Below are 72,089 nucleotides of genomic sequence, written 5' to 3' on the forward strand. Positions count from 1 at the left end.
AGAAAGTGATAGCATGAACACCGTCAATGATGGTCATATTCACGTCTCCTTCTAGAAACTCAAAATCTTTATCACTCTCCGCAGAAGGCACAAAACGATCCAAGTCGGAAACTATAGCATGTCCCCCCAAGAGTTTGCCTTTCCACGACATAGTTGGTTGTGGATCGGGATCCACAGCCATAGTAGTATCTCCTTCGACAGAGTTGTCTTTAAACCTCACTTTTTTAGTATTTCGATCACTGTCAGGATGAGGATCACCATCCCCATCGTTGCTAGAAATTTGCTGAGTAGGGAGCATTTTTTGAGGTTTTTAAAAAATTATATTTTGTTTTTTTATTTAAAAAATGAATAAATTAATTGAAGAAACATAACTTTAATACAATATTTGCCAAAAAAATTATTGTTCTCAAAATATTTTATGCTCTCTATTTATTTTTCTTTATTTCCTTTAAATACTACTTAAAAATGTTAAAAACTATTTTTTCTTTATTTCCTTTAAATATTAATTAAAAGTGTTAAAAACTAATCCATCTATTTATAGTGTTAAATTTACCTTTAATGGTATATAAATAAAACCCTAATTAAATGTAATTTATCACTAGTAAGAAAAATCCAGTTAAGCAGTCCTTGCTATAAGAGTTGTCAAACAGATTTATTTAATTAATTTTTGTTGGATGTTATGATAGAATTAAAAAATTCATATATCATTATGATTTTATTTAAAAGTTATTTTTAAATGTTAATTTAATAATATAATGAATAATAAAAATTTTATTTAAATTCATGCCTTTATATATATTAACTTCTAATGGTATATGCATTACACATGATTTTATATATTTTTTAATTTATTAAATAATATATTTTTATAATTAAATGAAAATTAGTTTAATTTATACTAAAAGTCATTTAGTTTTGAAAAAAATTAATTGAACAAATAAAATGACATTTTAAAAATAACGAAAATAAAAAATTGAATTAATACATAAAACTATTAAAAATATACAAAATTTGAACTATATAATAAAAATACAAAAGATGTTTTCACTAAATTAATGATCACATCTAATAATAACGATTAAAAAAATATCACATTTAATAATAACAATAAAAAAATAATTGTTGAAATTTGAATTTCTTTTAAAAACAAATCTACAAAAGTGTCTTTCATTTGCACCAAACAAATACTAGATAAATACAAAAATGGATTTAATATTGCTTACTTCGCATAGTTAAATGACTTACAAAGAGATTTAAAAAATAATATTATAATTTTATATTATCTCATCATCAATTAAAATCATATTCTATCTCTTTCTAGTGACATTGTTGTTTGAATATGATTCAGTATTTACCTCTTTGAAGAACCATTACTTTAATGCTCTATTTTTTTTATATGATTCTAACTACTGAATGTTATTTATAAATCTAAAGTTAAATTTTAATTGATATGTAACTCTAATACTAATTAAGTGATAATTAAGATGTTTAGAGTTCTATTTAATTAATATATCTATTTTTACATAAATAAAATTAACACAATTTTTTAAAAAATAAAGAATCATTTTTTATAATAATGTTATAATTAAATTATATTTATTTTTAACTAATAGTTGTAAATTTAATTATAATTATAATTAACACAAGTTTTTCTTATATTTTATGCTTAGAGTTCTATTCAAGTAATAGTTCTATTTTGTGTTGGAATACTCCTCACTAAAGCAAATGCTAGATTATATAGGTCACATTGTTTAGCATAAAATTCACCAATGGTTTCAGTGCTTCATTCTCAAGGCCTCAAATTTGGTGGTCAACATTTGCATCTTGGGTTGCTTAATTCTGTTAGTTCCTTCATGAACAGTTTGAAGAATATCCCAAGCTTCTTTCGTCATAGTGCACTTTGAAATCTTCTTGAACTCCTGTAGATCAATACCACAAAATATGACATACATGGCTTTACTATTTGCATTGGCCACACATTCTTCTTTAGTTGTCTATTCCAGTTCAGATTTTGGAACTCTCTAGCTTCAGAATCCACGTTGGGGCTTGCTAACCAGTAAGTACAGAGCGTCAGACACTTTCATCAATTGACTTAATGTAAGCCTTCATCCTTGCCTTTCACTAGGGATATTTTCCACTTTCCAACATAGGGGGATGAGAAGTCGGAGATCTTTCCTTTGCTAGCAACTAAAAACATCAGGAATCGCCAATTACATTAAGTGTCTCGCTCGAATGGAAATGCTTGGTTGTAATGGCCATTACTGCTGCCATTGCAAAAATTGAGTAAACAATTAACACAAATGATTGTTTACGCAGTTCAATTTCCCTATATCTATGAATCCTAGCTCAGAGTAATTTCATATCTTCAATCCACAATACAATAAGTGAAGCACATTCTATCACTCTCATAGTATATAAATCTCACTTTTTTTTTACCTAAAACCTAGAACGCTTACCTTTAAATTCTTACCTTGAACAATAAAGTTCCTCAATGAACAATAAAGTGTTCTTTATGCTCTCTTATAAAACCTATACAAGTCACTCAATATATAAGAGTTTTCAAGACTTTAACATACTAGTGATCGATTGCAATCTAAACCCTTAAAAAATAAGAGCTATGAAATAACAAAGGTAATATACTAATAAAGTCCAATATAAAGTGAACTAATGGAGATTCACTCTTCAATGACATCTTCAATATAATCTCGATCGATTTTCCATAATCGAAGGGATATAATTGATTGATCCAATCCAAACCAATCTTCAAGGATAATAGCTTTAACTTAATTGGTTTTTAAAGTCCAGCTTTCATACTTTCAACATAGTTCATAGCCCAAAGATTTTGTTTCAATAAATTGTCAACTCCAAATATGGCAAGTATGATAGACTATCGTAAGACCAGTGAAAGTGGCCACTTCCGAATAGCACATAGCAGGCCACTTCAAATTTGCCTCGACACTTAACCAACCATTTTGTAATAATAAGGGATAAATATCCAATTTATCCATGAACTTTGGTTCAATGTATAAATTTATATATGAACTTTAATTTGGTGCAAGTGTTACGGGGCTAGACCTTTCATCTCGCAATCCATGTTGTCTTAGGCTATAATGCGCTTAAGTCAGCCTAACTCTCAAAAAGTGAGAATTCTCAATAGAAATTCTCTTAAGGCATAAAAAATATAGCGGAAACAACTCAAATTTAAAAGAAAGCTTTAAAGAACAAAATAGCCACAGAAAAACAAAACGCCCCAAGTGTTTGAGTAAATGTTCTCAATATATTCTTTAACTCAAATAATAGGATACAATGGACTTTCACAAATGAGGAGGAGACCATCTATTTATAGTTAAGCTTGTTGGATCTGGTGCTATAAGTGTAGTATTTTCGTCTAAGTACACTTGTAATTTTTTGAACAAAATGGTTAATAAAACTATTCATGAATTACATCCATATGTTGTATATTGTCCCTACATGGTTTTTGCACGCAAAGCAAAATGGAAGCAAATGTTTTTCATTGGTTGTCTAATGTTTAACTAATACTAAGCGGTATTACGTGGTCAGATCGTAATAACCTAAACATGTCCTTAGTTTAATCGAAAATGAGCAAACCGATTGAAAGACTAATATGTCGCCTGTCAAGTCCAATTGGGGAGATGCCTTGTCTTGGCCATCGGAGTGGATGACTCCCAAAAGATAGAGATATAGATGTGATTGACTAGAGTGACAGTACATCAGACTGGACCCAAGTGTTTTTCATGTGTAGTAGAAAACTATTTTCAAACCGGGATTTTTTTCCAACGGAGCTCGTCCAAATCCAACAGTATAACTAGTTTTACATTAGCAGGCGAGATTGAAACATATCTACAATTAAGGGATTTAAATAATCCCCATTATTACAAAATCAAATCTTATCAAATTAAAAATCTTGTAAGATTATTTTCCCTATTTACCAAGGTACCCTAATTTTCTATAAGTGCTTCGCTGGGCTACCAAGGCTTCAAGTAGATGAACTTCGTCACTTTTTCTTCGAATCGAGCCAGTTCAGGTGGATCGAATGTGCCCTATTTAAAGATTGACCTCCATGGAACATTCTTTGGGCAATGGTTATGAGCTTTGAACCGCTACCCATGACATTTTCCCGCCCATTCTCGCAACGGGTAACACCTTATACTCAACCCGGTTTACCGAATCCGAATAAAAGATGTCATAATACTTACATACTTAACAAAATTTTACAATTTGCGAAAACCATATTGAATGTATCTTTTATTTATTTAAAATCCTTTCTAAGACAAAAGGGTTGAATGAAACATTTATCGTTCGTCCCGAACTTTCAAAGGTAGTATAAAGCCTTACAACATAAATATTTGATTAAATAGATATATTCGTAGCATGTATTACTGTTTTTTATTTGAAAATATGTTTCCAAAAGTGTCCCTCTGTATGCATAACATTGCTCTCGATCTGCAACTATGGTGCATCCCTAGCTTGGTCCCCTCAGGTGAATTGGTGCAAACCTACTAACCTGCATGACAAATATACACCTCTAAGTTCAATGGAACCTAATAAGTCTAACCAGTATTACCTTTATTAACGTTACTATTGAAATCCTTGACTTTAAGGTTCTGGATTTCCTTTCAAACCTTGGCAGATACTTTTCTGCTTCTTAGTCACTCAACCGGTGAATCACAGACCTGACATCATATTTTGAATCCCATTACACAACATTAAACGCTTTAAACATGTTTAGGAAGCTAAAGAATTCCCCACTTTCTGTATTCTTCCTTTCCTCTAAATAATTTGGGAAGGGGACGAGTATTTGACTCTGTTGGTTGGTTGGCTTCTTAGGAAGCTCAATCATTTGTGAATCTTTTTCCCTCTCGATTATCTCCTCTACCCATCTCCTGTTGGATCTGGTGCCCTAAATGTAGTATTTTCGTCTAAGTACACTTGTAATTTTTTCAATCAGATTGGTTAATAAAATTATTCATGAATTACATTAATACTTTGTATATTTTCCTCATATGGTTTTTGCACATAAAACAAAATAGAAGAAAATGTTGATCATTGGTTGTCAAAATGTTTAAATAATACTAAGCAGCATTACGTGGTCAGATCGCAGTATAGAAAGATAGCTTATATTCATAGACAAAACTAAATATGTCCTTAGTCTAATAAAAAATGAGCAAATTGATTGAAAGACTAACATGTCACCTATCAAGTCCAATTAGGGAGATGCCTTGTCTTGGGCATCGGAGAAAATGACTCCTAGAAGATAGAGATATAGATGTGACTGACTAGATTGTCAATATATTAAACACGACCCAATCAAATAGATCCTAAATCTGTTTATGGATTTATTCAATTGTGACGTTCATAGTGTGATATACCTAAATCTTGAGTGGATGGAGGACTATGTATATGTAACTCGTACACTTTGATGTAAGTAAAAGCCTAAGTTCAAATAGATAAGAAACTAAAAGCTGGTGCGTTGGGTGTACAACTTCTGTAGTACGTAGCATCATTCACAACCTCATAGCCCAAAACATGGGTAAATGATATCCTCTCATTGACATCACATGGTTGACGAAAAGTAAAGGTGGCCACGGGTCGTCTGTCTGTATGATGGATGACTTGATCACTATTTGATAGTGATCAAGTTTTCATGAAGGAAGAAGTAACGATTACCATGAGATAAAATATGACCGTATTGGGAGAATGAATATCATCCCAAAGAGATCAAAGATATCCTATCAGGGTAACACACTTATGACAAGGTCGTTGGACAAGCACTGAGTAATTGCTTTCATAATGGTATGTCGTTGAGGAGAGCTCAGTCACGACACTATACTGGAATGAATTTGTGACTAAATGAGTTTATAATTAATAGGGGAGAAGTCAGAACTTAATTATAAATCATTTGAGCATCAAATATATATGTCAAATCGGTCTCTCCACTAGCTCGATGAAACCAGTAATGAATTGCATGTTTGAATAGAAATGAACAGAAAAAGAGAAATGAGAAACACTCAAGAAAGATTATGGTTTTCTCCGAAATAGAGAAATGGAATCATTTGTAAATTAATGTAGGTTTCTAAAAATGGAAATAGAAATGAAAATGAAAACTTGAAATCTTATATAAGATTACTTAAAAAAGGATAGAATAAATAATTTATGTTTTTGGACTATATTGAAGCCCAAAAATGAAAATAAACCATTCGTCATAGGGAACATGTTGAGTTGTGATATATTGAACGAATTTTCTCAAAATTTTATTGGGGGTAAAATCGTCAAAATTTTACTGGAGTAAAATTTGGATGAGAAATTTATTTAATATGCAAATATTAATGTTTATTTTGGGAAATAGATAAACGGAATCGGGTTGAATCACATTACAGAGTACTGGGTCAAAAAGGCCAGAAAGTACTCGAAATTGGACCCGATGTTAGAGAGGCCCAAAACCCCTCATATAACATGAAAGGGGCGGCAACCCTAGTAGAAATACAAGGGTGAGTCATTCACCCCTCTCCTACTCTAAATAGGATGTTGTTTTTCTATTTAAAATAAACCTCTACAACTCTACAAGGGTTCTATATTCGCTTCCTATAAATAGATGGCACCGGCAGAGCTATTAATACAACTTTTGAGAGATTGTTATTCTCCTAAAAAATAGTGAGAATTTATTCTCAACTTTGAAACTTTTTTTTTCAGAACAAAAATTTTACCGGTTTCTATTAAAGAAGAGAGAGTTTTCGTTTTCACACAAAAAAAAAACTTTTTCTAGTTCTATGTTTTGGTTCAATTGGTTCAAGCCCACACTCGAAGCAGTTTATGGTATGAGAATAGCGGAGAAGATTGTTTGGTTGAAAGCCAAAAAACATCAAGGATCCACTTATCAAAAAACATACGTGCGTATTTGGTTAAAGTTTATTGCTATAAATATAACAAAGCTGGTCGATTTTCAAAATTTTAATTTTCTGCTGTGCAAGATATAACACCCTATACCCAGTTCGAATGTCTGACCTGAGCTATAAGGTATTACAACCATAAGCTTTAACATCATTCAAAAATTAATAGAAATAATCAAATAATTCATTTTCTATCATTTACGATGATATTCAATCAAACAAGAGTTAAATCGAGCTTATGGAACATTTAAAACAAACCAAAAATAATTCTGGATTAAAATGAAACTTTTACAAAATAATCCTATTTAACTATCAAGCTTAATAATCTACCATCAAAATTCAAAAATATCACAAATTCATCCATGATATATTTCTAAACATTTAACAATTTTACGAATTGGTCTTTGGGTTAGCTAAATTAAGCTGCAACGGTGTCAAAAACATAAAAATCATGAAAAGGGGGTTGAAAACAGATACCATGCACTTGATTAAATGTTGACCGAAACTAAGGGAGCTCAACAATGGTGTTTCTCTTTTAGTTTTCGGTGATGATGAAGCAATGAAGATGATAACATATTTTGTTATCTTTTGTTTTTACCATGATTAATAAATTACCATAACCTTAGTTATTTAATCAAATTTCACACAAAACCAATCACCTAACTGTCCACTATACATAAATTTGGTAGATTTACCATTATAAGCCCTTAATTCATGGTTTTATAACAATATAATATAATTTAACTTATAGTAATTAACTTTTGTGACTTATACGATTTAATCCTTTTAACTTAAATTAACTATCTAAAAAATAAAAAAATTGTAATCAAAATTTAATACAACATTGTAATAACTATATAAATATTAAATCAATAATAAAATAATGACCGATTACTCGAAATTGTGGTCCCAAAACCACTATTTTTGACACTACTGAAAATATATTGTTACACAAGAAAACTATTTTCAAACCGGATTTTTTCTTACAATCTATATAGCTGTCAACTTGTGCTATGTTTATGGTGTAAACTGAGACGGAGTCTCTCTTCATTTTGTTTGATTAATATTTGATAAGATGTGGCATTCTTGTAATTATTTACATGTTTAAGGGAATATATGTGTATGAATGTAATATTATATATATTTGTTATATAATTATTATTTTTTGCCAAGGTTGTGGTTCTTAGGAAATAGACCATGGACTATCATCTCCACATAAGATTATTTTTTATTTATAGAATTCTTGTGAGCTAGAAATGAACATAGGACATAAATGTAATTTTTCCAAAAAAGAGTCCATGATGAGGATAAGGTGGAGCAATGGCAGTCGAAGACATGCCTTATGATGAAAAACTATGTAATTTTTATGTTTCATTTATTTTCTAAGAAATAGAACTGTAATACCCAATTTTTAGCCCGGGGCCATGCAGATTAAACAAACAAAAAAAACCAAAAAAAAAACCAATAGCAGTCCATTTTTTAATGTTCAGATTACAAAACCTAAATCTAATTCAGCCCACTAGCCCAAATACCAAAACCCAACACTAGCCCAATGTCCAGCCAAGGCTGAAACCCTAGCAGTTTCTGCAACAACCTCAGCAGCGTCGCAGTAACCAGCCATTCCCCACGCGTGCTGCATCTCCGTGCACGTGCGCCTCTTCCACGACCTCTGTACCTGCGAAAAAGTGGATTTAAACAACACCAGCACAACAATAACAAAAAAGGTAGCAGATGAGAAGATTTTCATTTTCTGTAAATGGGGAATTCAGTGTAAAGGGTTACGAAAAACAGAGATGAAATAAAGAAAAAGAGAAAAGATTAAAGGTGAAATTGCACCTCCGTTTTTTTTTTTGTGGTTCTATTTATCTTTTGTTTTTATAAACAATAAATAAAAGGAGAAGATTTTCAAAGAAAAGGGGATTTTGAAAGGTTTTAAAACTTTTCTTTTCGATTTCTTATTCGATTCCTAGATTTTTTTTTGTTTTTTTAAAAAAATCATACCTGGTGTCGGCACAGTGTACCCTTCTCCGTCACGAGCGGAGAATAGGACATCAATTGAGGCCATGGGAAGGCCTTGGTCAGCAGCGGCGGCGTGGGATAATGAAACCCTAGCAAAGGGTTTCTCTGCTATTTAAAGATAAAGAGGAAGAAATGGGTTTTGAAGGAAAATTTTGGATTTTAAATCAGTCGCAAAACGACGCCATTTGTGGCCTCCTTCAGTGGCCTCAAAACGACGTCGTATAGGCTAGAACCCGGTGACCCGACCTGAGAAGCATTAGATCCTCGCGTTTTTCCTGTTAATGGGAAATTTGCGCATATGATCCCTCCGAATTTTCAATTAATTTAATTAATTTAATTTTTTTATTGATTCCTAAAATTTTATCTGGCTTCTGATTTGATCCTGGTGAAATGGCCCGCTTTCAAGGGCTGGGATAATTCCCCAGTCAGTCCCTTCGAATTTTTTGCGCCATTCAAATTGGGTCTTTATTTCATTTTATTTACTTTTTTCCCTCTAATTTTGTTTTAAGTTCATTTTAATCTTTTCTAGTTCAATGTTTACTATTTCTAATTTACTTAAATGTATATTATTTCATCACTTTTTTATATATATTTTTATTTTAAATCCAATTTAGCAAATAAGTTTAATTACTATTTTAAATTTATTTATTAACCCTTTTTTGATTTACCGTATATTATTATCTTAATGTCCATCTATTGTTTTATATATTTTTTATGTGATTTCAATATAATTTGTCTTTGTAAATTATATTAAACTATTTTTATCATACGTATATCTATATATTATTGATTTAACATTTTTCCCATATACATATATTTTCAATATATTTTACAATGTATATACGCACCTATATATTTATATTATTTTATATGTACATGTATATATATTTATTTTTTTCTTCCTAACGAATATTCTTTTATATTTATATAAACACGTATATATCTATTTTTTTTATTTTTTTTTCGAAAATGCTTAAATACCTACTTATATTTTACCACATATTTTATAATATATATATATATTTCTATTCTTTTCTTTATTTTCACAAATACATTATATATTTTGTTTATATAAATTTTTTATAATCCAAATTTTATATGAAATTCATGTGTATTATCTTAATGTATATGTTATGTATCTTTTATTCTTTATATTTTTTGCTTATTGTCTTCATTTGTTTATTGATTTATGTTTTCATTTATATTTTAAAAGAGCTTTTTTTTTATTATTTTGCTCATTTATTTGATATTCTTGCATTGTCATTGTTTATTTTTTATTTATATTAATTTCGTTTATTTACTATTTATATTATTTCTATACAATTGTTGTATTTGTTATGGCGACATTTATACATACATTCAATATAACATTACATATCTTTTTATTCGACTTTAAAAATAGAAATTTTCAAAATAGAGATAATACTCGTATTTAGGATTTTCAAGAAAATTGAGCCCTAACGTATTGGGTTCCAATTTTCTTCGTTAAATCTAACAATCGAGAATTACTCTTTAATCAAAAAATAAAATGAAAAGCTTGTTGTCGGGAATTCAATATGTTGTGTCCTAATGCATTGGATGTGACGTGATGATTTCTCGAGACAAATATTTAAAAAATTAATTAATAAAGAAATTGTTCAATAATTAGGATTTTGAGAAATTGTGCCCTAATGCATTGGGCTGCGATTTCTTCATAAATCTTAAACAATTGAATATTCTTTTAAATTTTATTACACGAGTCTTTTGGACAAGCTCATCTTGAAGAAATAAAATGCCGTGCCCTAACGCATTGGGTGTGACGTTTTCTTTTTCAAAATGAGAGAGTCTCAATAAATAACTTAATTTAGTTAAGGATCGTATTTTTCAACTCTCGATATTAAGACATTAATTAATCAATTTGGTACCAATTTTTGGGCGTTACGAGGGTGCTAATCCTTCCTCGAACGTAACTGACTCCCGAACATGTTTTTCTAAAAACTCGTAGACCAAAGTCGTTTTAGGTGATCCAATCACACCTTAATAAAAGATTGGTGGCGATTCCAAATTTTCATCGACAACTAATTTTTGTTTCCTAAAATAAAAATGGTGTCGATAGCTTGGCGACTCCGCTGGGGACCAAAATAAGAGAGTCAAACCACAAAGTTGATTAATTTTTGTCTTATGGTAGAAAAATAAATTTTAAAAATTCATAAGATCCTTTTGCATTCATCATTTTCTTGCTTAATCAATCTAAGTATTTTAGTTATTTTTGCATTATACATGAGTTGAATGATTTTACCCTCTAAGTGGGAGTGAGAAACTATTCCTTCGTGAGGTTTTCACCTCCGTATAGGATAGTGGATCGCTTTCGGGATACATCCGTACCTATGCCTCCGTGAGATCTACATCTCCGCATAGTCATAGGGAAATGTATTCCCCTGAACTGAACTTGGTCCGTATGAGCCTATAATGGGTGAGGATCGAGGAATCTGTTGGTTCGAGTACCCTTACCTTAGAGCCAAACTACATATAGTGAACCCTAGTTGCCCACCTTAGGAATAATTACACCAAACCCTGGTGGTTTTCTGAGTAGATGCTCAATTTGTTTCTTTCTTGCTTGCTTTTGTTTTGTACTAACATATTTCGTTTTGTTATGATTGCATTGCATTTTCATCATAGAAAAGAGGTGTTGATTCATGTTCAGTATCTAAATAGAGAGCTTGTCATAAGAAAACATATTTCTTGATAAAGTGGGAGATAATAGGGTTGCCCAAATATGGTCCAAGAAAACGTGATAAGAGAAGGATGATAGTTTAATGGAAGACTACACGACTATGGCTCTGTTGCCCAAGGATTCAAGATGACAAAGATTATTCGAGAGCCGCTGAAATTTCTTAAAGAGAAGCCAACGAGCATCACTAGGATGAGTGAGCAACGAGTTGCGGCCCAGATCGAGTAAAAAGGAGATAGAAGAGACGTCCTTTTTGAAGAGTTCGTGAGATTTATCTTAACGCTCGAATGAAGAAGAGGATCGAATGTCTCCGCCTATGAGGGCAAGGCCGTATAAATATCCATTTTATGTAAAGAGATTTATTTTCTAGAAAAGTTGATCTAATGAAATTGAATCAAAATCAACGCCTCTCTTCTTTTGCATTTATGCATTAGCTTTACATTGCATCATATACATTAAATCTCACAAAATGACCCTAAAATTTTGGCAATTATCCTAGAATATCAGTACGTGAGGAAAAACAAAGTAATGGACCAAAGATTGGAGAGAATAGAGCAGATGCAAATACAGATGCTAGAGCAATTGACCAAATTTCATCAAGATATGAAAGATCAGATGCTAGAATTCCAAAGCAATGTGATAAACCAGTTAACCCAGTTATTGGCTAGAGGGTTAGAAAGAGAGGAAAGCCCAGTGGTCCACTTTGGGAGGATAATAAAGACCATGTTTATCCCTCAGGTTTTACCCCGATAAGTGTCCAACCAGATATGCGTCCACAAGGGGCACCCCTTACTATCAAATCTCAACAACATCAAACCGATACCTTAACACCAATGAATCACCCAATAGGCTTAAGATCTAATCTGAGGAACAATTTGGCCAATCCTATTGCTCTTGACAATCTAGTAGAAACAAAACAGGCAAGGGTAGAGTACTCAGATACTATAAAGGCCCCAAAGAGGAAGGGGAATAAGGGGGATAATGCAGGCAGATATAACAAGGGCCACTTAAAACCAATTGATGTGGGCTGGCCAAAGACAGAAACCACCAGCCATTAGAGTCCTTTAAAGTGAGAATCTTACATGAAGGCAAATACAGAAAGGCCTCAGTTTACACATATACCGATGTCATATAGCAAGCTATATCAAAGCCTATTTAATGCGCATGTGGTGTCCCATTTCTACCAGAAACCAATGTTGCCTCCATTTCCTAAATGGTATAACGCAAATGTTCAGTGTGAATACCATGCAGGAATTGCGGGGCACTCGATAGAAAATTACACCGCATTCAAAAAGATAGTTGAAAGACTCCGTAATATAGGCATTGTCAAGTTCGATGAGGCCTCTAGTGCAGAAAATTCGCTACCCAGCCACACTGATAATGGGGAGAATGCAATGAATGAAGAAGTGTTGGGAAGCGTTTACATCAACACCGTATATGAAGACGCAATTGAAAAAGGACCTTATTAGATATTCACCCTTATAAACTTGAGAGTGCTCTAAATAATCGGATTGTAAAAGAAATTTCTGTAGCATCTAGAGCTTATTTAGGGTAATGTTCAAAACACACTTGTTGCTTTTAGCCTAGAGGCAATAAGAATTCTTTTATGAAATAGGCTCATGTCTGAACATCGTTATTCTAATAAAATACATATTTGCATTTATTTTTGAGCCAATATTTTTTATTCTTTTTGAATAATTATTCTTTCATTCTTTTGGATTTTCATCCACAATCATTCTTTTTATTCATTTTGTATAAATAATTATTCATAAATTCATATATTCATTTGTAAATTCTTTGGTATTTACTATAGGTCCCCAGATATCAATGACATGAGTAACACTACTACAGATTTCGAACCTCCTTTTGAGCGAGACAGGTGTTTAGAGGGATCTCATGAATTTGAAAATGACATAGATTGTAGCCTATTTCCAGACTTGTTGAGGATGGTAGAACAAGAGGATAGACAAAGCCTACCTCACAAAGAATCATTAGAAATTGCAAGCTGGTGAAGATTAGAATTGACCTGACTGTCAAGCCGAAGCAAGACCTTGTTGAGTTACTTCTAGAGTTCAAAGATGTCTTTGTATGATCATACTAGGATATGCCCAGGTCAAACGTTGATAATGAAATCTGCACAACAACACGATGTCAGAAATTCACAGTGTGAACGATGCAATGAAAATTCTTTGCCGGGCCAAGGCCTTTCTAGTTGACTCAGCATAGCTTTTCCCATTTGAAGTCGAGTTCCCATCTCTTCAAGTTTTGTTAGATTTTATCTTGATTGAAGAGGAAGATCCAAAGTTTTCTGTCGTAGTTTCACCCTAAGAGGCTCTATGAAAGAAATCCAATATCAAAGAAGATTCTTCGAAAGGGATAACAAGACTTGCCTAACCCTACGAGCTCAGATTCATAAAAAAAAGAGTTCAAAGCGAAAACCCGCAAAGGGCGCTTTGACCAAAGGTGGATTTGAGTTGAAAACCCGAAAAGGGCGACTCAAATTTTGAGCAAAAGGGGGCATGAACGTCATCATCAGCGAAGGTTTCTTATGTGCATTGCTTCATTAATTACTTCAGCAAATGGGTAAAAACTGCTTCATACGTCAATATCATCATATGCTGATATAGAATTTTAGAGAGGATTATATTGGATAATACGTTGAGCTTGAAAAATAGCACGAAGCTCGGGTCTGTAATCAATTCAAAATCAGACACCACAATTCGTCACTAAATTGCCTAGAGGTGAATATCAAGAAAATTGAAGGAAAATGGCTCAGACTTGCAATGACTGGCATGAAAAATTACCATTTTGCCCTCCTTACTTGTCGAACATCTATCAAGACATTCGCTAGGGTAACACCTTTCTCTTTAGTTTACGGAATTGAGGTAGTTTTACCTATTGAAATCCCTTCTCCCTGGGTATTAGTTGAGCTAGAGTGGATGAAGCAGAATGGATCCAACAGCGATGTGATCAGTTGAACCTAGGAAAATGGGTAAAAGTTATTTATCAGGGTTAGATGTACCAGAAATAAATGATACGAGCCCATAATAAACGGGGTCATCTCAGAGAATTCCACGAGAAGGCTGGATGTTGGAAAAGATCTTTCCTTTACAAAGGGATTTTAAACGAAAATGAATGTTAAATTGGGAAGGTCCTTATGTTATAAGGAAGACCTTTTCTGGAGGAGCACTGATTACCTAATCCTGTAAATTCAGATTCAGTCAAGAAACACTTCGCTTAAAGAAGGAGAAATGACCAAGGTGAAAACCCGCAAAGGGCACTTTGAGTCGTTAAAAAAATGATGGAGAAATGAAAATGAAAAATGGAGAGGCTAGTGTGAAAACCCGCAAAAGGGCACCATAGACAAAAGGGGATTTGAGTTGAAAACCTAAAAAGGGCGGCTCAAATATTGATCTGAATGGGGCATGACGTGATCAGAGCAGTTCAAATTTTGATCAGATTGGGGCATATGATACTTGAATCAACAGGAAAGGGTAGATGACATCTTGGGGCATCGACAAAGAACTGAAGATCTCTTAAACACATGTCAAACTCAGAATGGTCTTCAGAAAGTTTGTACAGAGAAGCTCAAAGCTGTGATATCTGGGGCACCCAATTTTCATATTATTTATATTGAATTTGTTGTTCTTGGAATACTTCATTCTTTTCCAAGATACACATTCTCAATCAATTTCTTTGTTATCATTCTTTACTATTTTTGATAATTTATTCCTTTTGAGTTATGCTCAGAACTAACTTTATTCTTATCCATTGTTATGACCTTTTTCCAAGCATGTTGCATTGGAATAATGATTAATGGACTAATAAAACTTTCACAAGGGAAGTTTTGCATATTACTCTAGAAGTTTTTAAATAATACAGGAACCTGAAACAGGACTATTGTTTAGAACGCACCATGTTTAAAGGTTGAAAATCTGAAAAGGAAGAGTCTAAATTAGGACTTTCTCTTTGGATTTTGTTGTCAAAAACATTGATTGAACAAAGTGACAAGATGTCGTATTGATGACAAAGCTTAAATAAGCAAGAGTTTCCTCGGAGAAGAAAGCCTTCATTTGTGCATGAGCCTTTGGTATGATACCCTGGGAATGGTGTAAGGGACCAGAGAGATTTAGATCATGTATCCTTGAATTGTGATAAGAGAGGATTGAGGAAAAGCCATATATTTCTACCATTAGGTTACAGTGGGAGAACGATGGTATAAATTTTTGTGCCCCAATGGATTGAACTTTGAGGTTTATAGTGGGGGCAACCTGACTAAATGTTTCTTCAGAAGAGCCAGCCAAGCAAGAAGATGTTGTAGCACGTCAGTGTTAAACCCTTAATAAGCTTCGAGCGATGACAGCTTAGGTGGGATCATTGTCGAAAAAAATAAATAAAAAATTATGCATTCATGCAAACACCATTCACACATGTCTAGTTAGGAGCATTTGATTCATTTTATGCCATCCTAATCATTAGGAATAATTAGGATCATTATACAGGTCATGTTCCCCAGAGAACAGATCAGTGCAAATTACAGATCTTATCTCCCTAAGCAGTAGTGGAGCGGCGAATCTTATCTTCCCAAGGTAGTAGGGAAGCAGATTGAAGCCAGTGAATCCTATATCCCTGGCCAGTAGTGGAATGGGTTGAAATTTGTAAGTTCTGTCTCCCTGGTCAGTAGTGGAATAGGTTGAAGATTGTGAATCCTATCTCCCTGGTTAGTAGTGGAATAGGTTGAAGATTGCAAATTTTACTTTCCTGACGTTATAGCGGAGTAGATTAAAGCTGAGGGCAGCGAATCTTATCTCTCGATCGTTAAGACTTGAAATAGCTGAAGTGGAGTGGATTAATGCTGTGGGCAGCGAATCTTATCTCTTTGGCATTATAGTGGAACAAATTAATGCTAAATGTAGCGAATCTTGTTTCCCTAGCATTGCAGCGGAGCAGATTAAAGCTGAGGGCAGCGAATCCTATCTCCCCGGTTAGCAGTGGAATAGGTTGAAGATTGCGAATTTTACTTTCCTGACGTTATAGCGGAGCAGATTAAAGCTGAGGGCAGCAAATCTTATCTCCCGGGCGTTAAGACTTGAAATAGCTGAAGTGGAGCGGATTAAAGCTGTGGGCAGCGAATCCTATCTCTTTGGCATTATAGTGGAACACATTAAAGCTCAAGGTAACGAATCTTGTTTCCCTAGCATTGCAGCAGAGTAGATTAAAGCTGAGGGCAGCAAATCTTATCTCCCTGGTGTTAAGACTTGAAATAGCTGAAGTGGAGTAGATTAAAGCTATGGGCAGCGAATCCTATTTCTTTGGCATTATAGTGGAACAGATTGAAGCTACGACGGCAAATCTTGTTTCCCCAACATTGCAATTTAAAAGACTGAAGATGGCGAATCTTATCTTCCTGAAGTTGCAATGGAGCAGATTGAAGCCAATAATCTAATCTCCCTGAAATTGCAGTGGAGTGAATTAAAACCTCAGATCTTATCTCTCTAAAGGTGCAGTAGAGTAGATCACATCGGGTCTTATCTCCCTGAAGTTGCAGTGGAGAAGACTCAAGAAAGCAAGTCTTATCCCCTTGAAATTACAGTGGGACAGACTAAATAAACAAATCTTATCTCCCAAAAGTTGTAGTGGAGTGAGTGATGGATCTTATCTCTCTGAAATTACAATAAGAGCAGATCGCATCAAATTCATCTTTAAGTTGCAGCAGATCAAGTTGAAGCTATAAGTCTTATCTCCCTGAAGTTGCAGTGGAGCAGATTAAAAATAGCAAATTTTGTTCTCTTGAGAAACTACAACGTACGAATCCTATCTCCATGGCATTGTAGTGGAGTAGATTGAAGCATTAGTTCTTATATCTCTGAAGATGCAGTAGGAAGGAATGAGGCTACTTGAAGAAGAAGAGTACCAATGTCCAGCACGACCGGGCAAAATTGGGCATTTTTAAAGTCTTTGCTCTATTCCCGTTACGCGACAACAAGCAAAGAGGGGCAGCTGTAATACCCAATTTTTAGCCCGGGCCCATGCAGATTAATCAGACAAAAATAAACCAAATAAAAAACCAATAGCAGTCCATTTTTTAATGTTCAGATTACAAAGCCTAAATCTAATTCAGCCCACTAGCCCAAATACCAAAACCCAACACTAGCCCAATGTCCAACCATGGGAGGGCCTTGGTCGGCGGCGGCGGCGTGGGATAATGAAACCCTAGCAGAGGGTTTTGAAGGAAAATTTTGGATTTTAAATCAGTCGCAAAATGACGCCGTTTGTGGCCTCCTTTAGTGTCCTCAAAACGACGTCGTATAGGCCAGAACCTGGTGACCCGACCCGAGAAGCATTAGATCCGCGCGTTTTTCCTGTTAATGGGAAATTTGCGCATATGGTCCCTCCGAATTTTCAATTAATTTAATTTTTTTTAATTTTTTTATTGATTCCTAAAATTTTATCTGGCTTCTGATTTGGTCCTGGTGAAACGGCCCGCTTTCAAGGGCTGGGATAATTCCCCAGTCAGTCCCTTCGAATTTTTTGCGCCATTCAAATTGGGTCCTTATTTCATTTTATTTACTTTTTTTCCCTCTAATTTTGTTTTAAGTTCATTTTAATCTTTTCTAGTTCAATGTTTACTATTTCTAATTTACTTCAATGTATATTATTTCATCACTTTTTTATATTTTTTTTTATTTTAAATCCAATTTAGCAAATAAGTTTAATTACTATTTTAAATTTATTTATTAACCCTTTTTTGATTTACCGTATATTATTATCTTAATGTCCGTCTATTGTTTTATATACTTTTTATGTGATTTCAATATAATTTGTTTTTGTAATTTATATTAAACTATTTTTATCATACGTATATCTATATATTATTGATTTAACATTTTTCCCATATACATATATTTTCAATATATTTTACAATGTATATACGCACCTATATATATATATTCTTTTATATGTCCATGTATATATATTTATTTTTTTTTCTTCCTAACGAATATTCTTTTATATTTATATAAACACGTATATATCTATGTTTTTTTTTTTTCGAAAATGCTTAAATATCTACTTATATTTTAACACATTTTATAATTTATATATATATTTCTATTCTTTTCTTTATTTTCACAAATGCATTATATATTTTGTTTATATAAATTTTTATAATCCAAATTTTATATGTAAATTCATGTGTATGTCTTTCATTCTTCATAGTTTTAATGTATATGTTGTATATCTTTTATTCTTTATATTTTTTGCTTATTTCCTTCATTTGTTTATTGATTTATGTTTTCATTTATATTTTAAAAGATTTTTTTTATTATTTTTCTCATTTATTTGATATTCTTGCATTGTCATTGTTTATTTTTTATTTATATTAATTTCGTTTATTTACTATTTATATTATTTCTATACAATTGTTGTATTTGTTATGGCGACATTTATACATACATTTAATATAACATTACATCATCTTTTTACTCGAATTTAAAAATAAAAAATTTCAAAATAGAGATAATACTCGTATTTAGGATTTTCAAGAAAATTGAGCCCTAATGTATTGGGTTCCAATTTTTTTCGTTAAATCTAATAATCGAGAATTGCTCTTTAATCAAAAAATAAAATGAAAAGCTTGTTGTCGGGAATTCAATATGTTGTGTCCTAATGCATTGGATGTGACGTGTTGATTTCTCGAGACAAAGATTTTAAAAAAAATTAATTAATAAAGAAATTGTTCAATAATTAGGATTTTGAGAAATTGTGCCCTAATGCATTGGGCTGCGATTTCTTCATAAATCTTAAACAATTGAATATTCTTTTAAATTTTATCACACGAGTCTTTTGGACAAGCTCATCTTGAAGAAATAAATGTCGTGCCCTAAGGCATTGGGTGTGACTTTTTCTTTTTCAAAATTAGAGAGTCTCAATAAGTAACTTAATTTAATTAAGGATCGTATTTTTCAACTCTCGACATTAAAACATTAATGAATCAATTTGGTACCAATTTTTGGGAGTTATGAGGGTGCTAATCCTTCCTCGAACGTAACTGACTCCCGAACCTATTTTTCTAAAAACTTGTAGACCAAAGTCATTTTAGGTGATCCAATCACACCTTAATAAAAGATTGGTGGTGACTCCAAATTTTCATCGACAACTAATTTTTGTTTCCTAAAATAAAAATGGTGTCGACAAGAACCATTGAAACCTTGGTTAGGAATTTTATTTTAATTAACCATACCCTTATATATCTATTTAGTAATTGTTAAATATATAATTGTGATATATATGTATGAGATGATCCACAGTTTATCTATTAAAGATAACAAGTGTGGTAATGAGAAAATACATGTGTTATATTGTTCCATTCACTTTTTTAGGCTATTCGATTACTATGAGAAGTGTGGTAATGAGAAGGTGCATGCCTAAGATTGGATCTGGCAAGGAAAGGCTTGGTTTTTAAGTGGTAAAATACGACTCACCTCCCTTTCTTGGGAACTTACCTGATGCACGATTCACATTCATTTCATTTGTTTTTCCATTAAAAGAAAAACTATGGAGAACCAAAATTGTTTGATTGACTCTTGTGAATAATTGAATGTGAATTTTATAAAATTGCCATAACATGTCATGCATATATGAGATAAGCATGTCATATAGTTAGGAAAGAATGTCACATGTAATTGTCATGCTTATATTGATCATACATGATTGAAACTAAAAAATATAAAAACCTGGCATGTTTTTTTTTAAATATTGAGTGGGAGAAGGTCTCTAAACAAGACTTACGACCTCCATCGATGGTCCCTTGTGATGGTAGGGCAAGTGCACTACCTATGGTAGGATTGCTATGTGGACTTCACTAAAGAGATTTCCTAAAAAGAAGAAGAATTCCCTTGTGATCAAATGATAATTGGACCAACCATTATGGTAGGCATTATCATGCGATAGGTCAAGAAATTCTATCTTCAAAGGAGGACCACTAGTCAAAGCATGCTACTCAATGAGATTGTCCCATGATGGCTCATTTGTGGTGCATGATGTGATAGGTGTTGAATTGATGCTTATACACTCAAGATCTTTTAGTTAAGTAACTTCCCATGAAACTCTTCTTAAGTTTGAATTATGGCCAAACGTTACACAATTATTAGTACGTGTAAATGCCTAAGGAATTATGTTCATGTACTCATTGGATAGAAATCCATGTTCTTACTAGTTGATCATATGATTACCACACAGTGGCTTGATTCAATGGGTGTGGGAAATATCGTTGCAACGACTTACAAATGTTTTTAAAGGTTTAATGTAAGACACATGCATCATCTTAATGCATAAACATTACACAATTATTAGTACGTGTAAATGCCTAAGGAATTATGTTCATGTACTCATTGGATAGAAATCCATGTTCTTACTAGTTGATCATATGATTACCACACAGTGGCTTGATTCAATGGGTGTGGGAAATATCGTTGCAACGACTTACAAATGTTTTTAAAGGTTTAATGTAAGACACATGCATCATCTTAATGCATATCATAATGTTGCAAAAAAATTCAAACGTTTTCTTATACAAAGATATTAATACATGAATATTTCTTTTTAGTTCGAAATTGACACCTATTCCCTTATTGAACATACTCACTGAAAACAAACTAAACGGAAATAACTATAAGGAATGGAAAAGTAACCTGATAATTATCCTTAGTTGTGAGAAACTTAAAATAGTTCTTGATACTAGGTGCCCTCTGACCACCCAAGCTGATGTTAGGAAATGCAGGCAAGAGTCTGATGAGATAGCTCGTTGCTATATGTTGGCATGCGTGACCAATACTTTGTATAAGCAAGTGGAGAGCTATAGGACTGCTAAATCAAATCTGGATAAGCTAGAAGACATGTTCGGAGGCCAAGCTACCTTGGCTCGATAGTCTACCATAACTAGATTGATGAATGTCCAGTAAAAGCCTGATACTCCAGTCAAAGAGCATATGATCACTCTTATGGGATGTTTTGCCGAGGTCATGGAAAATGAGACAAATTTGGACTAGAACACTCAAATTGAGATGATGTTCAAAAGCTTGTTAAAGGATTTTGCTAGTTTTCAGGCCGCATATAACCTTGGTAACAAAAATCTAACGCTTACACAACTCATCTCATGAAGGAGTTAAAACCGTATGAGTTGATGTTAAATGATGGTCAGTTGGTTCGAAGAGCAAAAGAAAATATAGTTGTCACTTCTTCCTTAAAAGGGAAGGGAAATCGTGCTAAGAAAGGCAAGACAAAGCTCTCTGGGCCACCACAAGTGGAAAGAAAAAGAACCAGAAAGCCTAAAGACTTATCTAAGCCTAAATGCATCTTCTGTAGTAAGAAAGAGCACTTCAAGGAAAATTATAAAGAGTGGAAGGAATACCTAGCTACCAAAGGAAAATGTATGAAACCCTTAATGATAGAGGCTTGTTTACTGGAAAATTTAATAGACCATTGGGTCATTGATTCAATAGTGACTAATCATGTTTGTGTTTCTCTACATGGGTTCGAGGAGATGAAAAATATTAAAGATAAGAGCTTATCGTTATGGATTGGGAATGGGAGAAGTGTTGTAGCTGAAGCAGTGGGAGTTGTACATTTTTATTTTAAGTATTTTAGAAAGATTATTTTAAAAGATGTTTTCTATATACCAGGTTTTAAAAAAACTTAATTTCTATTGCATGTTTATATAAAGATGGCTTGACCATGATTTTTAATAATGAAATTATAATATTTAGAAATCTCAATCTTATTTGTAATGGATGGATGCCAAATAATCTCTATTTCTGCAAACCAAAGATGTACACACTACTTGAGACTAAAATATCGAATAAAAGACTTAAAACTTCTCACTCTAATGAGGCATACCTTTGACATTTAAGAGTTGGTCATTTTAACCGAGAAAGAATCACTAGACTTGTGATAGATGCCATCTTAAGTTTGCTTAAAACAGTTGATCTTCCGTAATCTGAATTTTGCTTGGAAGGTAAGATAACTAAGCGATTTTTTAATGTAAAAGGAACAAGGGCCGAAAAACCCCCAGAACTTGTGTACACTGTTGTATGCGGCCCCATGAGTGTTAGTGCAATAGGTGATTACAAAAATTATGAAAATTTTATTAGTAACTATTCCAGATATTGGTATGTATACATGATGCACCAGAAGAGTGAAAATTTTGATAAATTTAAATAGTTTCGTGTAGAAGTGGAGAAACAACTAGGTTTACCCATAAAGACACTTTGGTCTGATCAAGGTAAAGAATGTTTTGATCAAAGTGGAAGACAGAAGGAACCAGACGTTTTTAGACATAGTACGTTCATTATTAAGTTATTTGAAGCTACAAATCTCTTTTTGGGGATACAATGTACAAACGACTTTTTATATTTTGAATGATACACCAACTAAGGTAGCATCAAAAAACCCATATGAATTGTGGCATGGTAGGAAGCCGAATCTTAATCTTTTTAGGATTTAGGGATGCCTAACCTATGTATTGGATAAAGATGAGAGGAAGTTGGACTCCCGAACAGAATTGTGCATGTTTGTAGGATATCCAAAGGGAACAAATGGTGGTTTTTTTATAACCCGAACGAGTAAATTGTTATAGTGTTAACTCATGCTACTTTCATTGAAGAAAGTTACATGAATGACTTCAAACCTCGGACTAAAGAGGTACTTGAGTAGTTTTTGGGAAATATAGAAATCCCTATGAAAACGATTCCAGAATCAACTCCTAAAAGTAGACCAAAAAATGATTAGCTACATAGGGAGCTTCGTCGAAGTGGGAGGGTCTCTCATAGGCTTGAGTTCTTCCAATCTTGTGAAAGTTTTCTTAACGCTTAGTCTGCCAAACAGGAAAATGATGATCAACTCACATATGATGAAGTGATGCAAAGTGTTGATTCCAAGCTCTGGGAAATAACTATGAAAGGTAAGATGAACTCAATGAATTCTAAATCAATGTGAGTACTTGTAGACTTATCGAAAGGGATAAAATACATAGGGTGTAAGTGAATCAACAAGAGGAAAAGAAATGCGGATGGAAAAGTGGAAACTTATAAAACCAAACTTGTAGAAAAAGGTTATACTCAGAAGGAAGGTATAGGTTATGAAAAAACCTTCTCTTTTATTGTCATTTTCAAGTTAATTCACATATTGCTATCCATTGCGGCGGCTCTCGATTATGAGATCTAGCAAATTGATGTCAAGACATCATTTTTGAATGGCTATCTTGAAGAGAAAATCTACATGATGCAACCCATAAGATATATAGCTAAAGGAAACAAGCATAAAGTTTGCAAACTACTTAGATCTATATATGAACTTAAGAAAGTGTCTCACTCATGGAATCAAAGATTCGATCCAGTAATCAAGACTTTTGGATTTGAGCAAAATGTAGATGAACCTTGCGGTTACAAACACTTTGGGGATGGAAAGGTGGTCTTTCTCTTTCTATATGTCGATGAAATTCTACTTATTGGACATGATGTAGGGACATTGTCATCTATTCAAATTGTGTTTAACCCAACAGTGTAGTATGAGGACTTGGGAGAAGCTAATTTTGTTTTAGATATTCGAATCCAAAAGAATTGAAAAACCAAAATGATAGAACTATCTTAGGCTACATAGATAGAAAAGATACTAGAGCATTATGCACTGACTGATTCGAAAAAGGGAAAACAACCCTCCGTATTAGGATTTTGTAACATCTTGATTTTGGGCCTAGTTGGAACAGTGGTTTCGGGAAAACAAATCTGATGAAGAAAAACAATTATTTTATTATATTTTTATGGTCTACAATTTCATAAAATGATTTCGTGAAAATTTCGTTTGAAAATTTCGACGTTTGGGCACTCAATTTAGTCAAAAGGACTAAATTGTAAAAAGTGCAAAAGTTGAGTTCTACATGTTAGAGGTGTCCAATTGTTATGAAATTTTAAATTGGAGGTCCTTATATGGAATTAGGCCATTGGTTAAGTTGGTAGACAAAAATGGACATGGTTAGGCATGTTTCCAAAGTTTTTCATTAAGGGCATTTTGGTCATTTAGTTATTAAAATGAATTAAAACAAAATTAAAAGCCAATTTTTGTCCATCTTCAACCCCATGGCCGAATTTTACAAGGGGAAACCATGGATAGGGTTTTTCAAGCTTCCAAGCTCGATTGTAAGTCTGTTCTAGCCCCGTTTTTAATGTTCTTTACGTTTTTGGAGTCTCGGTAACTTGATTTAGCTTATTCTAGTAATAATTTAACCTAGGGTTCATATTTGGTAAAATACCCATAGGTGAAATGTGTTTATTTTGATATTTTATGGTAGAATATGAAGCTTGAAATTATGTTAAACAACTTTTGCTAAGTGATTTTAAGTGAAAACGAGTAAAACGACATAATTAGTAAAAATACCTAATGTTCATAAGTAAGTGTTAGAGTGGGAATTTGATGTTGCCATAGAAGGAAAAAATGTTCAGCATGTCATAAAACATAAGAATAAGAGATGAATTTAATTTCTGAGCTTTGGGACAAAAGTGTAAATATGCAAAAGTTTAGGGGCAAAAATATAATTTTTTCAAAGTTCGAGTTAAGGACTGTTTTGATGAATGTGAGTATTAAATAATCTTAATTTTCTATTATAGATCAAGAAGAGCAAAATTCAGAGTTAGACCGGTTAAAGAAAAAGGTTGAGGACTAAAGTGCTAGATTTGATCATATTTTGTACCGAGGTAAGTTTACGGTAAATAAATGCAATATTTTGATAATTATATTTAATACAGTTATTTTTCAGCAATTATGTATTTATTTCATGAAAATATCTAATGTTAACTCAAGTATGAGATGACAGAGAATCAGTGTTAAAAGTCCCCGTTGAAACATGAGGAATGTATTGGATACAATTGTCATGACATTTGGGTAAAGAGATCCCATGTAAGACCATGTCTGGGACATGGCATTGGCATCATTGAGATTCTGAGAGGTCCCATGTAAGACCATGTCTGGGACATGGCATTGGCACCAAGATGAGAGGTCCCCCGTAAGACCATGTCTGGGACATGACATGGGCACCTATATGAGAACTCTCATGTAATATCATATCTGGGATATGGCATTGGCAGTACAAGAAACATCCCATGTAAGACTATGTCCGGGACATAGCTTTGGCATGTTATATTCAAACAAGAGACCGAGTATCCTTAGTATTCCAAGTGATTCAACGGGCTAATAAATAGACGATGTTACATGAAAGTTCAGGTAAAAGCCTAATAGACAAGTTCAGGTGAGTTAATAAGATTAAGAGTATCTCAGTTATCAGTTGAGAAAAGAAATTTCAGCAATGAAGGAGTAAGTTAAGCAAGCAAGAAAGTAAACAAGTAAGAGAGTAAGTAAAGAAGAAAGTAAAGATCTTAATGCTTAATAAAAATTTACGAATATAATTGTTTATGATAAATGTTGTTATTTATTTACTTGTAAACTTACTAAGTTTTATGCTTATTTATTTTATTTCTTTTTCTTGCATATAGTATTATCAAGCATAGTCGGGATCTTGAAGACGTTGGAGAGTGTTCACACTATCAACCACCACAACTCGGTATTTTAAGATGATAAATGTTTTGAGCTATGGCATGTATAGGGACTTGGTCATTTCGATTGTATATTCTTAAGATATGACAAAAAGATGATATGTAAATATTTGATGATGAATAGTTATTAACATTGCTAAGTATGGAGGTGTTTTTTTGTTATAAATGTCTAGGTGATAAATTATGCATAGAAATCATGGAAAAGTAAAAATTGGTAGTGAATCAGTTTTGAGACAATAGTAGTGACGTGATTTTGAAAAATCAGCAAGGATAGTAGAAAATGAATTAGAGCGTGTATGAGATATAGAATTAAATCTTATTGAGTCTATTTCATAGAAAATAATGGTGTAGACAAAGGAATTATGTATTCTGAGATATTTGTATTTTAGTTAGACAAGGTCAAAGTGGTTTTCAGAATCCCCTGTTCTAAATTTGAAAAATCATTAAAAATTGTACAAAAATATTTATAAATTTTAATTTATATGTATAGATTCCTTATTGAGTCTATTTTCTGTAAAAACAAGTGAGAACACCATATGAAGTCTGTAAAATGAGATAATTGAATTTTAGTGATGAGAGATTAGGACAGTCGATCAGTGAAATAGGGGATAATTTAACTAATAAAATGTACTAATTGGATCAATAAAAAATTCCAAAAAATTTATGGTAAAAGGATATATGAGTCTAGTTTTAGGGAAAATTTACGGATCTAAATTTTGAGTTTTTTAGCTCGATTTATAATTGATTTAGTTACTGCTATGCAGGTGGACAGCCTTATTATGAACAGTGAAATAACTTTTAAAAGTAAATATTTATGCCCCAAACTTTTAAGTTAAGTCAAGTAATGCCTCATGCTCGACTCTAGCAACGGTCTCGGGTAAGGGGTGTTACAGATTTTATCTCTTTTTAGTGGACTGTCTTAAGACAATGGAAGAAAGAGAGAACATGAGAAAGGTTCCTTATGCTTTGGTAGTAGGAAGTCTCATGTAAGCTACGCTATGCGCACGCCCAGATATCTGTTTTGTAGTGAGGTTGGTAAGTCGATATCAAGTGAATCCAGGTCCAAAACACTAGCTAGTATTTAAGCATATACTCAAGTATTTATGGAGAATGAGGGATTATATGCTTCTATATTCTGAGGGAGATATCACTCTTATCGAATATATTGATTCTAACTTCCAAACGTGTCGAGATTCGAGGAAATCGACATTGGGTTGTGTTTTTTCATAGATGGCGAGTCCATAGCGTAAACAAGTTTCAACCAGGGTTGCACTACTAACTTCACTATAGAGAGCCAAATATGGGGTATGGAAATTCAATGGAACTATAATAGTGTGTATATAGCTAAACCTAAAAGAAACCACATAAGGATATAACACATTAAGGGAGATGTTAGTGTTTGACGAAATAGTGGATGTAGTCAAAGAACGCATCTGAGGAAATACCTTGGGGTTTGTTTTACCAAGACTCTACTAGGTTAAAAGTTCTTTGGGAAACATGTGGAGAGGCATAGGAATGCAAAACATAACTCATCTACTTCACTAAGGCAAGTGGGAGACTGTTGGATCTGGTGCCCTAAGTGTATTATTTTCGTATAAGTACACTTGTAATTTTTTCTAATAGATTGGTTAATAAAATTATTAATGAATTACATTATTGTACTTTGCCTATTTTTCTCACATGGTTTTTGCATGCAAAAGAAAATTAAAGCAAATGTTGCTCATTGGTTGTCTAAATGTTTAACTAATACTAAACGGTATTACGTGGTTAGACCGTAATACAAAAAGATAACTTGTATTAGTATATGAACCCAAATATGTCCTTACTCTGATAAAAAAATGAGCAAACCAATTGAAATACTAAAATGTCGTCTATCAAGTCCAATATGGGAGATGCCTTGTCTTGGGCATCGAAGCGGATGACTCCTAGAAGATGGAGACATAAATGTGATTGACTGGACTGTCAATACATCGAACAAGACCCAATTAGAATAGATCCTAAATACATTTATAGATTTATTCAATTGTGACGTTCATAGTGTGACATACCTAAATCTTGAGTGGATGACGGACTATGTATATGAGAATCGTACACTTTGATGTAAGTAAAAGCCTGAGTTCAAATAAATAAAAAATCGAAAGTGAGTGCGTTGGGTGTACGACTTTTGTAGTATGTAGCATCATTCGCAGCAGTGAAATTCATAGCCCAAAACATGGGTAAATGATATCCTCTCATTGGCATCACATGGTCGATGAAAAGTAAAGGTGGTCACGGGTCGTCTGTCTTTGTGATGAATGACTTGATCACTATTTGATAGTGATTTAATTTTCATAAAGGAAGAAGTAACGGTTACCATGAGACAAATAAAACCATTTTGGGAGAATAAATATTATCCCAAAGAGATCAAAGATATCCTATGGGGGTAACACACTTATGACAAGGTTATTGGACGTGCATTGAGTAGTTGCTTTCATAATAGAATGTCGTTGAGGAGAGCTTAATCACGACACTATACTGGAATGAATTCATGACTAAATGACTTTATAATTAATAGGGGAAATGTTATAACTCAATTATAAATCATTTGAGCCTTAACTACATATGTCAAATCTGTCCCTCTGCTAGCTCGATGAAAACAATAATGAATTGCGTGTTTGAATAGAAATGAATAGAAATAATGTTTGAATAGAAATGAAGGGAAAGAATAGAAAAAAGAAATGAGAAACATTCAAGATTGATTATGGTGTTCACCGAAATGGAGAAATGGAATCATTTGGAACTGAATGTAGGTTTCTAAAAATGGATATGGAAATGAAAATAAAAATGTAAATGGAAACTTGCAATCCTATATATGATTACTTAAAAATGATGAAAGAATGAGTTTATATTTTTGGACTATTTTGATGCACGAAAATAAAAATAAACCATTCGTCATAGTGAACCCGTAATTGAACCCGATGTGAGAGAGGCCCAAAATCCCTCATATAGCATGAAGGCGGTGGCAACCCTAGAAGAAATACAATGGTGAGTCGTTCACCCCTCTTCTGCTCTAAGTAGGATGTTGTTTCTCTATTTAAAATAAACCTCTACAACTCTACAAGGTACCTTCTCTTCTTATAGATAAATGGCACCATTAAAGCTATTCTCAACTTTAATATATTTTTCGAAAATAAAAAGTTTACCGATTTCTATTAAAGAAGAGAAAATTTTCGTTTTCACCCCAAAAAGAAGTTTTTCTAGTTTTGTGTGTTGGTTCAATTAGTTCGAGCCCACACTCTAAGTAGTTTATGGTATGAGAATAGCGGAGAAGATTTTTTGGTTGAAAGCCAAAAAACATCAAGGATTCGCTTATAAAAAAACTTAGGTGCATATTTGGTTAAGGTTTATTGCTATAAATATAAAAACTCGGACAGGTTTTCAAAATTTTAATTTTCCATTAGTTGTGCAAGAAAATCATTTTCAAACCGGATTGTTTCTTACATCTCCAACACTAGAAGTACGAGTATTAAGGTCCTTCTCTTTCACCTCCTCTCCACTAGCAGGCCTAATCAACTTCTTAATGACTACTCCGGATCTAAGAGTAATGGCCTTTCCATGCTCTTCCCTTCCCCTTTTGGGTTAGGCTCGATGTTGCTAGGAATGCTAGAAGTTGAATTACTTTGCGACACTTGAAGGATTTGGTCTAATTGACCTTGCATTTGGCGCATATTCGTATTCACCGAATGCATTCCTTCATCGAGCTTACTAACTCGGATAGGCATCGGAGGGGTCACTATTGTAGATGGGTTTCCTCTCGAGCTCTTAAGGTGGCCGATAAGGTTGTCGGGGTTGTTTTGGAGCGTTGGGTCTAGCTGGATTGAAGTTGGGTACTCCTTGGTTGGAAGGTCCCCCTTGGTTCGCTCCCCACCTAAGGTTGGGGTGATCTCGTCACCCTAAACTATAGGTGTTAAAGTACAGGTTGTATCCCCTATTTTCTAAGTAGTTTACTCTTGCATTATTTATTTCATTATGGCTTTCCCAATTCACGCCTTCACCATCATGTCCTACATTTGGATTGGTTAAAAGGGGGTTGGTTTGGGGTTTGTGAACGTGTTGAGCTTATCTCGAGGAGGTTAAGCCTCTCGAGGATCTGTTGGAACTTATCCTCATTTTTGTTCGCATTGACAGTCAGTTTCTTAGCTTAGTATATGAACCACTCATCCGATCACATGTAAGAATTCATTTTCATATCCTCAATTAATTGACAACCTTCAGCATAAGTCTTCGACATGAACACCCTCGCAGACGCTCCGTCAAGACTAGATCGCAAATTCCCATCTAGCCTATTAAAAAAATTTTGTAACTACAACCAATCTTGTAGACCATGGTAGGGACATTTATGTAGCATTAATTTGAAACACTCCTACACTTCACAAATTGACTCTCCCTCGAGAAAAAGGTAGCTTGTAATTGATGGAATGTCGGCACCCCTACGGCGTAGCGGAAAAATAAAACATCCAGCGATCCTAACCATGGATCCATGTGTGAAGAATGAATCGGGGTGAAATAAAGGTTTTAAAATTATCGAATCTTTATTCAGAGTAGACAGCGACGCCTCGACAACGAGTAATCTGATCTACTATCGAACCAAGCCACAATCTATCGTGACTCCGACCTGTACGTAATCCACCCAGTTGACAATGAACGGAAGGAATCCCCAAAATTGTTTTGGAAAAGACTTTGCTTTGACGTCTGCTAGACCCACCAAGCAAAGAAAAAACGGGATTTTATATCTATTTTTAGGGTTTCTAGAAATTAAATAAATATAACAATATTTTTAAACCGAAAATTATAATTACATTAATTATAATAATGATTTAGGTAAACTACATATTTATTTGAATTTATATACGAACCAAATTCTTGTTCTCATTATGCGTACAACAACCTTGTACAGATAATGTAATTGATATTTGATTACCCAATTAAATTAATTCAAGCAACAACCAAATAGAATACCAACTATGTTTTATTCCGTTCATTTCAACTATAGGGTGTGACCCTGTAGGTTCTTGTAACGTTAGCAGTAATATTAGAACGATTCCAATGTTACAAACAATGAGTGGCACCTAGCAATGTATCACTGCTACCTAAGTCACAAGAAATTATGATTCGACATAACCTTTTTATAATTAACCTTTCATGCAATAATCCTTAAGTCCTTTATCTCTCGATTGGACACAAGTCATGGGATAGTCACACTTGCATAGTCCATTCCACGTTCCTTCATATTTTAAGTAGACTATGATATACAAATAAGTATGACATCTCATATCAGCTTATTTGAGCATGGCCATGCATTTCTAGTCTCACTCAATCAAGTGGCCTAAGATATTACTCCCATTATGTAGGAGGGACTTATCTTATATCGATCAACCATATCCCTCTACACAGATCGTGGTATATCCAACATCAGCCTTTATGGAACAACCAGTTACGGTGTACATTTGACTGTATCAAAATATATAACTCACGATGTTGGGATTATAATGACCTCAAGTCTGAGGATCATATACATATTAATCACTATGATTAATGTTGTGACAATTACATAATAATCCAAGAAACATATTCATAACGGATCAGTCCAATATGTTGCTCTCTAACAGACATATTCATGCATCAATTTTGACATTCCATATCAATGACAACTCTTTATCATCAATCAACTACATGTTAGTCTTAATGCATTATTGTTTCCTAGCCAACAATAATACTTGACTAAGGACCTTTTATGAATAATCATATTATTCTCAGGACATTATTATAAAACAGTTTATTTATACACACAGAAAAGATACTGAAATAATAATGGTAACGCCTTATATTAATAAACATGATAAATCAAGTATGTTATTATAACCATCTCATGATTGATCTTTGGGCATACTCTAACAATCTTCCACTAGCACTAAGACCAATCACTTATATATCTAATACCAAGCGAGTTAGTGTGACGATCGTGCTTCTGCTGTGTCAGAGGCTTGGTCAGGGGATCAGCAATGTTATCATCTGTAGGTACTTTACATATCTCCACATCCCCTCGATCGATAATCTCTCAAATAAGATGGTAGCGCCTAAGTATATGTTTGAATCGCTGGTGAGATCTAGGTTCTTTAGCTTGTGCAATGGCTCCATTGTTAGCACATTGGAGTTCTATAGCATCTGATATGCTAGGCACAACCTCTAGTTCAATGATGAACTTCTTGATCCAAACCGCTTCCTTTGCTGCCTCACTGGCTGTAATATACTCGGCCTCTGTTGTAGAATCAGCTCACAGCACCACCATTAAGGCAAAACACAAAACCTGATTGTGATCGAGAATCGTCCTTGTCGGTTTGGAAACTGGCATCAGTGTAACCTTTTACACTTAACTCTTCCTCACCTCTATATATTAGGAATGTATCCTTAGTTCTTCTTAAGTACTTAAGGACATTCTTGACTGTGGTCCAGTGACCTTCACCGAGATCTACTTGGTACCTGCTCGTCATACTAAAGGCATATGAGACATTTGGACGGGTACATAACATGGCATACATGATAGATCTAATAGCGGAAGCATATGGAATTTTACTCATGCGTTCTCTCTATTGTGGAGTTAAAGGACACATTTCCTTCAAGAGTGAAATATCATTTCTCATAGGTAGGAATCCTCTCTTAGATTCTTCCATACTGAACCTTTTCAGTACTTTATCTATGTATATACTATGGCTTAGACCTAATAGTCATCTTGATCTATCTCTATAGATCTTCACTCCTAAGATGTAAGTGGCTTCGCCCAAGTTCTTCATACAAAAACAACTTCCTAACCAAGTCTTAATAGACTGCAAGGTAGGTATGTCATTTCCTATGATAAGTATGTCATCCACATACAGTACCAAGAATGTTATAGTGCTCCCACTAACTTTCTTGTAAACACATGGCTCATCTTCATTTTTGATAAAACCAAACTCTTTGATTGCATCTTTAAAACGAAGATTCCAACTTCGAGAAGCTTGCTTTAATCCATAAATGGATCTTTGTAGCTTACATAACTTTCTAGCATTCTTTGGATTGACAAAACCTTCAGGTTGTGTCATGTACACATCCTCTTCAAGTTTCCCGTTAAGGAAAGCTGTTTTGACGTCCATCTGCCAGATTTCATAGTCATGAAATGCAGCTACAGCGAGCAAGATCCTGATGGATTTAAACATAGCTACAGGAGAAAAGGTTTCATCATATTCAACACCATAAACTTGGTGAAAACCTTTAGCGACTAATCGCCCCTTTTATGTTTGTACATTCATATCTATGTCGGTTTTCTTTTTGAAAACCCACTTGTACCTTATGGGTTTAACCCCTTCGGGTGGGTCAACCAAAGTCCATACTTGGTTTTCATATATGGAATCCATCTCAGATGTTATGGCCTCAAGCCATTTCTCAGAGTCTGGGCTCTTCACTCCTTTTTGATAAGTCCTAGGCTCATCTTGATCTATAAGAAGAACGTCTCCATGCGTTGTAATGAGAAATCCATCTCTTAGATGCTTGGTGTTCTCTTCAAGATCTACGCAGTGGTTGTGTTTCTACAGTAGTTACTTGTTCCTCAATTTCTTATGGAATTTAGTATTGTTCTATCTATGGTTCAGTGGTATTTTGTGATTCTCAAATTTTTTCAAGTTCAATCTTTTTCCTACTTCCAGAAACAAATTCTCTCTCTAGAAAGGCACCAGTCTGAGCAACAAGTATTTTGTTCTCAGTGGGATTAAAGAAATAATATCCTTTGGTTTCTTTCGGATACCCCACAAAAACACACTTTTTAGATTTGGGTTCAAGCTTAGTAGACGTTTGACATTTAACATAAGCTTCACAACCCCAAATTTTCATAAAAGACATACTAGGACGTTTCCCAGTCCACATCTCATATGGCGTCTTTTGAACCGATTTAGATGGAACACGATTTAGTGTGAAAGCAGCTGTCTCAAGTGCATGTCCCTAAAAAGAAGTCGACAGATCAACATGACTCATCATGGATCGAACCATGTCTAACAAAGTTCAATTTCTTCTCTCAGAAACTCCATTCCATTAAGGAGTACCATGAGGAGTAAGTTGTGAGACAATCCCACATTCCTTTAAAAGATCATCAAACTCTAAGCTCAAATAATTTCCACCTCGATCAGATTGAAGTGTCTTGATAGTTTTGCCTAGTTGATTTTGTACGTCATTTTTGAATTCCTTGATCTTTTCAAGGGACTCAGACTTATGGTGCATGAGATAGACATACCCATATCTACTGAAATCATCAGTGAAAGTAATGAAGTAGTGAAATCCACCTCTACCCTGTGTATTTATTGGCCCACATACATCAGAATGTATTAGGCCTAATAAATCACTAGCTCATTCACTTTTACCAGTAAAAAGAGATCTAGTCATTTTTCCCAATAAGCATGATTCACATACTTCAAATTGTTCAAAAACAAGTGAATCCAAGAGACCATTTTTATGGAGCTTGGATATGCGTTCCTAACTTATGTGGCCCAAATGACAATGCCATAGATAAGTTTGATTTGAGTCATTTATTTTCGATCTTTTAGTATTTATGTTGTAAATGGGATTCATTTGATCTAAAATATAGAGGCCATTAATCAATTGTGCCGAACCATAGAAAACATTATTAAGATAAAAGGAACAACAATTATTCTTAATAATTATCTTAAAACCAATTTTGTCTAAACAAGAAATTGAAATAATGTTTTTAGTCAAACTGGGCACATAATAACAATCCTCTAAACATAAACCAAGTCCACTAGGCAAAGATAAATTATATGTTCCCATAGCTAATGCAGCAACTTTTGCTCCATTTCCAACTCGCAGGTCTACATCTCCTCTAGCCAAAGTCCTACTCCTTTGTAGTCCCTGTACAGAAGTACAAATGTGAGAACCACAACCAGTATCTAATACCCATGAAGTAGTAGTTGATAAATTAATATCAGTAACATAAATACCTGAAGCAGATGTTCCGCTTATTTTGGCCTTCTTGACTTCCTCAAGATAGATAGGGCAGTTATGCTTCCAATGTCCAATGTCCAATGTCCACCTTTAGGTTACAATGCAGCCTTTACTTTTCAAGGCTTGGGCCTACCTTTTCCCTTGGGCTTTGTTTGAACTTTGGCCTTTCCCTTGCCCTTGTTATTACGGACCATCAGTATGGGCTTGGGTCCAACCTTTTTCATGTTGCCTTCAGTAGTTCGTAACATACTGAGCAACTATGGCAGAGTCTTGTCAATTTCATTCATATTGAAATTGAGGACAAACTAGCTTTAGCTATCCGGCAACGATTGCAGAATAACATCAGTGGCCAACTCTTGGCTCAATTGGAACCCAAGCTTAGACAGGCTTTCAATATAGCCAATCATCTTAAGGACATGAGGTCCTACTGGACTTCCTTCAGCCAGCTTATACTGGAATAGGGCCTTAAAGATATCGAACCTCTCTTGCCGTGCTTACCCCTGATAAAGTTCTTTCAGGTGCTCAATCATTTCATAAGCAACCATGTCCTCATGTTGCTTCTGAAGCTTAGGATTCATAGTGGCAAGCATAAGACATCTAACGTCTACCATGTCATCGAGATGCTTCTTGTAAGCATCTCTATCAGCCCTTGAGGCATTAGCGGGTGGTTCATTAGGAAGCGATTGTTCAATGACATATAATTTTCGTTCTTGTTTGAGGATAATCTTCAAGTTACGGAACCAGTCAAGAAAATTCAAACCATTCAATTTGTCCTTCTTAAGGACCGATCGCAATGAGAGTGTATTAGTGTTTGCAACCATAATATATCTACAACAATAAAATATGCGTGTAAAAATTTACCAAGTTTATATCAATCATTAAAAGGACTTTATTAAATGATGTTCCCACTATTTTATTACAAAATTAATAACCCTCATATATTAGTTTCGGAAAGACTTTGTCGAAAAGTATTTCAAGTGGGTTAAGGATCCATATTTCACCTCCTCTTAAGTCAGCTTTGGCTTTACTCTCGAGATTATGGTTATCTAGGTAAGCAATACTTGCTAATTACATCATATATAACTCCTAAAGTTTGGTGAACAACTCTTGTTCTAATCATCTTATGATTTATCCAAATTACTTGCCTCTAGGTTTCTAATCCTATTAGAATAACCTAGTTAAGTCATTAACCAATTTTAATCAGTAAATATCACTTGTTTATTCTTCGCGTTTAACCAAGATAAATACTAGTACTTCCCTTTAGCAGAACCTACACAATATTGATCGAGGCCTTAACGAGGGAAAAATTAGAAGGCTATATTGACTTAATATTTTAATAGAGGGATTTTGTTAAGGTTGTTCCATCTCACCAATTATGGTTTACTTTGGTCCATTTAGCTATTTAATTGATCTCATCAATTAATGTGGTTCATTATTATCAAATTTTAGCATATTTAAAATTTGGCATGCTTTAGACATCCATAGCATCTCATACATGAATAGATAAAACAATAAATAAATGCAATAGTTATATCCCATAAACTAAGATGGTGCAACCCAAGCCAATGAGAGAACCAAAAGGAGACCTAAAGGTGTAAGTCATTTCACAAGCTATCGGTCCACACTAGTTGGCCCATCTTCCTTCTCGTCTAGCCCACAGCAACTCTTGCAAATTACAATATGCAGAAACTCGTTTTACATACGAGGGAGTAAGATGAGAAGAAAAGTACAAGAGCATAGTAGTAAGGCACGACATATAAGATGAGAAGAGAAATACAAGAGCATAGTAGTAGGCACGACATGTAGGCCGTATTTATAAAATTACAACCTTTTATCAAATAGGTCATCGGGCTATAACTATGCATTTCAAACACCGTGCATGTCAAAAGTAGCATACATAATTCAACATTTTGTTACGGTGAATTATAACATATCCTTCCAACTTTTATGGCCACCTAGTTTAATTTATTATAAAACATACTTTAAGAAGATGGGGTCTGAAGGGTGCGGGGCGGAGTCCCCACGGTACGAACTGCATACCCCATTCAAATGAAACCTCATGATTTGATAACTTTTATCAACAGAATCGTGTTTTTGGGATTTTAATCCTTGAGGTTTCATGCCAGAACAACCCTTGTTCCACTAACCAGTTAACTCTTACTGGAAACTGTAAGCACCACCATCGCACCATTATAGATCTGTTAACACTTAACAGTAATAACATAAAATCGAATAAGTCATAACACCATGATTAACATTTAATCCATTGTCAAAAGGAACGGTTATCTGGTTATTCTTAAACGATTTAAACAGTCGGAAATGTAATAAAATTAAAGCATGCATCTCACACAATTGCATCACCCAAGTATTTAAACTCGAGTCCGTATCACACAAGTGGCTCTGATACCACTGTTGGAACACCGGCACCCCTACGGAGCAGTGGAAAAATAAAAATATGGCGATCCTAACCATAGATCCATGTGTCAGGAACAAATCCGGGTGAAAAAAGGTTTCGAAATTACCGAATCTTTATTTTGAGTAGATAGTGACGCCTCGGCAACGAGTAATCTGATCTACTATCGAACCAAGCCGCAATCTATCATGACTCCGGCCTCTACGTAATCCACCTAGTTGACAATGAACGGAAGGAATCCCCAAAATTGTTTTGGAAAAGACTTTACTTTGACAACTACTAGACCCACCAAGCAAAGAAAAAACAGGATTTTATATCTATTTTTAGGATTTTTAAAAATTAAATAAATATAACAATATTTTTAAACCGAAAATTATAATTACATTAATTATAATAATGATTTTGGTAAACTATATATTTATTTGAATTTCTATATGAACCAAATTTATATTCTCATTATGCGTACAACAACCTTGTACATATATTGTATTCGATATTTGATTAACTAATTAAATTAATTCTATAATTAAATTAATTCAAGCGACAACCAAACACAATACCAACTATGTTTTATTCCGTTCATTTCAACTATAGGGTGTGACCCTGTAGGTTATTGTAACGTTAGCAGTAATACTAGAATGATTCTAATGTTACAAACAATGAGTGGCACCTAGCAATGCATCATTGCTACCTAAGTCACAAGAAATCATGATTCGACATAACCTTTTTATGATTAACCTTTCATGCAATAATCCTTAAGTCCTTTATCTCTGGATTGGACACAAGTCATGAAATAGTCACACTTGCATAGTTCATTCCATGTTCCCTGATATCTTAAGTAGACTATGTTATACAAATAAGTATGACATCTCATATCAGCTTATTTGAGCATGGTCATGCATTTCTAGTCTCACTCAATCAAGTGGCCTAAAATATTACTCCCATTATGTAGGAGGGACTTATCTTATATCGATCAACCATATCTCTCTACACAGATCGTGGTGTATCCAACATCAGCCTTTATAGAACAACCAGTTACGGTGTACGTTTGACTGTATCAAAATATACAATTCACGATGTTAGGATTATAATGATCTCAAGTCTGAGGATCATATACATATTAATCACTATGAGTAATGTTGTGACAATTATATAATAATCCAAGAAACATACTCATAACGGGTCAGTCCAATATGTTGTTCTCTAACACACATATTCATGCATCGATTTTGACATTCCATATTAATGACAACTCTTTATCATCAATCAACTACATGTTATCCTTAATGCATTATTGTTGTCCTAGCCAACAATAATACTTGACTAAGGACCTTTTGAGAATAATCATATTATTCTCAGGACATTATTATAAAATAGTTTATTTATACATATAGAAAAGAAATTGAAATAATAATGGTAACGCCTTATATTAATAAATATGATAAATCAAGTATGTTATTACAACCATCTCATGATTGATCTTTGGGCATACTCTAATAGTAATGTCCATCTACAACTTCATTGTCTTGCTTGGAAGTAAATACTTGGCTAGGAATGCCAACTCGTCTCACGTATTGATCAAGTCAACCGACTGTGAATCTAACCACATAAAAGCATCATCAGTTAATGATAAAAAGAATAATTGAAGACGTATGGTGTCATCGATTACCCCGTTATATTTAAAAGTGTTGCAAAGGATTAAGAAGCCCTTGAGATGCTGGTTAGGATCACCGTTCATCGATCCCTAAAATTGGAGATTCCCTTGATTATCTGGATCATCGTCGATTTTATTTCAAAATTGTTAACATTAGTTGTGGGATGGTTAATACTCCCTCAGACTACCTTTAAATTAGGCATGGCATAGTCGCGCAATGTGTGTTGCTCCATAGGTACTTGATGTAGTGGTGGTGGTGGTGGACGTTCTTCTACTCTCAGATCGTCAATTAGTTGGTCTATTTGTGAAGGATGGGCTCCTTTAAAAATTTTGGGCATGTGTTAAGATTCTTTATTGTTCCAGTTCGAATGGTACGACCTTGTTACCGGTTTGAGTCATACACTACTTCCTGGAAACACAAAGAATTAAAATAAATCAACACAAATTTTCTAAAACAAAATAAGAAACAAAGACAAAAGAAAAGAAGTTTCATACCTATAAACCTAAGTTTTGTCAATTATATCCCTAGATAGTTTGCAATAAAACTAAAGTTCACTTAATCAAACATCACCTCATCGACAATGGCATCAATAACTTGACCATCTATCACTTGTGTGCGTAAAACAAATAATTTTATAAAATAATTTTAAAGGTACGGTTTTAACTACAAGCAGACAGTGTCAGTTGTAATATTTATAGTGTTCGATGGAACACCAGAGTATTCCAAGCGATCGAACCCAAAGAAGTAGGTGATTATGTAATTCTTACATGATAAACATGGGATTAAAAGAGTCTAGCTAACTATTCACTAGTTCTTATATTACAATAGGTCATTCACAAGTTTAATTATGCTAATTAATTACCTAAAAAGAATGAAGGACTAAAGTATAAACGAAACAAATATGAAAATAGAAAATTTAAACACATACAATAACAGGCAGTGGTTGCTTGATTTCCATGAGATTGGTTAACCTTTGATTTAGGGATCTAAATCGCTATTACTCCTAAATTGGTTCAATTTCACCTCTCGACCTCAACTTTACCAATTTCAACAAATTAGTTAGATTTATCTTTCAACCTCACTAAACTAAACCGGGACTATCAAATTGATACCCGATAATATCTCCTCTCGGTCTCAGTTATCTTAATTTTCCCTTAGGTTCGTCAATCCTAAGTTTTGAAGTCTATTAGATTTAGTTCAACTTTTATGATTTAGTCCTTGAACCAAAAAGTCAATTACCTATCACTTCCATCAACCAACCACTTAGTATTTAGCTACTCATGCTCTTGTTGGAAAAAATACAATTTGAAAATGATTTTCTTGCACAATGAAAAATTAAAATTTTTAAAATCGACCCGATTTGTGATAATTATAGCAATAAACTCTATCCTAGTTCATACTTATGTTTTTGGCTTAGTGACGTACGTTGTTCTCGACTTTTAACCAAATGATCTTCTCTGTTATTTTCGTACCACGAACTGCTTCGAGTATGGGCTAGAACCAATTGAATTGAAACATAGAACTAGAAAAGGTTTTCTCTCTTTTATTTGTGGTGAAAACAACAATTCTCTCTTCTTTAATAGAAACTGGTAGAAGTTTTATTCTGGAAAAACATATATAATAGTTGAGAATAAATTCTCTCTATTTTTCGACATAGTAACAATCTCTCAAAGTTGTGTAAATAGTTCTACCTGTGCCATCTATTTATAGGGAGAGAAGGTAAAACCCTTATTGAATTGTAGAGGTATATTTCAAATAGAAAAAAAACTTCCTAACCCAACTAGGAGAGGGAGAGGGAATAATAGGGTGTGTTTCCCCTCATATGTATTATGATGGAGGATTCAAGCCTCTCATTGTATTGGACCTAATTATATGTGTTGTCTAGACTTTTAACCCAACACTTTATAATTTAATTCAACCTAATAAATATTTTTCTATTTTCCAAAATAAACATTAATTTTTCTAATTAAATAATTTTCTCAGCCAAATTTTACCTTCGACAAAATTATGACTATTTTACCATTGGTAAAGTTTTCAAGAAAATATGTTCAATATTCCACAACTCAACTTGTTCACTATGACTGAATGATTTGAAACAACAAATAAAGTCATAAACCAAAGTCTCACCTATTTGATTTTATTGTGTTATGCTTTGGTAGGGAAATTGGTTTGCATATGGTGCTTTATGTATTAAATAATTAAGGTAAGTAAGTTGTTTATATTGTGTGGGCTTACTAAGTATGCATAGTACTTACCCGTTGTTACCACTTCTCTGTAGATTTTGGACATCTGGAACGTGCCGATTAGATCAGCGAGAAGCTCACACCCTTCATCTCCTGATTCGGTAGACTTTTGTTGTTTCGAGCTTGGTTATATGTGGCATGTATATAGGATTGTCAATTACTTGTAATATAAAGTATGTGTTTGTGTTTTGCATTGTTGAGATTTGGATATATAAATATGTGCATATGGTAACTTAAGTAAATGTTGGATGGTTATTTGCAAAGGCTAATGGCAAAGCTTAGACACATGTATGTGACCTAGCTTGTGGTATAAAATGGTTAAGAGTTATGATATGAATTGTGGACTTATATTTCATGGTTGTGTTGGTGCCAAATGTGGCATACTGGTTGTATGTTTAGAGAAGTGTTTTAAGCTATGTTTTGCTATGGAATGAATAAGTTTTGAACAGGTTTATGTTGGTTGATAGTGCATTTTAGGTCATTTTAGGAATTGGATTGTAACATGCACCAAATGAGTTATTTTTTGCTTTACACGGGCTAACATATGATCGTGTGTCACACACAGGCAGGTGACATGACTGTATGCTCATTTAGATTATGGAGTATATATATACACGATTACAGTTTGTAACACGGGCTAGCCATATGCCCATGTTTGTTTCGTAATTGAATCTCTTATTTTTGCCCACGACATTAGTGAGTTACACGGTTTAAGTACACAATCCTGTGACTCATAGCTACACAGTCTCAGCTTGCCACACAACCATGTGACCCCTATTTGCAAAAATTTCTATTCTTTTTGCTAAGTTTTCAATTAAGTCCTTATTTTTTTGGGGTTGGTTTAAAAGCTTTTGTAAGTTCATTTGGGACTCATATTTGTTTATAAATCATATCATGCTTGGGTTATGAGATGATTTATTGTTTAGTTGAATGTCTAAATAAATCATATATGTTTAACGCTGGCTATTATAGCATCCTATACCTCAGGTCCGACGATCGAACAGGGTTAGAGGTGTTACAACATTCATTGCTTATTGCTTTGGCCCCGAATCAAACATCCCATTACTCAAAGAAACCTTGTAAATTGTGAACTCTCCTTTAAGCTCTACGATCTCTTTTTTCAAGGCTAACACCATGGACTCGAGAGCATCATCCCTTCTTGCCAGCTTTTCCCTAATGGAATTCAGAGGAATCAACACACAGTCCTTGAGATGCTCTTTCATTGAGTCCAACTCATTGGTGTATCCCTTGACTACCTCGAGTGTCTCCCTTATGTGTAACACCCTATACTCGGCCTGGTCGCTAAGCCCAAATATAAAGATGTCACACCACCGTCTCATATCATACTCATAGTAAATTCTCACATTATTAAAAAATCATCCTCTTTATTAGTGATATTATAAATTTTTAGTCAAACATATATCAATCATCATTAGAACATGCCAAACATACTTTTAGTAAACTTATAATAATAATTAAACATGCATTAGGACCATTTAGCAAAATTTCTAAGACAACCACGTATGTATTAATACTAGGATAAGGGTATTAATATTTTCCTGGTATGGGTCGATACCATATAGAAAATTGGTACCAAATCAGCATCCTGTTTCTCGTCTAAATCGAAGTCTCAAAAAATATCGGTACCTTTGCAAAAGTATCGATAAAATTACCTTAAGTATCGATACTCTAGATAAGGTATCGATACCAAATTATGTTACTGTGTCCCTACACATTTCAAATCACAAAGGTGTCGTTTTTACAACACGAATATCGATACCTTTACTCCAAACCAAAAAAGTACAACATACTTGAGCATTTAAATCATTCCAACATATACCAATCCATCATGCTAACATATTATCATCAAATAAACATCAAAACAATCGAATACTAGTCTCAAACATCGAAAGTAAGTCCGAGCTATAATCAGCATAATATGAAACGAATATCATAAACTTAAGAGCATATAGTCTACGGAAGCATCCAAAACATCATGCAAAATATTAGTAAAATTCTACCACATTGCCTAATTCCCAAAACATAAACAATTAACAATAACACCTATGAAATAACAGAAAAAGACTTGCTTAGATCACCTCTCGAAACATACCGCTCAAACCGACAGTTAACTACTCTACAATGGTTTAAAATGAGTGGGTGAGCTTAACAAGCTCAGTGAATGCCTAGAATAACTACCATGCAAACAATTCATCAAGCATTAATGAAACAACCATATAGCATAACCTCAGCAGTTCCAACTCTAATGTCATATTATTCTTATTCGTGTATTATTTACTAGTTCATTTACATGGTAATCATATTTAGTTTTAAGCAAGTATCACATTACACATATAATCACATAACATTTAAGCATATATCACAATACTCATATAATCACATAAAGTTCAAGCATATATCACAGTACTTATATAATCACATATCATTCAGGCATATATCATAATACTTAAAAACATGTTTATAATAAATTGCATAATGGTCACATGTCATATAAACACATATCACAATACACACATTTTCATAATCTAAGATAATTTTGCACTTGAGCCATGAAACATAAAATTGAGCTCTACCATCACTCATCGGATACAAGGATCTCCAATACACCATATAAATTCATAGAGTCAAACATGCCTGAAAAGTGAAGCATAAAGTTAACACTTTCTTTATTTCTCCTCACTTGTCCCGTTGAATGGAGCTTAGCTCACATTTCCTTATCCCTCCAACATGTCCCAGGGCCTCAACGCCCAAAATCATATACATATAGGTGAGCACTCGCAATCCTATGGCATGCCAATTATATCCAACGATTTCAAGATCACAAGGCCAAAATATTCAAAATAAAACACATATCACTTGCCAATTTTCCATGCACTATCATTGCATATTTGTATCGAAATCAAACACATATCACTTACCAAGTTTCCATGCACTATCATTGCATATTTGTATCTTTATCAAAACACTGTCACTAACATTTCACATATACATATCATTACACATTTGCACTTTCACAACAATTATCATAACCACATATCACATGTTATAACATCTTATCTCAATTCATATATTAACAAACACATAAGCACATAGTTCACAAGATAACATAGGTATGAGAAAGCTTACACTTGGAATTTAGAGTAAGGGTTTAGGCCATCACTAAATTCCAAAATAACGCATTGAATATGTCCACAAGAACTTATTCCAAACACTCACCAATTATGCTTTTGCTGAAAAGCTGAAAGCTCAAACTAGCTTTTACTTGCCTTTATCTCTACTCGTAGAAGGTCTTATCGAATCTGGAACTTCAACACAACAAATTCACACAACAACACATTCATACATCAACCAAAGACTCGCATCAAGCAATCCAAAAACACAAGCCTAAGTTAGGTTCTTTTTTACTGAAACCTTCGACATAGAGAACTTAAAATTTAAATATCTCGGTCTCTACTTAATCTTTTTGCCTAAAACCAATTTCGTTCATCTTATACTTCACCTGCGACTAATTCACAACCTTTAAACTACACAAAACTACTCAATTCATGATATCAAGTTTTTCGACATGTTTTTGGCTATTTTCTAAAAATTCATTAAAAAGTTAGAATTATTTAACGAAACTTTAAAGTAAGTTTAGAAATCTTCTAATCATGTCAAAACTAATTGAAAAATACTTTGAAACTATGTTTTTATCCAAAATCTCAAAATTCACCATTAACAACCCAATTTTTGACATTTATTTAAAACATGTTATTTAATGGCTAAAAACTTAGTTTTAAAGACTATATAACATTAGAAAATCCTAAGGAATTGAACCGTTACCTTAGTTGACGAAAATCCTAAAGTTTGTGCGAAAACCCAAAAAACTCGAAAGCTTGATAATGGAGAAAACTATGGTGATTTTGAGTGTTTTTCTTAGTATTTAATGGAGGTTTAAGGCTTGGGTGATGATAGAAATAAAAATATTAGAGTTTGAGAATCAAAACTTGAATAAGAAGATATTGGAAAACAAGGGACGGCAACCACAAAGGATGGAGAAGACTAACATGGGTTTTGTGAATATAAAGGGGGAAATAGGGTGAAAATTAAAAATTGATTTAATTGCCTTTTAAAAACTCTAAATTTTTACTCTTTTACAAATCAATCCTATTTTCGAAATTAAAGGTATTTAAAACTCATTTTCAGAAATTGATTTAATTTTCTAAAAACCATAGTAAAAAACTTATTACCAATAATTCATGTCACAAAATTCCGATCACTCTAAGGTTAAAATTTCTAAATTACCCCTAAAAATCCTAGGCCCTATTTTAGGGTGTTACATCATATCCCCCACGGACTTCTCAAGATTGACCACTCGTCCTTCCAAACCTAACAACATGTCCCTCGATCGACTTGTTTTCCTAGCCATCCCACAGGTCTCCATCAGCTCAGTCTAATCGGTAACTTCTTTCGTCATATCGACCGATGCCTTCACAACCTTGGATCGGGTACTAACTATAATGGGGATAGACCTTTCATCTCGTAATTCGTGTAGATTTAAACGATTTCTTCACTTCAAATGTGCCTAAGTCAACCTAACTCTTGTAAAGTAAAAATTATCGGTAGAAATTCTCTTAAGGCATCGGAAATAGAACAGAAGCAACTCAAAGACAAAAGAAAGCTTGAAAGAACCAAATAGTCGCAAAAAAGCAAAGCATACCAAGTGTTTGAGTAAATGCTCTTAATATATTCTTTAACTCAAAGAATATGGTATAATGGATGATTACAAATGAGGGAGAGACCCTCTATTTATAGTTGAGCTCCCCCAAATCCAAAGGTACAACTAGCTTTACATTGACGGACGAGATCGAAACATATCTACAATTAAGGGATTTATATAATCTCCAAGATTATAAAATCAAATCTTATTAGATTACAAATCTTCTATGATTACTTTCCCTATTTACAATGATAGCCTTAAATTTCCCTTAGTGTTTAACTAGGCCACCAAAGCTTCAGGTAGATGGACTTTGTCACTTGTTCTTCGAATCGAGCCAATTCATGTGAGTCAAATGAGCCCCATTTAATAGATTGACCTCCATGGAATGTTCTTTGTGCAATGGTCACTGGCTTTGAACCGCGACCCGTGACACAAGTATATATATGAAACTTGAATTGTTGTTCATATGTATAAATGCAACTTTGATTTTGGTTCAACTATACACATTTGAAGAAATGAATATATACATCTATTGCCATATTGGATTAATATAAATATTTTTGTATGCAATATACCAATGTAAAATGGTGCTAATTTAATAATGTTATAAATTATTTGTGAAAATTGAATCAAATCAAAATTTAGGTATAGCATTGCATATTGGATCAAAATTAATGTATAATTTTAATATTTATTCCTAATAGTAAAGGCTTAATTTCTAGTTTGAGGGAAAATTGAAAAAGACTCTTATATTCTTAGCGATAGACCTGTCCATGGGCCGAGCGGCCCAGCCCGGCCTGACGGCCCGCCCGAAATATGGGCTTGGGTAAAAATTTAGGCCCGTTTCAGGCAAAATTTTTTTGGCCCGGCCCGAAAATATATTAAATATGTTTTTATTTTTTATTTTTAAAATATAATAGTTTTTCATTTACTTTCATTTACTTTCATTTCCTTGACACTGATAGAGACAAAATCCCTAACCCTATCTATTGTGCTGTGCGGCTGTGCCTTCCTCCCCTTTTTTCCCATTTCCAAAATCGACAGAGTCTTCTAGTACCGATCCACCTCCACCATCAAGACCTCCACCGATCCACCTCCGGTCGGTTTGTTTATTCCCGAATCGCCAAGTAGAAGCAAGCATACAAGAACGAGGAGTTTGGTACAGGTACGGGTTTGCTCATCTTCTTCGGTTTCCTCGTTTTCATTCTCTTTATTAAAAACAACTGTTCTTTCAATGAATTTATGCATCAAAATAGCAATAACATAAATACCAAATGTAAAATAAAACGCATTAAAGCATCAAAAACCTTACCTGAAATGCAGACTAAAATCAAGAGTAGATAATGCTAAGTTCCCACTTTCTGCAGATTACCTACTCTTTTACCTCTCAAGATGATTCGCTTAATTTTAGTTACAAAACATACAGGCATGATGTGTTTTGTTTACTTAATTTTTGTTTTATGCATGTATTTAGTGGTTGATACTATGAAAATATTAGAGGGTAGAGTCAGTAGTGATTCATGTCAATGGAGGATATTTAATACAATTCTTCCTTTTTCTTAGAAACAGTTTGAATTAAAAATGGAAATCTAATCTAACATTCTTACTTCATTTCTAATTGCAGTTTTCTTTCAACTTCTTTCTACTGAAGTTACACACACTTCATTTGGGGCATCCTTTTGCTGAATGTTAACCAATGTTGACTATTCTAGAACTATACCACATCGACATATAAGAATGTTAAATTAGATAAAGCAAGTTCTGTGAAATTAATTACAGATTGAATTCACGTTAGAGGTTAGCTTTTTGGCCTCTTGAATTGCGAATTGGGTTTAGTTTATTCCTTTAAATAGGGTAACATATGCAGATAACATGTGCCAATGCTCTGCATGTATTTTGTGTACAATATTCTGGTTGAAATTAAGAATGGTTACATTCCCATATCATGCCCCAACTTTTGGGTTTAATTCAATTATGAAGATTTTTCCATTATAAAGGTCTTATTTTCTGTTTGTTTCTGTCTAAGTTTATAGAAGTGTATAATAAAAGTGTTGTTGAAATATATATATATTCCTTTCCATTTCTGTCTGTTAATCTATAATAAAAGTTTATATGAAATTTGTCAATTAGCTTTCTGTTAATCTATGATTCAATCAAATAATTAAGTGGTAAATGTTTGTTTATATGTTTATATCTGGAAATAAAGTTCTCAGAATTTTGAAATTGCATGGGACTCAAGTTTAATGAATTTATTATAATGTTTACTAAGATCACAAGCTTAGTTTATTCATTTAATCTCATCTTTTTTTTTTTTTGCTTTGTTTTATTGCAGAAACAATCGACATTGAAATCGATTTGGCTTACCTTAGCTTCCTTTCCTGTAAGCTTTCATTTACATTTTCTTTTTACAATTTAATTTAATTTGATTTTCCTTTATTTTACTTTGTACAACATTTTGCAGATTAGCAGATTTTCCCGTAAGCTAAACTTGCTTATCTACTAGTAGGAAAATAATGGGATTGAGAAATAAAGATGCTTCTATTTAAGATTTTGGATTGGATTTATGCAGTTTGAATTTCATTAATTTATTTTTTGGTACATATGTAATTTAGCTTATAGAATAAGTATGACTATCTCAGTCAATTGTTTAAACGCAAAGGATGTTTCTAGTTTAGGCTTATATTATATATTTAATAATTTTCCTATTGTTTATATATAAATTTGAAATCTAATAAATGTTTTTGTTCCATTCAATTCTTATTCATTTTTTGTTCCATACAATTAATACAATTAACAATTAATACAATTAATAATTTGATAAATTTACTAATCAAATGTTAGATTTTATTACAACAATTAATACAATTAACAATTAATAATTTGATAATTTTACTAAAAATTAATTTTAATAACAATTAGTTTTAATTTTATTAAAAAATAATTTTAATTTTAATGCAAAACAGGTCGAGCCGGGCCGGGCTCGGGCCCCATTTTTTTCCCAGGCCAGGCCTGGGCAAAATCTCAGGCCCATATTTCGGGCCGGAACGGGCCCGGGCCTGGTAAACGGGCTGAAATTTTTTATGGGTTCTGCCCGGCCAATGGACACCTCTACTTAGCGATATATAGAATACAAGGCATTGACGAGGGTGTGGTGGGTTATGTTACATTTTGGGTGGGAAGTGCACGGCAGACAAGAGAGATCCTGAAAACGGGCCTTAAGTGCAGCCCAATATATGTTAAACAAGAAACTAAACCCCGCATAATATCAGAAGTCGTTACTTATGAGTGTCCGCACTAAGCATTATTCATTCTTTATCCCCCTTGCTTTCTATCCAGCTTAAACCCTATCCAGCAACCATAAGAATGTCGCCAGGTCCCGTGGTTGAAGCAGCCCTCCCTGACACTGAACTCCTTCCTAATCCTTCCGCTGAGGAACCCCAGAAGAAGCCTTTGGTTCCGCCTCATTCTTTCTCTTCTTTAATTCTTTCTCACTCCCTCTCTCTTTTTGAGAGTTAATATTGTATCATTTGCAGAGCGAGGAGGAGGAGGCTGTGGTTGAGGACGTCAAGGAAATTGAGATAGAAGATGACGAGGAGGAGGAGGAGGAGGAGGAGGATGACGATGATAAGGAAGATAGTGCTCAGGGTTTCTCTCCTTCTCTCTTATTATTATTTATATTTCCTAATGATTTTAGTGATGCTTTATGAATTAAGAGAAGCTTTGCTTAATCTTTTTTTTTTGGAATTTTTATTACTTTTTGATGTACTTGGTGTTATTTCAAATCTTTTTTATCTAATTGTCTCATCTAAAGTTAGTTGTGTGGATATTTCTATAGAGCAACTTTTATAGTTTGATTGAAATATATGTTGCAGGTGCTAATGCCAGTTCAAAGCAAAGCAGAAGCGAGAAGAAGAGCCGGAAGGCAATGTTAAAGCTGGGGATGAAGCCTGTTACTGATGTAAGCAGGGTCACCATCAAAAGAACCAAGAATGTATGGTTTCTGTCATTTTCTTTTAAACCAGTTGAGCTTACTTGATGAACGGATTAATGAATGGTACTATGACCCAGTTTATCTTGGATTCAGATATTGTTTTTCATCTCCAAACCTGATGTCTTCAAGAGCCCGAATTCTGAGACGTATGTCATCTTCGGCGAGGCTAAGATAGAGGATTTGAGTTCTCAGCTACAGACCCAAGCTGCTCAGCAGTTCAGGATGCCGGGCTTGGCCTCTGTGATGGCAAAATCAGACACCTCTGCAGCAGCAGCTGGAACAGCAGCGGATGAGGAAGAGGAAGAAATCGACGAGACTGGAGTAGAGCAAAGGGACATTGACTTGGTCATGACACAGGCTGGGGTGTCGAGGAGCAAGGCTGTCAAGGCTCTCAAGACTCACAAGGGGGACATTGTTAGTGCTATTATGGAACTTACCACTTAAGTTGTTTTTCCTGTCTTGCAGTGCATTCTCTCAGGCTGTCGATGAGGTTGCTGAAGTTCGGAATTAGTATCAACATTCTAGTAGTTGCAGTAGTTGCAGCAGTTGAGCTAGGTCATCTTTAATATCTTTTTCTGATTTTAAATTTTCTCCCTGTTCATTATCAGCTTCCATGTGACTGATTGCTTCTTTACCCTTGGTGTAACAAAATTTTGCAATTTGATTCAACTTATTTTTGGCCCTTCAGAATATGCAACAACAGAATTTTTATATGATTTGATGATGAGAAACGAATTAATGTTTAGCTTCTTAATTTTGGGTAATAAGCTAATAACTTTTATTAGTTATGATTTTTGATATTTTACTTGAATGAAAAGTAGAGGGACTAAAATAATCAAATTATACTAATGAAAACGGATAGTACAAGGCCATCTGTATAATTTGACCAAACAAAAAAAAAAAAGGCCATTGCACACCGCTGTTAGCTTGGATAATGAAAGGTCTTCTATCATGAATCTGAGGATCATCTCTCATGCCAATCCAAGGGATCTTAATAGCCAATAGTGGCTGACCTCCAAAATAGTAAATTATTTTAAACTATAGAAACAACCCATCATTCTTTCATGTTTTCTACCTCAAGCTAGATTATTATAATTCAAAAAGAAACGAAAAAACCTAGTGTGTTGAAACAAATATGTCCATTTTCATATAGTTTAAATTTCATGCACCACTAAGATTTATGCAGTTTGATTTTGACAGGGTAATGTCATAACATCAGCTTCGGTTCCCGCTACACTATGCATGCACAGCAGCTGATATCTAAATGCCTAGCGGAAACCTATGTAGTTTCTGATTTTCAGTAGACCAATACCCAATATTTAGCAGCCACAAAACTATAATTGAAAGATAACCAACAAGGATTAAAAACCTTTAAAGAGTCAAACAAGAATAGAAAGATGTATAACAAGTTTATCCGAAGTAAGTTTTTAACAGCTCTTTTACAAGGTTGGAGAGCAGTATGTTCTGAGCAACTCAGAGTTGGAGTTCCACACACTTACAGATATGTTTATGAGAACAAAGTATTATTCACCACAGGATAACAACTTCGATCGAGTTTTGATTCAACTGTTTTGTCCTGAAAACTCCTCCTTCAATACATGTTCCCAGTCTGAAGAACAATTGTCATACCTACCTGAAGAGGAATGGTTTCCAGGAGACTGTATCATGAAGTCATGCTGGACAACTAGCTCTTCTCCTGCTTGGTTGGTCACATGATGCTGTGAAACAGGTTCTAGGTTAACACCCGATGTTACATCCTCTGATATGTCTTTATCAATGGGTATTTGCTTTGTCATTCCTGCAAATGGAAGATCAACAACCTCTGGAAGTAGTTTCCTTTCCACCTCATTTGGATCCAAATTGTCAAAGTCGCGATTTTTCAGAATTTGAAACCTAGCCATTACAGAGGCTTCACCATCTTCTGTCTGGCAGGCTATTCCTTGTACAATGGAGTCTTGAGATGACAGGCCTAGAGTAGAGTTGTCCTTTACTTCAGTTGCCAATAGGTCAACACCATCCAAATCCGGACAAAGCTTGGAGCTCGAAAGTTCATCAAGCTCTCTAGTATGAACAGAACTAGAATTGTTAAGCCGCTGTTTTAGTTCTTGAAATCTGGCTGTCACATCATCAGCATGGTAGCAAGAGCTTTTGATGGAAGAATTCTGGTTAGAAACAGCAGTAGGTGATTCACTCTCAGCTGATTGTGTTAATTTCTTATTGGTGTTTACTTGAGCAGAAAACTTAGAACTAGATTTTTTATCCTCATCTGATGCATCTTCTGACAAATGTAGAGCAAAACAAGTATAAACCTTATATCAGATAGACAAACTGAAAGAGTCAAGATTTTTAGCAAAAAAAACTCCAAAGCTTATATATTATGATGTGATCCATCAAGTGTGAAGAAAAGTTTTAACCTTTTCCTTTGTCCAATTTGGATTCTTCTATTTCAATCTTAATCTTATTGAAACGAGCCATGTAATTGGTGGAACATAAAGCAGCTTCTGCCTCGAGCCATAAATTCTTATACAAAAGAACTTGTGGGTGTGTCTCATCCTTCTCATGAAAATTCTCAACCAGAATCTTCTTCATAGCCTGCAGGTTCAACCAAGGGAGATAGAAAACAATCATAATTTCAATTTTAATCTCTTTTTCCTCCCTATCATAGAAATGAAGAAATGACAATATCAATCGCGGTACAAATGAAGAATTAAATAAGCAAATACCTGGGTCATTTTATCATTTCTTGCCTTTATGTCTGTACCACTCTCGAAAGGAATGAAATCAGAACATTTCTCATCTTTCTTACCAGAATGCTTCGTTTTCTCTTGTACATGCTGACTCCAGAAATCAATAGCTGCCACCTGGGGCCTTCCCATGCTTGTCCCCTGAGAAGAAAGTTTATAGCTCAGTGATAAACCAAAAATGCATTTCTATAAAAGGCTTCAGAAGGAAGAGGCATTATAGTGGAGAGAAGCACAATTTAACATTTCAAATTTCCTCCATTTAGTTACATATCAATCAGACAGGCTAATAAAATAAAAAACAGCATAAGGTACCTCATGTAGATCGCTTAAAAATGATTCTTGTCCAACATTTTTTGACATGCATGTATTAAGATTTTTTATTACTTTTTCAAGTGACTTGCGATCTTGTTCCTTCAACTCAGATGACTCGTTGGAGCAGTGATGCAGAAGCAATTTTGACAGGTTATGCATTGTATCTAATAGAACACCTATGCTGTTAGTTGAAACTGGTTCTTTCCCCAAGAATTTAGAATGCTGAGTAGAAACATCTTCTACAGAGGATGGCAAGCATGAAAGACTTTTTACTTCATGGCACGACATATGAGATGAACCACAGCCTGAGACATCATTTATCTTCATCACAAGATCAGAAAAATCAGTCTCAAAGGTGAGCAAATTTTTAGAAGCCAATCTACCTTCTGTAACATTTTGTTCAATGGTGCAAGATGACTTCTCAACCTCATCCGTTGATTTGTTGAATAAGACATTACTGTTCTTTTGTTCACTTGCATCATCAGAAAAATTTATCTTACGTGCAGAACTTGTTACTCTGTTATAGGGTCCTGCTTTCCCAACGACGTCAGGTAGATGATCTCTAGATGACATGATAGAGACAGAAGGCAATTTCAAGAAAGAGACTGAACTATCTTCCACACTCCCATTCTCAACATTCATACTGCTTTCACCTGGTTTTTCAGAAGGAAGCCTGACCATGTTAGCAGTATTCATAGGCATAAATTTAAGTTCTTGACCATCACCACATGCTTCAAGTTTCTTTTCAAGCTGCACAGAAACAGCCTCTGAAGATCCAAATGGGGAATTATGAGAAGATGGAGCTCCTCTCCAGCAAGGTGAGTCAACAGGAGGGTTGTAATGATCCAAGTTCTCTAAAGCATTCTCCATAGCAATGACTCCATTACAATCAAGTGCCGAACAAAAATTATCTGGACCATTATGTGTAAAAGTAACTCCAGGTTTTGCTCTGAAGGAATTATCAGAGGCATCCTTAGATGTCATATTTGAAGTCGAAAGCTTGTCAGTCCTTGTTGCTGATGAATCCCCATACAGATAACAATTTCCATCAACGTGATAGTTGAGTAGACTTGGGTCGAACTCATTTTTGCTACCAAAGTTTAACAAATAATGAGGTTCCTTCACATTAGAGGGACTGTTGCCACTCATATCATGCTGTCTCACAGGTTTTTCATATGGAATGTTGAATGGCACTAAATTGTTCTTGCAACTTACTAGATTTAAGGAAGGTACCTGCAAATCTGCTTCAGGAAGTGCTGAACTGGACCCGATAACTGATGTATTCGAGTAGCCAACAGGCATGAAAGAAAGATTTTGCCCTGGGACAGGGTTATAATCTAGTTTATCTATACTAGGCGGGGCAACTTGCTTTTCCGTACCTAGAGAATAGAAATTTTGTGAAGCTTGTTCACATGTATTCAGGCACTTAGAGGGATGAGCTCCTGCATGAGAGACCAAAAGAAAGGGAAAATGGGTTACGTAGCATTACACCTCACCTTTTGATATAATCATCCTCTAGTTCCCTCCTTCCCACATGCACCACTTCCTAAAATTGAATTTGACAATCCAATAGTATGCACAATAAATAAAGAGTGAAGATGCATTTCATACAAATCATTGTGATTATGGCAAATTGATAACTGAAATAAAATTGGCGACCAGAAAAGTGGTGAGTACTCTTTTTTTTTCATTTTTGTCAAAATACTGCAGGGTAAGAGAATAAAGATGGGACAAACTTTAATATGTATGAATCCAGAGGTTCTAGGGAAAAAAAAGCATGAGTCAGCCATCCTGCTTTCATGTTTATGTAGAGACTATTAGTCAATAAAGCAAGCAAACAGGAGAGGGAAAGGGAAGATAATATGGTCAGACTATATATGAATAAAGAAAATTTACCAATCATGCCAACCGAGAGAACCCTAAATCAAGCAGACTATATATTCGAGTTTTAACAATATGAAGGCATAGCTCCAGCATCTATCTTAGACAATAGTCTAGGCAAGCTTATTAAATGTGTAGGTAAGACTTGACTCAGAAAATTTGCTGCAAACAAGATATGATCAGTCATCAAGAGCTTAAAGGAATACCTGAATTAAAATATTTTATCATGTATACAAAAATGCATTTGAGTACTGAACTTCTGCAGATGGGATAACCAAAGCAAAAAGGAGAATAATGAAAATGCAAGAAAGATCAACCTATATGGTTGACAACTGGAATTTTAAAAATACCAATAGAAGTATAGATACTATTTTGAATTTGAAATTCATGTTTTTATACCTTTTCAAATATGTAATCAAGTTGAATTTAACTAATGTATACACAGTACATGAGTTTGATTCTCATAATTTATATAGAAATGAAATTCAAATCCAAATTTACAGATTCATGATTCCAGACATAGTACAAAAGACTATAGACAAAAACACTAGGAACAAAAGTAAATCATAAGAAAGCAATAAAAAGATACAAATTTCAGGAACATGTTTTTTTTATTATCAAAAAACAACATGAATATTATAGATGATCGAAAGAAAAGGAAAACTTACCAAGGTTGATATGATCCTTGAAAATAGAGGAAGGAGATCCATTCGACTCCTTTGAATAGAAACTCCCACCGAGCTGAGACGGGTTCCCTTTCTCCCAACCCCACGAGCCAACACCCCATTGAGCTGTATTGTCCAGGCCAGGCAAGCTCTGCTCATCGAAAGTAGGAACATGAAAGGGAGGTGAGACATAGGAAGGGAAATAAGTCTTGGGTTCAAAAAGATCCGATTTCTGGTCGAAGGAAGAAGTGGGAATTGGGTCCAAACGTTGAGCAGGTTGGGGTGAATTAAAAGTATAAGGATTAGTATCAAGCCAATTCAAGGGTTCACCCAGATCAACAAGTGGGGTAGCTGAAGAAGGTTTTGGGATGGATCGATCGACAGTGAAAGGGGGAGCTAAAGCTGATAAATTTGAAGATCCTCCTCCAAAAGCGCTCCCACCATAAGATCCAAATCCCATCATCGTGTTCTGTATGAAAAACTCAATATTAGAACACCCAAAAAAGAATAATAGAAAAGAGTTCGAATTCTGCAAGAACGGACTACAGATTTCTCAGTTTCAGAAAAAATAAAATCGAACTTTGTATGGATGAGAGAAAGTAAATAGATTCAACAACATCAATAGCTATCATCGTCTTCTATTGATCATACCAACGGAAAAGATAAGCGACGACTTCAAGCGAAGACGCAAGTTACAGAGAATTTAATTAACATCGACATCATCATTCTAAGCACTGTCACTTCGGGTTTGGAGAATCGGGAATTAAGCGTGGCACGAGTTTTTCTTGTTTGGGATTATTGCCTCTTATCGTTTAAGTTTCTGTTAACCTTTCAGAAGTTCATAAAGTTTTCCAATATCATTGCTGAATCCTTTTCTAATTTTATTTCTTAGTTTTGCAGTCAATCATCCTTTTTTAATAAGATTTCTTTAAAGCGGTTAAGAAATTCTTCAAGTAAATATATAAAGAAATGTTGGTATAGTATTTTGAAATTAAAAAAAAAATTCTTACTTGGTAGCTAGCTATGTAATAAAAAAATTTATTATAATAAATATAAATTAAATAGAAAAACTTTAACACAATTAATAATTGGATTCATATTTTTAAATCTGTAAAGCGAAGGAACTAAATTTCTTAAAATAAAAGTAGAGAGATAATGCATTGAGTGTACAAAAAATATATATAGATTTGGAGTATTTTTTAACTTTTAGAGTTAAGGCAAATTAAAAATAAAGATTTATGAATATCAATTTTTTATTTTTACTTTTATATTGTATATTATATTTTTTATTAAAATGTGTATGGAAAAGTGATTTCGTAGAACAAAAATTTTGGATGATTATCTAAACATTTTTTAGTGTCAAGTTTAATGAGATATCAAATCATCAAAGGAGTCTATGCCATGCATGTTAGTAGGAAAGTATCGCAAAATGTAGTCAATAGTACTTCAACACACATGGAAGTCGAGTTTAAGGTTTAGTAATTTGATTCGAGAATCTATTTGGTCGTTGATTCAACTAGTCTATCAAATACAATGGAAGTTGACAACCATAATAGTTGACTTTTACTCGTTAAATACCCTACCCATTTCCATTTTCTTCTCACTCAAAATCATCTCAAACTCTTTAAAAACTTAATGCTTTTTACTTATTTTTGGAAATTTAATATTATTTTTTGTGACTTTTAAACAATAGGATGATCAAGTTGTTCATGCCAAACACAATTTAAAATTTCCAGAGCTTGATGGACGTATCATATAACACTTAAAGAATGTCATTTTATATGTGGCATCTATGATGGGAAAGTTCAATTGCATTCTTGAGTTGCTTGCCACATTATTGGAAAGATGGAGGCTTGAAAGGATACATGTGGGGAAACGACTATTACACTCATAGGTGACGTTTTAATAATCGACTTTTTAATTGACAAGCATGTGATAATTGGACCTAGTAAAGCCGAGCTACAATACAAGTGTCATCAATTGTTGGTGTTGTCTCATCTAAAGGAGAAACCAAAGAAGGAATTAGATGGGTGTCGCATAAAGTGCACATGGTTGGAGAGGCTTGTTACACTGGCCCCTTCACTGCATGAAATTGTGGAGGAGATGGATTAATAACTAGAAATTAGGCTAAGTTTAGCATTGCTTCTCAAAAGCAGTTTTGAGCAAAAGCTAAAATTTTTTGCTTCTGCTTTTGGCCAAAAAAGCTTTTTTGAAAAGCATTTTTTGTCCTAAAAGCACTTTCCCTTAGATGCTTTGGATTGAGGGAGGTCCATTGACTTTATAATTTATACAATTTGATCCATATTGCACAAAATCATCAATTGACTTTACAATTTAGTCCTTTTTCAACTCTAAACTTAAAATCTATCAAAATATATATCACCAAAGGCTTCAACTATCTAATAATGGAAACTTACTAATTCTTTAACCATACCAAAAAATTCAAGATGGGTCGGTCATCTTGAACTATCGGGATTTCGAAAACAAAAAAAATTACTAGAAAATGACTAAATTAAACTAACCAAATTGAGCTTTGAAGATTAAAACACCATGGTCGTTTGTCTTCTTCTTCCCCCTAGCTTCGAAATGATTTTGGATGAAAGGGTTTAACTTTATCTTTCAATCCACTACTTGTTTTTATTTTAATAAGCTTTTGTTCAATGTTTTATTTTAATTAATTTACTTTTCACTTTATAATTTATTTTATCACAATTTTAACCATATAAAGCCATATTACCATCCAATTTAATTTAAAATTGATTAAATTCCTTATTAATCCCTTAAATATGTTCTACCTTATAATTTAATAACAATTCACACTTTTATCACTTACGCGATTTAGTCCCTGTATGCTAATTAAAACTTAATTAAATAAATTAATCGATCAAAATTCAATTCACTTCTAACTTATCTCCGTAAATATTTAATAAAAATATTTACGAGTTCAGTTTACGAAAACGGGGTTCTGAAACCATAATTTTTTACACTACTGACTTTTGGATCGTTACAGGGTAAATGAATAGTAAGTTGTAAATACAAGGCTTTGCATAGAGGTTGTCAGTAATTGAGATGATAGTAATTTGTATGTAAATGAGTTTTAATTTGGTAATCCTATGTTCTTTAAGCAGTTGTTGTTGTTGATCCGAGAAAGATTGAGTTTGAAGCTTTGAACTATAGTAGGTAAGTAATAGTACCCTGACTTTTCTATGTAAACTGTTCAAGTAGAAGCATATGTATGTATAAAGGGCAATGTTATCTAAAATATTTGGTAAGAGTATGAGTATAGTAAATATGATATATGTGATATGATGATATGTATAAAGTTCTGTTGAAAAGAGTGTTGATTGGTAATCATGCAAGTAAAGTTCGATATAAGAAAAGTATGAATCAATCAGGAATGCGAACAGATTTGGGTAAGTGAGTGCAGAGCAAGGTCCCTTTATGATGCAACTAGTAGAGCAATTATATTGCTAACCAGATTGGCATATCATGATATGAAAACAAATGTAAGACCATGAGGTTATGACCCATGACATTATATGATATGAAAATACTCATGGTGTAGCCTCTAGTAAGATGTAGACTGGACTGGCAAATCGTGATACATGAAAGTGTGTAAGTCTATGTGGCTAAGACCCATGGCAAGATATGACTATATGAATGTTAATGGTGTAGCCTTCGATAATGTATAAATCGAATTTGCGAATTACGATACATGAAATTTATGTATAAGTCTATGAGGGAGAAACCCATGGCACCTTTTTTGAAAGTCCATTGGGACAATAAACACACGACTTTGTATGTTGCCATTGTGGCATATTTCGTATGTTGCTCTTATGGTGTATTCTGTTTGTTCCTTGTAGCATACTCTGCTAAGCCTTTATGATAAAATGTGATTATCCTCCCTTGTGGTAAGTTCTGGGTAAGTTTAGATAATTCTTTGATAAGTAAATATATAATAAGGTAATAATATGTCTGAAATTAATTTGATTGAATTAGTTTTGTGAAGTAATAGAATAAGACTTAAGGGAAGTTCTTGATAAGAAGGGAGTATCTGTATGTTTAGAGAAGGTATCCACCATGATAATATGTTAGTCTGTGATTTGGGCATGTTCGTAGTTATGATTGAGATAAGGTATTTATTAGCAGTTATGATTGAGATAAGGTATCTATTAATCTAAGTTTTTCTGTGCCATGTAAATTTGAAACTGAGTTATTGTTATCTGAATATCTAGGGTTCTAAAAAAAATATGTGGAATTCATCTAGATGATTTGTATAATTCATTATTAGTACAAGCTTGTTGAGAATTAAAGTAGAATATTATTTGATAAGTAAACTAATGGTATTCAATCTGTGTGGGAATCCACAAATGACAGTATCTGTGAACAACTATTTTGGAATAAGTGTAGGTGTGGAGAGATGGTTTGTAAGAAGTGGGCTTTGAAGAGATATTCTTTGAAAAGTGCCTTTGTGGTTCTAAAAAAAGAAGAGATTAAGGTAATGTCTGGAAGGATTTTAAGTTAGTTAGGTAGTTAAGAGAGAATTGGTACGATTAAGAGTATAGTAGTTGGCGTGTAAGTGTAAGCCTAAAACTGTGATAGTATCCGCCTGAAACAGAAGTAAGTGGTTAAGAAGGGTAGTTGGCATACAGATATTCTTCAAATATTATAAAGATTTCCACCAAGGTATTCTATATTAACTCTCACTAAGTTATCTTGAAATTACATGAAATTACAAGTTTTATTTCTATGTTTCATGTAATTATAAGGTGAGATTGCGCTAAGAGGGACGACGCTAGGATTATGCCAAGGAAGTAGCGTATCGAGTTATTATGCATACAGTGGAAAAGTGCCATAATGTTGGCTTTCACCCTAAAGAGTTTGTCTTTAGTAAATGTTTGTATTGTAAGAGATTTAGTGAAAAATATGATGTAATATTTTATTCTTAAATATTTTCCTTTGTTTACCTGAACTTGAGTCTTTGAATAAGATAAAAAGCAATATGTTTTGAGTAAGGGGTATCTATCAATAGCTCCAAAATTTTGTTAAACGATATGTGAAGTAACATCTGAGATCCGGTAAATCGGTTTGGGTTGAGGGTGTTATAGCTCTCATCAATTGTAACTTAAGCCAACTTCTACAATTACTAAAACTAACTATTGGGTTAACTACACCAAGCTTACTAGATAAAAAAATCATAAAATAATTCAATGGAAACCTTCATTACTTCAAAAATTGGTTGATGGCAATGAAAATGTAAAAACATAGAATTTCTTTCTTTTTTCTCCTTCAATGGATGACATGAAGAAGATGGGAAAGGCTTTATGATTATTTTTTCTCTTTTATGTTGGAAGTTGGGTGACCCAAAATAAAATACAAGTGGCAAGATAGGGGGATTAACGAGGGCGAAAGCCAAAGCCCATCGTAGATCCCCAATGAGCAAATTATTGGATTGGGATCGCAACCGCCCCCCGCAGTATGGTACAAGCTACACAAGTAAAATCCATACAGAAGTTTACTTCCTCTATTTGATGTTGATTAGAAAAAGGTGTTTTAATCTTACTACATTACTTCTATTTAACTTTGATTAAAATAAGGTTTTTAAACCTATAAATAGAAATAATCGTCTCTTCTCTTGTATCATTCAAATTTGACATAATGAATTTTTTTCTCATCTGCCCATGGTTTTTCCCAAAAGGGTTTTCACGTAAAATCTATGTGTTCTATTTTTCTCTCTTTCTTTGCGATTCATTGTCATTATCGATGTTCTATTTTCACATCCTACTTATCACATATTAGTTGTTTTGATAACTTAATTAACTTTAAGTTTAATTAATCTAATGGCTAGGATTAATAATGGCATGATTTAGTGGAGTTCAATGGGTGAGATCACCTTAATACACTAATATTGGCTTAATCATTGGTAAATTTATAATAAGGTCTTTGTTAAATTACCACTTAATGGTTTGTTCAATTATTGACCAATTCATCCTATTTTCCACACTTCACAATTTAGTCCATTTACTATATTTTATCACTGATCAAATTTAATCAATTAACTATTTGACCTTATACCTTCGTATACAACATGTTAACTCCTTAAATAAAATTCTCGGGTTAACTTGAGCTAAAAAATTTAGCCTCAAAATCGGCTTTTTTAACACCTACGAAAATCGGGTTGTTACATTACATGTTTCATTACTCACAAATCTATAGAAATTATAAAAATTTCTTCCACCCCTCATGGCTCATTGTCCACTCGAATTGTTGACTTCGCAACCTTCCTTTGAAAAGCTTACATGTAATGGCCCAATATTCAGTGGTATTAAAAAAGTGGTCTCAAAACCCTATTTTTATGAATCAAGCCTGTAAATATTAAATATGAGTATTTACGGAGCTTATATAAAAATATATTAAAGATTGTTCTAATAATTTTTCCAAGTTGATAGTCAATTAAGGCTCATGGACTAAATTGTAAAAGTCCAATCGCTATAGAGTGTTAATTGACCAAAAGATTGGGGACTTATATGGCCAGTAGTCAAAGATTCAAAATGGTAATTAAACAATTTTCCATTATAAGGTAGTGTAAATTGATGATGTTGGCCACTTAGTTTAATTAAAAGAATAATTAACATGATTAACACCTAATTAAATAAGATTAATAAATTTATAATCAAGGTATATAAACTTAGCTTAGTGGAGATGTAAGTGTCATCTCCTTCATTCTTGTTCTTTACCTTTCAAAGAAAGAAAAACCTAAGGGAAAATCCATTTTCATGTTTCTATATTTGGCCATCAATAGGTAATGAAATTAAGTCATTTTGTAATGCACAGATTTATTTAAATTTGTTTTTGTGAATTTTGTCATAAATATGTATCTGCTTCAGTGGCTATGTGTTCTAATTGTGTGTTTGAGGTTTTGGGTTCAAGTCTCACTTTTGGAAATTATTCTATTTTCTATCCTAACTTTATCCCGTTTGGGTGGGCTTATGTTATATTTTTGGTCAATTCATAGCAGAATGAGCCTGTTAGTTCAAGTGCTAAGGTGTTAGCTTGCCTTAGGGTCTTGTGTTCGAATCCCCATATGAGTGAAGGATGTTATTTTTGCTTCTGTGAGTGTGTGCCAGTCGTGTAGTAGAAGTTGGGTGGAACTAAAACCCTGTGGGAGTGGATGAGTGAGTGGGTCAGTTTTGGGGGTTTAGTTGGTTAGTTGGAATTGGTTTGAATTTGAGATAATGGCTTAGTTTGAGGGATTGAGGGGATATTGTGTTGGGGTTTTCATTTTATTTTTATTTGATTTTAATTTTACTTTCTCTTTCCAAAAATTTCCCTTTCCAGTTTCATGTTTCACTTCCCATCTCCCATATTGCTTTCTTCTTTTTTCCCTCCTCCCATTTATGTTTGGTGAAATAGTGGCATTGATAGTTCATTAATTTTGTTTTTTCGTACGGTTTCTTGAGATTTTTCATTTTGCAGTCGGGGTGTTCCATAAGTAGTGTTTTTACTCTTCATGTTTCGTTTCAGAGATTTTCTGTAACACCCGAACCCGAGACCGTCACCGGAGTCGAATACGAGGTGTTGACAGACTTTTAAAATTTTTCCAGACACTGCCCAGTCTGAGTACTAGTCGCTTCAAAAATCATATCTTGAGTTTCACAACTCGAAAGTCAGTTTTGTGATTTTTCCCTGAAACTAGACTCATGTCCCCACCTATATATTTTTTTCTAGAATTTTTGGTCGGGCCAATTAGTACAGTTTATTAGTCAAAGTCTCTCATGTTACAGGGGTCGACTACACTGACCTTTTCCCATTACGACTGGGATATCTCTCTGCACAGGGCTTCAATACTAATGCCGTTTGTTTCTATGGAAACTAGACTCAGAGAGGAATCCATACATATATGGTATGACCCCTAATTATCTCTGGTCAATTTATAGTGAATTTCCAAAGGCGGAACAGTGAATCCAGAAACTGTTCTGGCCCTGTTCCACAAGAACCCGAATATCTCTTTCTGTACTGTTCCTATAATTGTTTCGTTACTTCCATATGAAAGTAGATTCATCAAGGTTCGATTACATAATTTATTCACTATTTAATTCCACTCCTACGAATTTATGTGATTTTTCAATTCTACACCACTGTTGCTGTCAAAATCTGTTTTCAAGGTAAACTTTACCTATTTTGTGGTTACCATGGACCAACTAGGGTTTTGCCATACATAGGTCCACATGTGATCATATTTAGCCATTCCAATGGCTGATCATTAGCCCAACACTTCCATTTCAATCCATAGTCACATCGTGAAACCATATATATACATACATAAACACAAATGGTCTAATGCCATACTCCACATCTACAAGCCATTTTCGCATGGCTTTACACACATACATCACAAAAGAACTTAAACAACAGGGGGTAGTCCTATACATGCCATATCCAGAGTTCAACTAAAAGAGTACCAAAAGAGCTTGATAGTGTAGATGACTTCGACTTCGCTGATCCCGAATCCGATAGCTAACGAACAAAATCTATAAAACAGAGAGCCAAAGCAACCGGGTAAGCATTTTAAGCTTAGTAAGTCTCAAGTAATGAAATCGGCTTTGACTACAGTATTACATTCACATAGCTAACTAAGTCATTTTATTTACACACATTCTCATAATCCTACTTACTTCACACTTCATCAACATATATACACAAGGTATCAACCTTTCTAAAAGCCGAAAATTCGTTAGCCGATCGCACGAATACTATTTAAAACGAATCGACTTTTCCAATGCACATGCAACATACCTTATCGTTCGGGTTGGTCGAGCATATTTATTGAATTAATTACAGCACAAAACGCTCACATTCAAACCCAAGTTTCTTCGGTATTTAACCGAATACAACCGCAAACACACTTGCCTTCGGGTCTTAACCCGGACATATCAACTTGCATAATTGCCTTCGGGTCTTAGCCCGGATATATCGTCTCGCATAATTGCCTTCGGGTCATAGCCCGGACATATTAACTCGCATAATTGCCTTCGGGTCTTAGCCCGGATATATCAACTCGCATAATTGCCTTCGGGTCTTAGCCCGGATATATGAACTCGCATAATTGCCTTCGGGTCTTAGCCCGGATATATCAACTCGCATAATTGCCTTCGGGTCTTAGCCCGGATATATTAACTCGCATAATTGCCTTCGGGTCTTAGCCCGGATATATCAACTCGCATAATTGCCTTCGGGTCTTAGCCCGGATATATTAACTCGCATAATTGCCTTCGGGTCTTAGCCCGGATATATTCCAATGCTCATGCACACATATATCAATAATCATAACACATCCATATCATTTCTTCGTTACTAAGGCTCAAACACAAAACATTTATTAAACCTTTCAAATTTCGGCTCAGTAGCCGCACACAAAGAGCATAATTTCAATTGGCTTTATAACATAGTCTCTAAGCACATTCGACTATCCGTCATAGTATGACTATTCATTTCAATATAATTCAAGTAGGGTCATTACTCGAAGACTTACCTCAAATGTCGTCGAACGACTTCAACGGCTATTCAATTACTTTTTCCTTCCCTTTATCGGATCTAGATCCCCTTTGCTCTTGAGCTTAAGTTCAACAAAATTTAAAATAGTCATTAATCGACTATTCAAGTATTACTTTCAGAATAATATATATATATTGATCCGACTTTCACACACACAGATTTTATTAAATAACTTATCAATTTAGCTATTCGATTTAATACATGTATACCATACAATTAAGTACAAATGATGTTATTAACTAGATATTAAACATCATACATATGCTCTACTCATGTTCCAACGAACATACTTCTAGCTTATTACCATGCATAATCGAATTTATTTAACATCATTTAGTTTCATATAAACACACATATCGTCCCAAATCGACACAAGAGTCAAATTCATCACTCAAACATTCACACCAATTTATTTTACTATTTTGGCCGAAACCCTCAATTGGCTATCATAGCCTTAATAATTCAATATAAATATGTATACATATATATACAATCTAAATCCCTCTCTTAACACATAATCTACTAACTTGGAAATTATTTTCTAACAAATTTTAACTTACACTAAAGCCGAGTGTTACTCAAGCTTTAAGCTCATGTTCTTTCATTATTAAGCAAGTGTTATAACACAAGGATTCATGGCCGAAACCTATGCATAACATTATTCAAGATTTAAACTCTTAAATTCATTTACAAAGCCGAACCTTTTGATTTATATATATATAAAATAATCTCTAATTATTTTATTCAAGCACCCAATGGCATTTTCTTTAATTTAACCCTAAGATAAACAAAAGATTTATTCATGCAACTTAATAAGTTCATGTTCATCTCTTTCACACATAAATACCAACAATTAAGTATTTACTAGTTCAAACTCCATTAAACCGTTAGAACATCAATCTATCCCTTACCATATCTCCCAAAAAAAAAACGAATGCACAAATATATATAAATGAAAAATAATGTTAAATGTCATTAACAAATAAAGCCATAGACACACAACTTATAAGTAAATTCCATCCTTGCAAAGCCTATAGTTCACTCGGCCACTCAACCCACAACCTATCGAAACTTCAATTCAAACTCATTAGCCGAATATACATATACTTATAATAAGCACATATAACATCTTCTTCAAGACACATTCGGCTATGGCATAATTTCCTTATAAAACCCAATTAATCAATCCACCTTAACCGAAACTTAACTCATACAAAACCTATCTTCAAACCATAAAATAGGTAGAAGTTAAACTAATCATCCAAATGGTGCATAAGTTTTCCAAGAATGACATTGAACTTACCTTACTTTAGGTATCCACCTTAGCCGAATTTTCTTCCCCAAAGGCTTTTCTTCCTCTTCTTTCTCTAGTTACGGCAATGGAGGAGAAAACATAGGCTAACTTTGGTTTCTCCTCCCACTAACTTGTATTTTATTAACCTTATTCATTATTTCATTTTGTAACATAAACTATTAGCATAAAATAGTTATAATATTATTTAATCCATAACATGGCCGGCCACCATATTTAACTTGGGTAAATTGACATGCAAAACCACTCCTTTCAATGCATGTACTATTAGACCATTGTAAATTAGCCTCTCACTTTCCAACAAAGTTTCATATAAGTCCATAAAAAAAAATTCACATAAAGATGATCAAATTAATGCATGAAACTTGCACACATGCAATTACTCACATCATAAACACAGAATATAATTTTTAATTATTTATAAGACTCGGTTTCGTGGTCCCGAAACCACTTTTCGACTAGGGTCAACTTTGGGCCGTCACATTTTCTATTATGGGAATTTGATTTCAAATACTCAAATGTTGGTTTAATTGTTAGTTTTGATTGACTGTTTAGGAGGATCACATGAGGCATTTAATCATTCAACGAATTAGGTGTTGGGAAGCGTTGATTCGTTTAAAGTGAACACTTTGGTGAATTAGGGTTTTAGTTCTATAAATCGTTTCGATTATTAACTCAGTATTTTCAATCGAAAATCTAACCTATCGACACCACACGGGTGTGTACCCATCCGTGTGGTAGGCCGTGTGCGACACACGATTGTGTAATGGGTGTGTTTGTGGCCGTGTGGGTTATATGGCCTAGCCAATTTGGGTGTGTGGGCCCAAAAGTCAAAAATTTTCCCTAGGGTTGCACACATTGTTCTAATCGACCGTGGACCCTCCGTAGGTTCGGTATGGGCAAAACAATGCCCAAAGCATGAAATGTGCTACTCTGTAAATTGGTATGAGTATTATGAAATACAATATGTATGATCTGATTGTTATATATAAGCTTGTGTAATATCTGTATATGAGCATGTGTGACATGTTAATTTTTACATATGTGTTTACTGTCTGTATTTGGTTTTGAGGTGGGATATGCTTATGTGGAGAAAGTATTCTGTATGAGGCAACACCTCGCCAATTATATTGACAGCACGGTTGTGATTATTCTGATTAGTGTCATACGGAAACTATGTGGTGTATAGGGCTAGGTGGGTCTTTCATACCCCACGTGGTGTGTTGGGATGGTCGGAGTTGGTGTGTAGAAGATGGGGGTAGGACTTTGTATATTTGTTTCTATATGATTCTATTGATAATCTGATTCTGTAAAGGATATATGTCTGTACTTGTTCTGTTGTGTTGTATGAAAGAATCTGAATTTATGTTTCTGTTGAGTTACACACTGAGTTTTAAAACTCACTTTCTGTTTGTCTGTTCTGTTTTGGTAATCCTCAGGCTTAGGTGGGTCGGTGCGACGGAGACTCAGTTGTGACCACATGTCCGTAAATTTCGTGTACTTTAAAAGTTTACCTAAATTTTTGGTTTTCGAGAGTTTTGTAATTTTGGGACTCTTTGGACTTTTGGGTATTATTTTTGGATTTGGTTTAGATTTGAGTTTGCTTGTGACTTTCAACAAAAAAAAATTACAAAACAATTTTTTTAGACGATCTAACGCTTTTGAGAAAATAGACTAGGTTTTCAAAATATAATGACTTATAAAACTTCCGTTGGGATTTATTGTTTTGTTTGAAAGAGGAAAAAATTGATAGTTTTATTAATGAATATAACGACAGATTCTTTAAAATAAAGAGGTACAATGTTTTTAAAGGAAAAAACAGATTTCTAATTTTTTCTCCGTAACATCTCCAGATTCGGCCATAACATCTAGGCCGGTTTGGGGTGTTCATTGAGTGGTATCAGAATCAGGTTGCAAAACTCAAGTTGTGAAATTTTGGGTTCAAAATTTTTGTAAAAGAGCTGGTTTTCAAGCAAAGTTTATTTCTTTTTTAGTAAAGTATGTGGTACATCGAGTCTCCGACCCCAATCCTATAAGTACTTCAAAACTTAGAAATGTTGTAGTTAGAATACTCTAAACCATTTAAAACTGCATATAGTTAGTTATTGGGATTATGCAATGTCCCAAGCCATGCTGAAAGTGTTGGAGAGGGTCGTTGGGCCTTATTCTGGTTTTGAGAGCTGTGGGTTAATAACTGAACGACTTCGATTTAATGGTGCTGAACTATTTAGGGGTGTCACTATAGTCACTCCGACTATGGCTGAATACTGGTTGGAGGCTAAAGAAAGGATAATGAATGATATTGACTGCACCATTGAGCAGAAATTGAAGGGTGCAGTATCTATGCTTCGCGACGAGGCGTACCAGTGGTGCTTATCAGTTGATGAGGGTAGTCAACTGGATCGGGTTAACTGGGAATATTTCAAGTTTGCTTTCCAAAGGAAATATGTTGGAGCGAGTTATGTAGATGCTTGTAGACGTTAGTTAATGAACCTCACCCAGGGAGATAGGACAGTGGCCTAGTATGAAGCCGAATTTCTAAGATTGAGTTGTTACGCTATAAGGATGGTGGCATTCGAATATGAAAAATGTGTTCACTTTGAAGAAGATCTGAGAGACAATTTGAGAGTTGTGGTAGCTTTGCAGAAGGAGCGAGAGTTCACCGTATTGGTGGACAAATTAAAGATTGCCGAAGAGGTTAAGCGCGTTGAGCGCCAGAACAGGGATCGTGAGAGAGGTAAGAATAAGAGGGATTCAAAGTCCTTTAGTTTTGTTCAGAGGCCTAAGAGATTGGCTAGATCTAATAGGCCTTCTAGAGTTGGAGTTTCAATTGCTCCTACTGCGGCCCAACTGTGTGGTGATTGTGGTAGAGGCCATCCGGGAGAGTGTTGGAGGAGGTTGGGGGTATGTTTGCGATTTGGATCGATGGATCATCGTATTAGATATTTCCCACAACATTCTAATAAGATGCAAACTCTAGCTTTGGGTTTTGTTCAGCCTTAGAGGGTAGTATAGCAGCCGCTTAGGGGTCGTGGTCCAGCCAGGGGTGGTAATGGTGTGGGTAGGGGATAGAGAGCACCGGGCAGAGCTGCTAATCAGAATAAGGTGAGACAACCTGCATTATTGTATACTGCTCGACATTGTGAGGACAGAGACGCTGCCGATGTGATTACGGGTATGTTCTTTATTTTTGATGCCCCTTATATGTCACTAATATAGGGTTAAAACACTCCTACAAAGTTAAGTTCCGTCTCTAATAACTTGGGAATTATTATTGAGAGTACTTTTGGTGAGATTTCTGTACTAAGTCCATTGGGTCAATCGGTTCGGGTAAATAGACTGTATAAGGATGTACCATTAGAAGTACAAGGGGTTGTGTTTCCGACTAATCTGATGGAGAATTTGATTTTATTCTGGGTATGGACTGGCTGGTGGAGCATCGAGTCAATCTGAATTGTGCTGCTAGGAGGGTAGTTCTGAGATTTGAGAATGATGTGGAAGTGGTTGTGATCGGCTAGCATCGAGATTATTTATCCAATGTAATTTTTGCTCTTGTGGCCGAAAAACTGGTTCGGAAAGGGTGTGAAGCCTATCTGGCCTATGTAAGTGTTTCAATTTCTGTGGACTCTTCTATTAAGAATATCAGAATAGTGAAGGAATTTTTGAATTTTTTCCCTGATGAATTACCGGGTTTACCTCTGAATCGAGAAGTTAAGTTCAGTATTAAGCTTCTACTGGGTACAACTCTAGTGTCAATCGCTCCTTACTGTATGGCACCGAAGGAGCTTATGGAGCTAAAGACTCAACTCTAGGAGCTTTTTGATCGTGGATTCATCCATCCTAGTGTGTCTCCATGGGGACACCAGTTTTGTTCATAAAGAAAAAGGATGGTACCATGAGAATGTGCATCAACTATCGATAATTGAATAAGTTGACTGTGAAGAATAAGTACCCACTTTCGAGGATTGACGACCTGTTTGATCAGTTTCTTGGGACTTTGGTATTTTCTAAGATAGATCTCCATTCTGGGTATCATCAACTTAAGGTTAATGAAGTTGATGTTCATAAGACGGCTTTTAAGACTCGTTATGGGCACTACGAGTTCCTAGTCATGCCATTTGGTTTGGTGAATGCTCCGGCTGGATTCATGGATTTGATGAATCGAGTTTTACAACTGTATTTAGATCAGTTTCTCATATTCTTCATCGATGACATTCCGGTATACTCTAAGTCCGAAGATGACCATGATGAGCATCTTAGAGTAGTTCTTTAGATACTGCGAGAGAAACAGCTCTATGCTAATTTGAGCAAGTGAGAATTCTAGTTAAGGGAGGTAACATTTTTGGGACATGTAGTTTCTATTGAAGGGATCCGAGTTGATCCTAGAAAGATTGAGGTTGTACTTGATTGGAAATGGCCTAAGAATGTTTCGAAGATCTGCAGTTTTCTGGGTCTTGTGGGTTATTATCAGTGGTTTGTCGAAGGGTTCTCGTTAATTGTAGCTCCTCTAACTAAGCTTTTGTGTAAGAACGCTCATTTTTTCTAGACTAATGAGAAACAATTGAGCTTTCAGAAGCTCAAGTCTATTTTAACTCCAGCTCCTGTTCTGATACAACCTGAATCTTGTAAAGAGTTTGTGGTTTATAGTGATGCATTGCATGTCGGTTTGGGATATGTTCTAATACAAGATGGTAGGGTCATGGCTTATACGTCCCGACAGCTTAAGTCACATAAGCATGTGTCACATGTTAATTTTGATATATTTGTTTTCTGTTTCTATTTGGTTTTGAGGCGAGATATGCTTATGTGGAGGAAGTATTCTGTATGAGGCAACACCTCGTCAATTATACTGGCAGCCTGGCTACGATTATTCTGATAAGTGTCGTACAGACACAATGTGGTGTGTAGGGCTGGATGGGTGTTTCATATCCCACGTGGTGTGTTGGGATGGTCGGAGTTGGTGTGTAGAGGATGGGGGTAGGACTTTGTATTTTTGTTTCTTTATGATTCTGTTGATAATCTGATTCTGTAAAGGATATATGCCTGTATTTGTTTTGTTCTGTTGTACGAAAGAATCTCAATTTATGTTTCCGTTGAGTTACACACTGAATTTTAAAACTCACTTTCTATTTGTTTGTTCTGTTTAAGTAATCCTCAAGCTTAGGCGGGTTGGTGCGATGGAGACTCAATTGTGACCACATGTCCGTAAATTTCTTATACTTTAAAAGTTTACTTAAATTTCTGGTTTTTGAGAGTTTTGTAGTTTTGGGACTCTTTGGACTTTTGGGTTTTATTTTTGGATTTGGTTTAGATTTGAGATTGCTTGTGACTTTC

General features: G+C 34.2%; 3 protein-coding genes and 1 long non-coding RNA gene across 5 annotated transcripts in view; 2 read left to right on the plus strand and 2 right to left on the minus strand.

Annotated features, from left to right (window-relative positions):
* Nucleotides 1-298, minus strand: part of LOC107906619 (uncharacterized) — a 1,041-nt gene extending 743 nt beyond the window's left edge. The window contains exon 1 of the mRNA XM_016833666.2: nt 1-298. This exon is cut by the window's left edge and continues 743 nt beyond it. Within this exon, the coding sequence (XP_016689155.2) occupies nt 1-298 (298 nt within the window).
* A 46,936-nt stretch (nt 299-47,234) lies between these two features.
* LOC107918131 (uncharacterized) lies at nt 47,235-49,049 on the plus strand. Its single transcript, XR_001689938.2, has 3 exons — nt 47,235-47,460; nt 48,628-48,675; nt 48,757-49,049. It is a non-coding gene; the product is annotated as an uncharacterized lncRNA (long non-coding RNA).
* Nucleotides 49,050-49,448: 399 nt separating this feature from the next.
* Nucleotides 49,449-50,973, plus strand: LOC107909343 (nascent polypeptide-associated complex subunit alpha-like protein 2). Its single transcript, XM_016836829.2, has 4 exons — nt 49,449-49,748; nt 49,829-49,940; nt 50,168-50,286; nt 50,380-50,973. Exons 1-4 carry the CDS (start codon nt 49,659-49,661, stop codon nt 50,728-50,730), a joined length of 672 nt encoding a protein of 223 aa, XP_016692318.2. The 5' UTR covers nt 49,449-49,658; the 3' UTR covers nt 50,731-50,973.
* Nucleotides 50,974-51,626: 653 nt separating this feature from the next.
* Nucleotides 51,627-56,818, minus strand: LOC107909329 (uncharacterized). 2 transcript variants are annotated; one of them, XM_016836818.2, is made up of 7 exons: nt 56,540-56,818; nt 55,892-56,357; nt 53,726-54,784; nt 53,343-53,647; nt 53,010-53,171; nt 52,701-52,878; nt 51,627-52,564 (listed from the first exon to the last, which is right to left on the minus strand). In XM_016836818.2, exons 2-7 carry the CDS (start codon nt 56,349-56,351, stop codon nt 51,849-51,851), a joined length of 2,880 nt encoding a protein of 959 aa, XP_016692307.2. In that variant the 5' UTR covers nt 56,352-56,357; nt 56,540-56,818; the 3' UTR covers nt 51,627-51,848. The 2 variants fall into 2 exon arrangements, with proteins under 2 accessions (XP_016692307.2, XP_016692300.2); XM_016836811.2 differs by having other exon boundaries at nt 53,343-54,784.
* Nucleotides 56,819-72,089: the final 15,271 nt, after the last annotated feature.

Source organism: Gossypium hirsutum, chromosome D08 (assembly GCF_007990345.1).
Source record: "Gossypium hirsutum isolate 1008001.06 chromosome D08, Gossypium_hirsutum_v2.1, whole genome shotgun sequence".
NCBI lineage: Eukaryota > Viridiplantae > Streptophyta > Magnoliopsida > Malvales > Malvaceae > Gossypium > Gossypium hirsutum.

Coding starts and splice junctions, on each gene's coding strand:
- LOC107909343 (XM_016836829.2), top strand. CDS start 49,659: ATGTCGCCAGGTCCCGTGGTTGAAGCAGCCCTCCCTGACACTGAACTC. Junction 49,941..50,167: donor TAAGGAAGATAGTGCTCAGG/GTTTCTCTCCTT, acceptor TATATGTTGCAG/GTGCTAATGCCAGTTCAAAG. Junction 50,287..50,379: donor CCATCAAAAGAACCAAGAAT/GTATGGTTTCTG, acceptor TCTTGGATTCAG/ATATTGTTTTTCATCTCCAA.
- LOC107909329 (XM_016836811.2), bottom strand. CDS start 56,351: ATGATGGGATTTGGATCTTATGGTGGGAGCGCTTTTGGAGGAGGATCT. Junction 52,879..53,009: donor GAAATGATAAAATGACCCAG/GTATTTGCTTAT, acceptor TTGAACCTGCAG/GCTATGAAGAAGATTCTGGT. Junction 52,565..52,700: donor CAAATTGGACAAAGGAAAAG/GTTAAAACTTTT, acceptor TACATTTGTCAG/AAGATGCATCAGATGAGGAT.